This window comes from Prionailurus viverrinus, chromosome E2, assembly GCF_022837055.1.
Source record: "Prionailurus viverrinus isolate Anna chromosome E2, UM_Priviv_1.0, whole genome shotgun sequence".
Taxonomy (NCBI): Eukaryota; Metazoa; Chordata; class Mammalia; order Carnivora; family Felidae; genus Prionailurus; species Prionailurus viverrinus.
The window spans coordinates 27051574-27123662 of NC_062575.1; the positions used below are offsets into that span (position 1 = coordinate 27051574).

General features: G+C 38.5%; 1 long non-coding RNA gene across 1 annotated transcript; it reads right to left on the bottom strand.

The window, feature by feature from the left end:
- Window positions 1–26314: 26314 nt before the first annotated feature.
- Window positions 26315–50838, bottom strand: LOC125152660 (uncharacterized). Its single transcript, XR_007147263.1, has 4 exons — window positions 50674–50838; window positions 49418–49426; window positions 38342–38346; window positions 26315–26325 (listed from the first exon to the last, which is right to left on the bottom strand). It is a non-coding gene; the product is annotated as an uncharacterized LOC125152660 (long non-coding RNA).
- Window positions 50839–72089: the final 21251 nt, after the last annotated feature.

The window sequence follows — 72089 nt, forward strand, 5'->3', positions numbered from 1 at the left end:
CAGCATGCTTTACAAAACAAGAAATATAAAATACTTCCCAGCAATTACAAATCATGTGTGTATATGTATTGAATGCCTACTATTGGCCGGGCATTGAATTAGGAGCTAGAGATGGTGTGCTGACATGGTTCGTGTGCATGAGAGGAGACATGTGAGCACATAGTTCCAAGGATGTGATACTTTCCCTTCTAGTTTTAGAAAGACAGTCTTCCCAGAGAATACAAAAATACTAATTCAAAGGGATACATGTACCCCAATGTTTATAGCAACACTCTCAACAATAGCCAAATTATGGAAACAGCCCAAATGCCCATCGACTGATGAATGGATAAAGAAGGTATGGAATATTACTGAGCCATAAAAAAGGAATTAAATCTTGCCATTTGCAACAAATGGAGGGAGCTAGAGAGTATTATGGTAATTGAAGTAAGTCAGATTATATGATTTCACTCATATGTGGAATTTAAGAAATAAAACAATCATAGGGGAAGAAAAGAAAGAGTAAACCAAGACACAGACTCTTAACTATAGAGAACTGATGATTACCAAAGGGAAGGTGGGTGGGGATATGGATGAGACAGGTGATGGCGAGTAAGTGGTGCTCTTGTGATGAGCACCAGGTGTTTTAAGTGTTGAGTCACTATTTTGTACATCTGAAACTACTATCACACTGTGTTTACTAACTGGAATTTAAATAAAAACTTAAAAAAAACCACAGTCTTGTTGTTTGTTTGTTTTGCATTAAGGAAGGGGATAAAAAAGGAAAGTTAAATTTACTGTCTCACATAAATATCAAACTGGCCAAATGAGCAGAAGTGGAGCCTCAAAGGTCCTGCCTGGTCTGTCTCCTGCCCATCTTTTCCATTTCTCCTGACACTCCTCACCTTTACTCATGATTTATTAAAAATAGATCTACCCTATGATGCAGCAATAGCACTGCTAGGAATTTACCCAAGGGATTCAGGAGTACTGATGCATTACTTGTACCCCAATGTTTATAGCAGCACTCTCAACAATAGCCAAATTAGGAAAGAGCCTAAATGCCCATCAACTGATGAATGGATAAAAAAAATTGTGGTTTATATACACAATGGAGTACTACGTGGCAATGAGAAAGAATGAATTATGGCCCTTTGTAGCAATGTGGATGGAACTGGAGAGTGTGATGCTAAGTGAAATAACCCATACAGAGAAAGACAGATACCATATGGTTTCACTCTTATGTGGATCCTGAGAAACTTAACAGAAACCCATGGGGGAGGGGAAGGAGAAAAAAAAAAAGAGGTTAGAGTGGGAGAGAACCAAAGCATAAGAGACTCCTAAAAACTGAGAACAAACTGAGGGTTGATGGGAGGTGGGAGGGAGGGGAGGGTGGGTGATGGGTATTGAGGAGGGCACCTTTTGGGATGAGCACTGGGTGTTGTATGGAAACCAATTTGACAATAAATTTCATATAGTGAAAAAAAAACAAACTAAGGGTGTTGTGTGCAAGCGATGAATCACAGGAATCTACTCCTGAAGCCAAGACTACACTGTATGTTAGCTAACTTGATGACAAAAAAAAAAAAAAAAAAAAAAAAAAAACACCCTACGATAAACCAAGCCCTTTCCCAGACTCGAGACCTTGGTATTACCTATCTTCTATGCTCATGCTCTGAACAATCTGCTCCTCACTTTCCAGCATGATGGGTCCCTGGTCTTTGAGGCCCCACCATCAAAGTCCCCTTACCAGTGATGCATTTCCTGACCACCCCATGTTGTGTCTCCCTTCTCCCATACATGCTTATTTCTCCTTCACAGCCCCCACTTCATTTCCATCATAATTCTTATAACTAGCTGTGGTGCCTTTGTTCATTACTTTCTTGTTTCCCTGTTGGCTCCTCCCATCTCTGAACTATGAGTTCCAGTTACCAGGCTTCTCCTGCTGACCTCAGTGCCCAGTGCAGTACGTGCTGTATAAGGGACACTCAGTAAATATGAGGATAAAAATACATCTAAAGGAATGCAAGAATGCAGGAGGAGACTTTGATTATAGGCATCCCACAACAAACCGGTTTCCAAATATGACCTACAGCATGTAACTTGAACAACATTCCACAGAAAGGAGCATGCCCTAAAGAACTTCTTAATGCCTGCTCCAAAGTTACCATATATTTGAGCCACACTCACTAAAGTGAATGATACAGAACATGCGATGATACACTTTTAATCTTTATGCAAAGCATAATATAGCATAATATAAGAAACCAGTTTTTTCTTGCAAAACATCACAATTCACCATTCTAGTCAGAATAGCTACACACCAAGCCCTGCTGGCAACATGTTTACAATTTCTCTTTTTTTATATAGTTGTTTTTTGATTTTTTTAACATTTACTTATTTTTGAGAGATAGAGTCAGAGCACAAGCAGGGAAGGGCAGTGAGAGAGAGGGAGACACAAAATCTGAAGCAGGCTCCAGGCTCAGGGCTGTCAGCACAGAGTCTGACACGGGGCTCGAACTCACAGAGCACGAAATCATGACTTGGGCTGAAAGTTAAGTCAGATGCTTAACTGACTGAGCCACACCCCTGTTTACAATTTCTTTATCCACCTCTTCTTTGGTGTGCTGCCATCCACTTGCTAATTACACAGTCCTCAATATCAGATCAATTCCAGGAATCTGACTCTGGTAAGAAGTGAAGGTGCCCTTTTTCTTTAGCAAGTCCAAGAACTACTTTTACTGTAATTAGTCACAATGGTAATTCTATTTCATTCAATTTATTCACTGTCATTTGAAATTATATTTTTTATTTATTTTGTCTCTCTTTCCAATCACATGGCAGATACATGAGAGTAGAAATCTTGTCACAATTGTCCTCCTTATATCTCATATACCTCTCCTTATATCCCCTCCTTTTATCTCCTCACCCTACACCATCCCCAGTGCAAATAGTACTGGACTCAAATCTGGCACTTGAGGGGCGCCTGGGTGGCGCAGTCGGTTAAGCGTCCGACTTCAGCCAGGTCACGATCTCGCGGTCGGGGAGTTCGAGCCCCGTGTCGGGCTCTGGGCTGATGGCTCGGAGCCTGGAGCCTGTTTCCGATTCTGTGTCTCCCTCTCTCTCTGCCCCTCCCCCGTTCATGCTCTGTCTCTCTCTGTCCCAAAAATAAATAAACGTTGAAAAAAAATTAAAAAAAAAAAAAATCTGGCACTTGATAAATTTCTGAATGAAAGAACAATTGAATGATGAACAAATGAACTGGCTCTCAGTGTTGCCTATGGATTCCATGCATAAGGCATCTTTTTCTTTCAGTCTGTTTCATCAACTTTAGCTGTTCTGGGGTTACCCATGCAAATGGGAAAAATGTAGAATCCTAGCTTCAGTCAACAGTCTATAGTTCTAGAATAAATCCAAATTGCATGATGTTAGAATTGTGTCCTATGTTCCTCATATGCAAACTAAGTGCAGCAGATGCTGCCATGGCTCTGAGACCATCTGCAGCTCCTTATATACCAAGGACTGCTTCCTGGGTCTGTTTTTAGAAGACCCTGTTTTTAGGTCTGTCGTATGTAGGAATTAATGCCCCAGAAGCAGCTCTCAATCAATGAGTGGTAGACGTTGGAGGATTAAATCCCCGGCTTCCCCAGCCTTCAGTGGAACAATTCTGAGGCATGTTCTATAGAGGACCTCCAGTGGTATTTGAGCTCCGGTTGCCCACAGCAGACACCACTAATTAATAGAATTTTATTTGGTTTTCCTCCCTTCCTGTCTACCTTCCCCATTCCCTCAAAGAAAATAGAAAACCTGGGATCATTTCCCTGAGATTGAACCCAAAACCCTGTCTTTGGGTTTCCTCTTAGGACATTACAAGGTTAGACATTGGAAAATAATATAAATACCTATCACATAAGGCTGTTGAAAAGATTCATGGAGTTAACACAAGTAAAGAATTCCTGGGATGTAGTCTGTGGTCCGTGAGTGTTATCTACTAGTTATTTCTAGTATTACTTATCTCCTCTAACCCCAAAATTCCCCTTAAATTTGCCAATCTTGGTTCTCTATTTAAGCCCACACCCTTATTCTTGATAGTTGTCTCAATCCCCAATTAGTCTCTGAAATTTCTAGACTAAGTTGAAGTCGTTCTGAACCATTGGTAGTTGCCATTCTATTTGTCCTTCCCAGAAATAAACCAAGGGCCATCCTCAACAGCTTCAGAGGCAGCAAAGCAAAATTGCACAGATACAATTAAAAAGACTTACATTACTGCTAAAAAATAGACGAAAAGACTCAGATTTTCCAGCTTGGCCTTTTTTCCTCTGGAAAAAATATATTGCTAAAGCAACTCCTAGGTGGGCATTTAAGGACCATTATAGTAGATCCAACTGACCAAGTATATATGTTGCTGGGTAACTCACTCTCCTTTTTTACTGGTATCAGGGCTCTAACTTTCTTGGATTAATTTTCAGCTAGGATTCATTCTAGAACAACTACAGAATATATGACTTTACAAAGCAGCTGTGTCAATTCTCTTAAGGTATTATGAGCAATGACTTCACTATATAAAAATCCTCCGAATGTAGGCTGGTAGTCAGCTTCTTGCTGTCCATTTTTATCCTCTCTCCCAACCATCAAAGGATATCAAACATTATGAGTATACAACAAATACATCTTGATGGGTTCGTATTAAAATTATGAAACAGTGAATTGTCTTTTACATACTGGTATCTATGAAACAATCAGATGATCTTTATGTAGACTAGCTGCCCCCAAATGGAGATATTAAAATACCTTTATGATGGATTAGTCTGACATAATTGTGATGTGTAAAATGACGATGACTTCATTTTTTTTTCAATTATTTTAAATTGTGGTAAAAGATACCTAACACAAAATTTACCATCTTAACTATTTTTAAGTGTATACTTCAGCAGTGTTAAGTGCATTCACACTGTTATACAATCAACATCCAAAATTCTTTTCACCTTACAAAACTAAAACACTATACCATATTACACAATTCTTTTCCCCTCCCTCTGAGACCCTGTCAACCAGCCTTCTATTTCCATCTGTATGACTCTGACTATTCCAAGTATCTCATATCAGTGGAATCCATAAAGCACTTGTCTTTTTGTGTCTTAACATTATGTCCTCGAGGTTCATCCATGTTGTAGCATGCATCAGATTTTCCTTCCTTTTTAAGGCTGAATAACATTCCATTGTATGCATATACCACATTTTGTTTATCCAGTCATCTGTCAGTGAGCACTTAGTTTGCTCCCAACTTTTGGTGATTATGAATAATGTTCTTATGAACATCATTGTGCGAATACCTCTTCGAGACCCTGCTTTCAACTGTTAGGTATATACATACAAAGGGAATTGGTGAATCATATAGTAATTATGTTTTTAATTTTTCTGAAGAATTTCTATGCTGCTTTCCCGAACAGCTTTGCCATTTTATATTTTTACCAACAGTGCACATGGCTTCCAAGTTCTCCACAGGCGACTCCATTTTTTAAGCTCTGAATGTTACCACATCTTGGACTTCATTTCTTTTTAAGTTTCCTTATTCACTATAAGGATCCTGTTTGCATACTCTTATTTACCTTTGAACAATTTTTGAAAACTAGTATTCACTGAGTATCTACTTTTAATCCTGGATATTTTTTTTTAATAAGTACTAGCCCCTATCCTCTAGAATCTCTCTGACTAGTTAAGACATGAAAAGATACTTGAAAAAAAACAAGGTAATATGAAACTGTCATCATACACATATATAAAAAATACTGTAAGAACTTGTAGAGAGTGATTACCTTTGTTAGAAGAATGTCCGTTGAAGTTTCAAAAAGAAGATAGCATTGTGGTTGAATCTAGACTGCTGAAAAATTTCAAGTTGAAAAAAATAGTGTAAGGGAAAAGTGCATTACAAATTAGCCATAACATATACTAAGGTAGATGAGTATGAGAGACTAAGATCAAGCCAGTGGCAAAGACAATTAAATGTCATGCAAATGTCTTTTTTATGTTTGCATCAACAACGCATGTATAAAAATTTCATTCATGAAAATATAAAATGGAATGGAGATAAAGTCTACCTACCAGGATTAGCTGCTTTTTCTAAACCAAGCCCAACCCAGACTCAGACTACAAAGCTTAACACTGTTGTCAAACCACTGAAATTCACTAAGTCATCTGGGATTGTGACAGGGGCAGAAAGTAGACATCCCACAGTCAATCTGATATGGAGTGTTTAAAGTGTTTAAAAAGCCTAATGAACCACGCATCCATTAATCTGGTTATGTCGTAGAACCATTGTTACCCTAATTAAGGGCCTCTCGGTATGGGGCACCGTGATAGACACTCCTGAAAAAGAGTCCTCATCATACTTGCATGATTAAAATCAAAGTCACAGAACAGTGATGCAGACAGATTCCAAGGACATCCAAATGTAAAGTTCCATCCAATTATAAACCCATATAAAGGTATATTTTACCTACATGTGCACATACATATATATTGCACATATATATATCTTTCAAAACTATTACTGAGAGTATATACATATATCTTAGGAAAGAATGCATACTGTAGAACAGAGGATAAGTAGGTGTCATTGGCAGATATGTATATTAATAGAGTGGATCAGTGGACCTTTGGGGAAAAGTCATTACTTCTTGCATTTATCAGGAAAGTTCACTCAAGGATGTTTTGGGAAAGTTCAATTTTTAAAGATAATCATCTCCTTCCTACACTTTGCACATAAAGAGGTAACCATTAAGGTAGTAAATCATAGATCACAGTTAGTTAGCATAACCTAGATAGCAGAAAAAGGCATTTTTCACAGGTAAGAAGTAAGAAATTTACTACCTAAGTAATTTTATCAGGTGACTGATAATTTTCACCCATGGAAATAAAGTATGAAACACAAACCTCTCCCTCATATTTGGGTGCATATGAGCTAACCTTATTTTCTCTGTCCCCAGAGCCAACACTTGTGTAATTATTTGATATATATAATTTTTTTTATCAAAGGCATTGGTGCACATCAGTGAGAACTTTCAACCACCTTGAAAATGACTTTTAGAATATTTCATTAGCAGACTGTCTTTCAGAGCCTGAGTTGACATTCATGTTTCTTCATACCAGTCTTTCATCCATAAAACCCTTTGTTCTACTGAACAGTTTCCAGACAATGTAGGCAATAAAAAAAAAAGAAAGAAAGGAAAGAAAGCATCCATTCCAGTATTTGATCAGTTTTATTCAAATCTCATCTATTAATAATCTTTTGAGATCTTTCTAAGAATTTTATTTCCTTTCTTTTGGTATCATATTATTTCCTAAAAAAAGCTCTCCAAATTTAATGAAATGGAAACTTGCTATTTCATAGGAAATAGGCAAAACTCATGGTTAAATTTTTTTCTATTTCTATCACTTTCAATAAAGTTTATGGGAAAATAACTGCTGTGATGAGCTCAAAGATTTATTTTTAATTACAAAAAGTTGAATTTTTAGCAAATAATTAGGAAAAAACACCCAGTTGCTTAAATAGCATTTTATACGCACCAAAATAAATGTTTAAAATGAGATAATCTGAATAGCCAATTAGATATTTTTAATATTTTAATAAAAATAAAATGTCAAATGAGTATTTTGAGGAACAAAAATACTTATAACATATGCTATAAATTGGGTTTGTTTTAGAACCACAAAGACAGGACTATGTACAACATAGAAATCCATGTGTCTAGTCTCTGCAATGCAAGAATCATGCTGGCTTCTTCAACTCTTCCAATATTTATGTGCAGATCTATATCATTTTAGCTGATGTAGTTTGGAAGCTTTAAAATGAAGCTGTTACTAAACAGGTAAAATTTTGATGTGTCTTGGCATGCACATGTACACACTGTGTGAAATATGTACATTTCAGAAGCAGAAAATTCTGCTTCTGCCTCACAGCTAGGCCTAATAATTCTACTACAGTAATTTAAACAACCATTTGGAGTTTGCTCTTAAAAGTTAAACACAAACCATTAAAATCTGAGAAACAGCAAGCTCAATTTGATTTATTATCTTTTATATGTTATGCTTCTGCCTATTGGATAAAAGGCTCCAGCAGCCAGACTGAAATTTGCCAGGTTCGTTTTCTTAATAGAGATATTGATTTTGCCTTTTGTTCTAGAACTTAGAATATCCCAGTTTCATTATGTTTTAATATTTTGTTGTTCAAGCTAGTTTACTTTTATGGTACTTCATAATATTACGTTTTGTGAATGAAAGAAGAAGAAGAAATAGAATTTGCTTTCAAACAATGTAACTTAGAAGAGAGAAATGGAAATTATCAAAAAAATGAAGAGTTAGAAGCAGCAAGGTTCTCTTCATACTTTTCTTTCCAAAAATATAACTGAAAGCTCCTAAATACATCAAAATACTTCTTTCTTAATTTAAGCTTTTACTTTAATTCTAGTTAGTTATCATACAGTGTTATATTAGTTTCAGGTATACAATATAGTAATTCAGCAGTTCCATAAATCATCCTGTGCTCATCACGACAAGTGCACTCCTTAATCCCCATCACCTATTTAACCCATCATCCCCATGCCCCCTCACTTCTGGTAATCATCAATTTGTTCTCTATAGTTAAGAGTCTGTTTCTTGCTTTGTCTCTCTTATTTTATTTCCCCTTTGCTTGTTTGCTTTGTTTCTTCAATTCCACATATGAGTGAAATCATAGGGTGTTTGTCTTTCTCTGACTTATTTTGCTTAGCATAATACGCTCTAGCTCCACCCATGTCATTTTAAATGGCAAGATTTCATTCTTTTTTATGGCTGAGTATGGCACTGTATATATAAACCATATCTGCTTTATTCACTCATCATTCAATGGACACTTGAGCTGCTTCCACATCTTGGCCATTGTAAATAATGCTGCTATAAACAGAGGCTCATGTATCCCTTTGAATTAGTGTTTTTGTATTCTTTCAGTAAATACCAAGTAGTGTGATTGTTGGATCCTCAGATAGTTCCATTTTTAACTTTTTGAGGAACCTCCATACTGTTTTCCACAGTGACTACACCAGTTGACATTCCCACCAATGGTGTATGAGTGCTCCTTTTTGCATGTTACTGTCCAGTTTTCCAAACACAGTTTGTTGAAGAGATATTCTTTTTCCCACTGGCTATTCTTCCTGCTTTGTCAAAACTTAACAGACCATATAATTATGAGTTCATTTATGGATTTTCTATTCTGTTTCATTGATCTATGTGTCTATTTTTATGCCAGTACCATACTGCTTTACTACTGTTTTGAAATATAATTTGAAGTCTGGAGTTGTGATGCCTCAAGCTTTGCTTTTCTTTTTCAAGGTTGTTTTAGCTATTTGGGGTCTTTTGTGGTTCCATATGAATTTTAGGATTGTTTGTTCTAGTTCTGTGAAAAACACTGTTGGTATTTTGATAGGGATTGCATTAAATGTATAGATTGCTTTGGATAATATAGACATTTTAACGATAATTGTTCTTCCAATCCATGAGCATGGAATACCTTTCCATTTCCTTGTTTCATCTCAAATTTCTTTCACCAGTGTTTTATGGTTTTCAGAGTACAGGTCTTTTACCTCTTTGGTTCAGTTTATTCCCAGATATTTTATTATTTTGGGTGCAACTGTAAATAGGATCGATTCCTTGATTTCTCTTTCTGCTGCTTCATTATTGGTGTAAAGAAATACAACAGATTTCTACACATTGATTTTGTATCCTGCAACTTTACTGAATTTGTGTATCAGTTCTAGCAGTTTTTTGGTGGAGTCTTTATGGTTTCCTATATATATTATCATGTCACCTCCATATAGTTAAAGTTTTACTTCTTCCTTACTGATTTAGATGCATTTTATTTCTTTTTGTTGGCTGATTGCTGAGGCAAGGACTTCCAGTACTATGCTGAGTACAAGTGGTGAGTGTAGACATCCTTGTCTTGTTCTCAACCATAGGGGAAAAGCTCTTAGTTTTTACCCACTAAGAATGATGTCAGCGGTGGACTTTTCATAGATGGCCTTTATTATGTTGAGATATGTTCCCTCTAAACCTAATTTCCTGAGGGTTTTTATCATGAATGGATGTTGTGCTTTGTCAAATGCTTTTTCTGCATCTACTGAAATGATTGTATGGTTCTTATCCTTTCTCTTGTTGATGTGATGTATCACACTGATCGATTTGTCAATATTGAACCACCTTTGCAACCCAGGAATAAATACCACTTGATCATGGTGAAGTATTTTTTAATGTATTGTTGGATATGGTTTACTAGTATTTTATCGGGAATTTTTACATCTGTGTTCATCAGGGATATTGGCCTGTAGTTCTCTTTTTTAGTGGGGTCTTTATCTGGTTTTGGTATCAGGGTAATGCTGGCATCACGGAATGAATTTGGAAGTTTTTCTTCCTCTTCTATATTTTGGAATAGTCTAAGAAGAATAAAGGAATTAACTATTCTTTAAATGTTTGGTAGAACATGAAGCCATGTGGTCCTGCACTTTTGTTTGCTGGGAATTTATTGATTACTGACTCAATTTCTTTGCTGGTTTTCAGTCCGTTCAAATTTTCTATTTCCTCCTGTTTCAGTTTTGGTAGTTTTTATGTTTCTAGGAATTTATCCATTTCTTCCAAGTTGTCCAATCTGTTGGCATATAGGTTTTTGAAATACCCTCTTCTGATTGTTTGTATTTCTGTGGTGTTGGTTTCAAACTACTTCTTAAACAAGAGAACGAGATGCTCATAGAGTACCTAAAAGCCACTTTCTACCCCGTTATAGCCAGTTAGACAGGAACTATTTTTCAGTCTTAGACATCAGATACTGTAATATCAGCCTGGAAATGGAACCAGTTAAATTGGAGGAAAAAACATCAAAAAAGCCTTCTGAAGGAAACTCATGGAGAGAAACAGCTTAGCAATTAACTTAAATTCACATGACAGATGTTCAACATTTACAAAGTTAAGATGACTTGTCAAACAAGAATCAAACTCTGTCCTAATAAGAGGAGTTAAAGCTCATTTAAAGAAACTACTTACTGAAGGTGCAAACAGGATGGTAAACATGAGATGTAGAGTATATACTGAAGACGTATGGGGTCATCAACGACTTTTTTTAGCTTTCCTAAATATAACCAAATCGTGTTCATATGTCAGATTATGCTTTTGGAATGTTTCTACGGGTTTTGAACATTTGAACATTTTTGTATTCAGTAATTTTCACCGAGCACCTTTGATGTTTCAAACAGTGAACTAGGCATTGAGGTTATATTGACATTTAAAGTAGAGTCCCTACTCTGGGGCAGACAGAGCTTACATGCACATACATCCTCTTACAGATTGGTCCTAATGAATGCCTCATTATACTGGCCTGGATTGTATCCTATTCACAACCGAGGAAAACTAGAGAGAGAGATCATGGGAAACTGAGGCACTATTTTGAGTGAGTCACTTTGTATTTCTCACCATATAATCATAAATAAGGGTCTGCCATCTTAATTCATATCTGCCATACATTACCCAAAATTAATTTCCAGTCACTCCCCAAGCTCTCCCTTAACAGCATCTCCTCCTCTTCACTCCTGCTGCATCCCTGATTTATTCTCCACAATCTACATGCTACCCCACTGTTGCCCTGAAAGCTCTTCCACCAGAGTCCCCAGTGACCTCTTGTGATGAATTACAATAGATATTTCTCAGTCTGTGCTGTATTTCATTTGCCCCTTTGATATGCACTCCCATCTCTCTCCCAATCTGCTCCACACCAGAGGCTGATCTGTACAGACTACTTCACAGATTCTCTTGCTTCTGATTGGGCGTGGGCAGTGGAGAGTACATGCAAGAGAGTGAGGGAAGAATCAAGATAGTGTCAGGGTAATCCCCATCTAGCCTCAACCTGCAACGTCTCTCAATCAAAGGTTGGAGCTCTCTTGTGCCAGGTTCTGGTAACTGCTCCCTCTTCTTGCCCCATTGGGCTGAGGAGCAGTCATGATCTCACCCTCTTACCCTCGCCCCAGTGAAAGCCACTGTCACATGGAATTTCCCCCATACTTTGGTAAACAGTCACTTTATTAAGTTCTCCTCAAATTAACCCATTTGAGAGCCCAATCCGTTTCTGGCTGGCAACCTGACAAACTACAGTCCTTATTGCACTTGCCTGCTCTCCAACATTTGATAACCAATGTCCACTCTCTTCTTATCTCTGACTACTTGCTTAGTCTCCTTAATGAGTCTGTCTTAGTGTGGTCAAGAAAGAGTGACAACATTAATCTTCAACAGCCCTCCCCCATAAACATAAACTTAACAGTCTGAATAAAAACAATGTGCTTTGACGGAAACATAACTTCAAGACAAGTTCCCTGTGCAGCGCCCTTTCTCTCCCTCCCTCCCTCCCTCTCTCTCTCTCTCTGTCTCTCTCTCTCTCTCTCTCTCTCTCTCTCTCTCACACACACACACACACACACACACACATACAATCCAAGTTTATTTTATGCTCTTGGGCACCTCCAAAGAATAAATTCTAGATTCACTCAGTGATTTCTCATTCTCTGCTTATCCCTTAAATAATGTCACTTTCCACATGTACATTTTACATTCTCCATGTTTTTTATTTTATACATTCTTACTGTGATACTTTAAGTATATGGGTTCAATTTACATACAAATGCTGAACACTTTCCAAATTCTTACCACTAAACTAGTCCTGTCCTTCTGAGTACTGGGCAGTCCCTTTAGGAGGCTCCAAAGAATCTGAAACTCAACAAATTCAAGCCAGAATCATTAAGAGCTCCCAAAAACTTTTGCATTCTCCTATTCCCTATCCCAGTGAATGGCACCGATATCAGCTCACAAGTGCAAGACAGAAATCTATGAGCTGGCCTTGATGCCTCTTACTCCACTGCCCTTCACCCATTAAGTCAGCCAGACATGACCATTGCTTCCATCCTCTTTTTTTTTAATGTTTTATTTTTTAGAGAGAAAGAGGCAAAGTATGAGTGAGCAGGGGGAGGAGCAGGGAAAGAGGGAGATACAGAATCTAAAACAGGCTCCAGGCTCTGAGCTGTCAGCACAGAGCCAATCGCAGGGCTTGAACTCATGAACTGTAAGATCATGATCTGAGCCAAAGTCAGACCTTAACTGACTGAGTCATCGAGGCACTCCAGTTCTATCCTCTTAATTACATCTTAAACCTACCTTTCTCCTTTCCTCAACCTCATGGCCTCCTAACTATACCAACTGAATCAAACCTCACCATTCTATAATCCATCTTCCATATCTCTTCTCTCTTTCTAAAGAAAAAAAAATCTTATCCTGTTACTCTCCCTCTATATCCTTCAATGACTATATTGCATTCAGGAAAATATATTTGAACTTTCAAAACCCTGCCAGACCCCTACCTACATTTCTAGTCTCATATCTTCACAATACATATATATCATAAAATCTAGTCACTTACAATTAATGTTATATGATCACGTACACGTATATATGTACAGGAGTATTTCCAGACTCTCCATTCTGTTACAGTGTTCTATTTGTCTATCTTTATGCCAATAACTGTCTTTATTGTAGACTTATAAAATTCTCTTTGCTACCAACACACACAAGCCATAGTCTGGGTGCTCAGTGCTGAATATTTCCTCATTGGTACCACTTAGTTCGCATGTCACAAGTTTGTGTGTTGTATTTTCCTTTTCATTCAGCTCAAAATACTTTCTAATATCCAAAAAATAGAAATGGAAGGAAAACTTCCAAACTCTTTCTATGAAGGCAGCATTACCTTGATTCCAAAACCAGACAAAGACCCCACTAAAAAGGAGAACTACAGACCAATTTCCCTGATGAACATGGATGCGAAAATCCTCAGCAAGATTTTAGCCAACCAGATCCAACAATACATTAAAAAATTACTCACCACGACCAAGTGGGATTTATACCGGGGATGCAGGGCTGGTTCAATATCTGCAAAACAATCAATATGATTCATCACTTCAATAAAAGAAAGGACAAGAACCACATAATCCTCTCAACAGATGCAGAGAAAGCATTTGACAAAATACAGCATCCTTTCTTGATAAAAACTCTTAAGTAGGGATAGAAGAATCATACCTCGAGATCATACAAGCCATATGTCAAAGACCCAATGCTAATATCATCCTCAATGGGGAAAAACTGAGAGCTTTCCCCACTAAGGTCAGGGACAAGACAAGCATGTCCACTCTCATCACTGTTATTCAACATAATATTGGATGTCACAGCCTCAGCAGTCAGAGAACACAAGAAGATAAAAGCATCCAAATTGGTCAGGAGGAGGTCAAATCCTTCACTCTTCGCAAATGACGTGATACTCGATATGGAAAACCCAAAAGATTCCACCAAAAAACTGCCATAACTAATCCATGAATTCAGCAAAGTGGCAGGATATAAAATTAATGCACAGAAACAAGTTGCATTCCTATACACCAAGAATAAAGCAACAGAAAGAGAAATCAAGGCATCGATCCCATTTACAATTGCACCAAAAACCATAAAATACCTAGGAATAAATCTAACCAAAGAGGTGAAAATCTATACACTGAAAACTATAGAAAACTTATGAAAGAAATTGAAGAAGACAATAAAAATGAGAAAATATTCCATGCTCCTGGATAGGAAGAACCAATATTGTCAAAATGTCTATACTACCCAAAGCAATCTACATACTCAATGCAATCCCTATCAAAATAACACAAGCATTCTTCACAGAGCTAGAACAAAAAATCCTAAAATATGTATGGAACCAGAAAAGACCCCGAATAGCCAAAGCAGTCTTGAAAAAGAAAACCAAAGCAGGAGGCATCACAATCCCAAACTTCAAGCTGTATTACAAAGCTGTAATCATCAAGACAGTATGGTACTGGCACAAAAACAGACACTCAGATCAATGGAACAGAACAGAGAACCCAGAAATGGACCCACAAACATATGGCTAACTAATCTTTGACAAAGCAGGAAAGAACACCCAATGGAATCAAGACAGTCTCTTCCGCAAGTGGTGCTGGGAAAACTGGACAGCAACATGCAGAAAAATGAACCTGGACCACTTTCTTACACCATACACAAAAATAAACTCAAAATGGATGAAACACCTCAATGTAAGACAGGAAGCCACCAAAATCCTCAAGGAGAAAGCAGGCAAAAACCTCTTTGGCCTTGGCCACAGCAGCTTCTTATTCTACATGTCTCCAGAGGTAAGGGAAACAAAAGCAAAAATGAACTATTGGGACCTCATCAAAATAAATAGCTTCTGCACAGTGAAGGAAACAATCAGCAAAACTACAAGGCAACCGACAGAATGGGAGAAGATATATGTAAATGACATATCAGATAAAGGGTTAGTATCCAAAATCTATAAAGAACTTATCAAACTCAACACCCAAAAAACAAATAATTCACTGAAGAAATGGGCAAAAGACATGAGCAGACACTTCTCCAAAGAAGACATCCAGATGGCCAACCGACACATGAAAACATGCTCAACATCACTCATCATCAGGGAAATACAAATCAAAACCACAATAAGACACCACCTCACACCTGTAAAAATGGCAAACATTAATAACTCAGGCAACAACAGATGTTGGCAAGGATGCGGAGAAAGAGGATCTCTTTTGCATTGCTGGTGGGAAGGCAAATTGGTGCAGCCACTCTGGAAAACAGTATGGAGGTTCCTCAAAAAATTAAAAAGAGAACTACCCTATGACCCAGCAATTGCAATACTATGTATTTATCCAAGGGATACAGGTGTGCTGTTTCGAAGGGGCACATGCACCCCCATGTTTATAGCAGCACTATCGACAATAGCCAAAGTATGGAAACAGGCCAAATGTCCATCAATGGATGAGTGGATAAAGAAGATGTGGTATATATACACAATGGAGTATTACTCAGCAATCAAAAAGAATGAAATCTTGCCATTTGCAACTACATGGATGGAACTAGAGGGTATTATGCTAAGTGAAATTAGTCAGAGAAAGACAAATATCATATGACTTCATTCATATGAGGACTTTAGGATACAAAACAGATGAACATTAAGGGAAGGAAAGTAAAAATAATATAAAAACAGGGAGGGGGACAAAACATAAGAGACCCTTAAATATGGGGAACAAACAGAGGGTTGCTGGAGGGGCTGTGGGAGGGAGGATGGGCTAAATGGGTAAGGGGCATTAAGGAATCTACTCCTGAAATCATTGTTGCACTACATGCTAACTTGGATGTAAATTTAAAAATAAATTAAATAAAAAAATTTTTAAATGCTTTCTAACATTCCTTTTGATTTCTTCTTTAATCCATGGGTAATTTAGAAATGTGCAATCGAGTTTCCAAGTATTTAAGGGTTTTCCAGGTATCTTTTTGTCATTCGTTGGTAATTCAATTCTGACATGGTCAGAGAACACACGTCATGTTTTGATTCCTTTTAAGTTTATTGGGATTCATTTTATGGTACAGAATATGGTCTAACCTGATAAATGTCCCATGACTCAAAAAAAATCTGTTTATAGGAGTATTATTTAAATTTCATTTAGATCAAGGTGGTTGATTAGTACAATCAGTAAGCCTTCCACAGTTTTATTGACCTTTTAATTTTCCTTTTCAGTTACTGAGGAGAGATACTAAAATAACTATAATTGTGAATTTGTCTAGTTCCCCTTGCAGTTCCACCAGTTTTTACCTCATATATTTTGAAGCTCTGTTATTAGATGCTTGAACAAATAGATTGTTATGTCCTCCTAATGAAATTGAGCCCTTTTTATCATTACGAAATGATCTTCATTTACCCTTGTAATATTCTTTGCTCTGAATCCTATTTTATCTGTTATTAATATACAGTCTAGCTTTCTTTAGCTAAGTGTTAGCATTGTATACCTTTTTCATTTCCTTTATTTTAAATCTATTTCCATCTTTGTAAATTGTGTGTCCTATAGGCAGCATATAGTGGGATAATGCTTTTCTATTCAATCTGATCATCTCTGTCATTTAGTTTTTTTTTTTTTTATTTTAGCAGTTACCTTGGGGCTATACACACACACACACACACATATACATATATACACACATATATATATACATATATCTTATGTTTAAGTTATCACAGTTGATCTTCAAGGTGTATTTTATCACTCCATATGAAGAATTAATATCTCACAAAAGTATATTTTCATTTATCTCTACTCAGCATTTGTCATACATTTCATTCTTACATGTTACAAATTCCACAATACAATGTTTTATTTTTAAGAGTCTACAACCTCCTAAATCAATTTTAAAAATAAGAACATAGGGGCACCTGGGTGGCTTAGTCGGTTAAGTGTCCGACTTTGGCTCAGGTCATGATCTCACGGTCCGTGAGTTTGAGCCCCACGTTGGGCTCTGTGCTGACAGCTCAGAGCCTGGAGCCTGTTTCAGATTCTGTGTCTCCCTCTCTCTCTGCCCCTCCCCTATTCATTCTCTGTCTCTGTCTCAAAAATAAATGTTAAAAAAAATTTTTTTAAATAAGAACATAATCTTGTACATTTATCAATGTAGTTAGCATTTCCAGTGCTTTCCTTTCCTTTGTGTAGATTCATGCTTCCATCTAATATGATTTTCTTTCTTCCTGAAGAACTTCCTTTAGCAATTTTTATAATAGAAGTCTGCTGGTAATTAGTTATTTCAGCTTCTGTAATTCTGAAAGTCTTTATTTTATCTTCCATTTTCAAATACATTTTACTAGGCATAAACTCTAAGTTGACATAGTTATTTTGTTTGTTTAATTATATAAAGATGATATGCCTCCATTTTCTCAATTACATTCTCCAATGAAAAGTCTACTGTTATCTTTCTCTTGTAGTGTATGTATTGTGGCTTTTTCTTCTGCCTCCTTTAAGAATTTCTCTTTATTAGTGGTTTTAAGCGATTTGCTTATGATGTGCCTTGGTGTAATTTTCTTCATTTTCTTTATGCTTGGCCTTATTTGAGATTCCTGCATTTTGGGTTTATAGTTTTCAACAGATTTGGAAAATTTTTAACAATTATGTCTTCAACTATACGTTCTGTGTCCCTCTTCTTGCAGACTCTAATTACATGCATAGTAGGCCATAAGTTGTCCCACAGCTGATTCTTTTTCTCGTTGCCTTTTGTTTTGGATATTTCCTATTGTTTTATCTTCAAGTTCACTAATCATTTTTTCTGCAATGTTTACTTAATGTTACATTAATTTAATTGTGTTTTTTTCATTTGAGACACTGTAGCTTTCATCTCTAGGAGGTTTATTTGTTGTTTTTTTTTAATTTTTCATATTTCTATTTAACTTTATGAGTGTATGGAATAAAGTTATTGGAACTTTTTAATGTCATTTTTGGTTAATTCTATTATTTGTTAGTTCTGGGTTAGTTTCAATTGGTTAATTTTTTTCAATATAGATTGTATTTTCCTGCTTCTTTATCTGCCTCACAGTATTTTATTGGATGCCAGACATTGTGAATTTTACCTTCTTAGGTGTGGGTATTTTTGTGTCCCCAGAAATGTTCTTGAGCTTTGTTTGGGGATGCAGTTAAGTTACTTGGAAACAGTTTGATCCTTTCAGGTTCCAGCTTTAATCCTTATTAGATAGGACCAGAGCCATGTTTAGTCTGATGATAATTATTTCCCAACACTAAGGCAAGACCCTTCTTAGTATTCTAACTCATTGCACCATGATTTATGAAATCTTCCACTCCAATTTGTGGAAATAAGCACTATTCCTGGCCCTGTGTAAGATCTGAGTACTGTTCTCTTTAATCCTTTCAAGTGGCTCTTTTCCCAGCTGTGGGAAACACAAGATGCTGATCACACAAGATGCTGATCAATAAATACTTAGCTAAACACTCAAAAAATACTCTACAGATCCCTAGATTTCTCTCTGTAAGCAAAGCTCTTGCAGCTTCAGTACTTTTTCCTGAAAACTAGTTGCCCGTGTCTCTCCAGACACAAAGCCCCATCTTCTCAACTCAGGGAGTCTTCTAGGCTCCATATGAGTTTTCCCTCCAGCATTGGAGCCCAGAGACTCTCAGAGGAAATCATAGAGTTCATCTCATTTTTCCCCATCTCCCCAGGATCACTGCCCTGCATCACCTTATGCCCAGTGTCTCGAAAACCAGTTTTGTATTTTTTGTCCAGTTTTTATTTCTCAGGTGGGATGGTAAATCCATTATTTACCATCTTGATCCATTATTATCCATCTTGATCAGAAGTATCTCTGAATAACCTAATTTAATCACTTATGAGAGCCCTAATATTACTACTATTTTGAGTTCACTATGTGCTAATTTCTTGACATGTTCCTTTCCATTCATTCCATTTAAATTTTCAACAACCCAGTCAGTTAGATGCTGTGTTTTATAAATGGGAAAACGGAGTTCAAGAGAATTTTTCTTCATCAGCCAGCCAGTAAATGCTGAAGCCATATTTCAAACCTGGACAAGTTGATTCAAGTTGATATCCATACCTGTATATATACCACATTATAAGACTAACCACAACTACAACATTTTTAATCATATGAAAGATTTATAAATCTATCTATTTTTGAGTCTTTGGCTGCATGATGATTAATTTTGTGTGTCAACTTAACAGAACTTAGGGATGGATGCCCAAATAGATGGTAAAACATTATTTCTGGATGTGCCTGTGAGGGTTGTTCTGGGAGAGATTAGCATTTGAATTGGTGAAGAGAGTAAAGCAGCTGGCTCTCCCCAGTATGGGCATCTCTTGAGCAAGCAAAACAAAAAGATGGAGGAATGATGAATTCATCTTCTTTCTGCCTGAGCTGAGCCATCTACCTTCTATCTCAGACATCAGCTCTCCTGGCTCTTAGGCTTTCACACTCAGATCAAAATTTGCAACACCAGCCCCTCCCCCTCCCTGATTATCAGGCTTTCAAACTCAGATTGAATTAGACCACCAACTTTCCTGGTTTTCAAGCTTGCAGATGGCAGATCATGGGACTTATCGGCCTCCAGAACTGCATGAGCCAATTCCTGTAATCATATAGATAGATAGAGAGATAGAGAGATAGATAGATATATTGATATATACTATATTATATATAAATTATATATACAATATATTATAATTTATATAGATATACAAGTTATATAATATGTAATTATAAATTATGATAATATAAATGTATATGTTATATATTTATATCATATATATTATATTGTGTTATATTATATATTCGTTCTGGAGATATATAGAGAGGGGTGAGGGAGAGAGAAAGAGAGAATCCAACTGGTTCTCTTTCTCTGGAGAACCTTGACTAATACAAGCTGTTACTTAATAGAAATATAGTTCATACCACCATCTGGCACAACACACACACATCCCTGTATAACAAAACTAAAACCAAAATTTCATGGCAAAATATTTACTGTTATTATAGCTGCTGATCACTTATTTTTCTTTTTTCTCTTAAGGCCTATCTGAATTCCTAAAGTAATTTTATGATTAATAGGTTTGACTCTCAGAAAGACAAAATGATATAATGTTAATTGAATCATTTATTCTAAGCCCTCCTTCTGAAATTGCAATCTTTCCTCCTGACTTTTGTTTTTATTTTATTTGATTGAAATTCTGCAGGAATCAAGTAGATTCAAGGGCTAATTATAAGTTGGTCATACTTATCCCAAGCCTTGAAGTTTTACATTATTATTAATAGTCTCACTCTTATTGTCTTTATTTATTTTTCAGCTTCATGAATTTTACCACAAATTGGTGCAGGTATACCTTGTTTTATTGCACATTGTTTTACCTTGCTTCATAGGTGGTATTTAAAATTTGAGAAGAGAGTTTATCTTAAATATAAGAATATTAAGTAATACTTTAGCACTCTTTTCGTGCCTCACATGGGGTTTCTTACTTATTATCACCTGTGTGCTCTCTATTTTTCATATTTAAACTTCCAGATAAATAATATTATTGGTTCAGAGCATCATGAATATTCCTCGTGGGTCACAGTTTTGTTCTATATCATTTTATAGGTCAACTGGACCTCCAAGTGCAATCAGTTATGACCAGAGAAACAAGTTACAGAGACAGGGAGAATGACAAATTCTTTAACAACCCCATCCACAGAGGGGCATATTTTTTTCTGGCAGAAATTCAAAGCAATATCATCTTCCCTCCTCCATTTTATTTTAAACTACATTTCACTGTATGTAAATAGCATTGAATAAATTTTATGCAACCACTGGTCATTTGATTTCTTATTTCTTAATGTTAATACTGTATTCCAAGTTTAGAATAAATAAAAATGCAAATATTATTTAGCAGAAAAATATTTAATTAACGTGGTATTTTTATTTCCTATTTGCTTGAATCAAGCAACTTTGAAGTTGGGAGAGTATATTGAAAATCCTTAAATCACTTAAAATAATTTACACCTGCTATTAATTTTATTTCATAAGTGAGTAGTTAATGCAGAGTAAGCAAGTTTGTCACTGCTTTTTAATTAAACATAAGTTGAATGTAAAGAGCGAATTATTCAGCATATGAGAGATATATCTAATGGCTATATAATTAGATGAAAATCACATAAAAAACGAACGCCCAATTTACTTCTTGGTATACTAGTTACATAGGAAATATCACTCACATTTATCAAAATAGCCTACAGCAAGATAATTACAGATCACCTTTGAAAATAGTGGCATTCAATATACATATTGATATCAATCTTCCCTCAAATAGCCCATTAAGTGGAAAACTCTGACACAGAAAATAGTTTATCTATAAAAATCAAAATGCGTATCTCTATTTGCAATGTTAATTGACTATCACTCATGTATCTTCATTTATTAAAGTTAAATAATTATTTTCTTTGCTTTGTTGATAATTAAATAGCCATAACAAAGTTTCTCAATTAAATCATGATGGTAGCTATCAATTTATAACAATAATAATGATGATATACCAGGCAATCAGAAACAATAAAATCTGAATTCATTGTACTGAAATAAAACTATATGACTAAGTTTTATTTGAGTGTATTTAAAATTGGGTAAACTTTTAATAAACAATTTTTTAAATAATCTTTTTGAGAAAGTTGCAATAAATTGGTGAAATATAATATCGGAACTTTTGTCCTATGAAAGTAACTGGCTGGCTAAGTACTGCTATTAGGAAAAATAAACATTTCCAGTCAATTCACAGTATCTACTACCTACAAGAATACCTCACAGATATTTGGGTTTGGTTCCAAACTACCACAATTAAACGAGTAACACAATAAAGTGAATCAAAGGCATTTTTTGGTCTTTCAATGCATATAAAAGCTGTTGACACTATACTATAGTCTATTAAGTGTACAAAGTATTATGTGTAAAAAAAAAAAAAAAACAGTGTATTTAAGCAATTTCTTAAAGATAACAGTGGAGTTTGCTATATTGATTGATTCTTCTTTCATAAACAATTTTTCTGTAGCATGTGATTTGTTTGATTACATTTTGCCCACAGTAGAACCTTTTTCAAAATTGGGAGTCAATCCTCACAAACCCTGGTGCTGCTTTATCAACTAAGTTTACAGAGTATTCTAAATCCTTTGTTGCCATTCCAACAATCACAGAATCATCACCAGGAGCAGATTCCTTCTTGAGAAACCATATTCTTTGTTCATCCATAAGAAGCAACTCCTCATCTGTTAAAGTTTTATCAAGAGACTACAGAAATTCAGTACCATCTCCAGGACCCAGTTCTGATTCTAGTTCTCCTGATATTTCCACCATATCAGATACTTCCTCATCTGAATCCCTTATAATCATCCATGGGGAGTTGGAATCAACTTCTTCCAAACCCCTGTTCATGTTGCCATTTTGACCTCTTCCCATAAGCCATAAATGTTCTTCATGGCATCTAGAATGATGACTCTTTCCACGAAGTTTTCAATTTACTTTGCCCAGATCCATCAAAGGAATCACTCACTATCTATGACAGCTATAGTCTCATGAAATGTATTTCTTTTTTTTAATTTTTTTTAATCTTTATTTTTGAGAGAGAGACAGAGTGTGAGCAGGGGAGGAGCAGAGAGAGAGGGAGACACCGAATCCAAAGCAGGCTCCAGGCCCTGAGCTGTCAGCACAGAGCCCAACGTGGGGCTCGAACTCACGAACCGTGAGATCATGACCTGAGCCAAAGTCGGACGCTCAACCGACTGAGCCACCCAGGCGCCCCATGTGAAATGTATTTCTTAAATAATAAGACCTGAAAGTCAAAATGATTCCTTGATTCAGCAGCTACAGAGTGAATGCTGTGTTAGCAGGCATGAAAACATTAATCTCATTATACATCTCCATCAGAGAGCTTTTGGGTGATGGGGTGAATTGTCAATAATCAGTAATATTTTTCAAGTTACCTTTTTTTCTGAGCAGGTCTCAACAGTGGGTTTAAAATATTCAGTAAACTATGTTACAAACAGATGTGCTGTCATCTGGGCTTTTTGTCCCATTTATAGAGCACAGGCAGGGTCAATTTAGCATGATTTTTAAGGGTTCTAGAATTTTTGGAATAGTAAATGAGCATTGGCTTCAACTTAAAGTCATCAGCTGCATTAGCCCCTAAGAGAGTCAGCTTGTCCCTTGAAGCTTTGAAGCCAGCCTTTGACTTCTCTCTAGTTGTGAAAGTCCTAGGTAACATCTTCTAATTGAAGGCTGTTTCATCTACATTGAGAATCTGTTGTTTAGTGTAACCACCTTCGTTGATTTTCTTGGCTAGATCTTCTGGATAACTTGCTGCAACTTCTACATCAGCATTTGCTGCTTCACCTTACACATTTATGTTTCCCTTAAACCTCATGAACCAACCTCTGCCGGTTTCAAACTTTTCTTCTGCAGCTTCCTGCAGAAGAAAAAGAAGTCTCAGCCTTCATAAAATTAGAGTTAGTGTCTTGCTCTGGATTTGGTTTGGTTTAAGGGAATATTGTGGCTGATTTAATCTTCTATCCAGACCACTCAAACTTTCTCCATATCAGCAGTAAGCCTATTTCACTTTCTTATCATTTATGTGTTCACTGGAGTAGCACTTTTAATTTCCTTCAGGGACTTCTCCTTTGCATTCACACCTTGATTGTTTGGCACAAGAAGCCTACCTTTTGACCTATTGACAGCTTCAAACATGCCTTCCTCACTAAGCTTAATAATTTCCAGGTCTTGATTCAAAGTGAGATACATGTGGCTCTTCCTTCCACTTGAACACTTAGAGGCCACTGTAGGGTTATTAACTGGCTTAATTTCAACATTGTTGTGTCCAGGAATAGGGAGGCCCCAGGAAAGGAAGAGACAGGGAACAGCTGTTTGGTGGAGCGGTCAGAACACACAACAACAATTATGGATTAAGTCTGCCACCTTACCATGGACATAATTCATGGTGCCTCAATACAATTATAATAATAATATTCGAGATCACTGATCATAGATCACCATAACAAATGTAACAATAGTAATGAAAAAGCTTGAAATGTTGCAAGAATTACCAAGATGTCACACAGAGACACAAAGTGAGCAAACTCTGTTGGAAAAAACCGGGCTTATAGACTTGCTTGTATAAACCTTCAATTTGTAAAAATGCAATACAGTGCATTTGCACTGTTAATATTGCAATATAGCAATATTAACTATCATCACCATGCTATACATTAGATCTCCAGATGTATTCATCTTATAACTGAAAGTTTGTACCCATCTCCACACTTCCTCAACCCACCCCATTTCCTGGTAACCACCATTCAACTCTGCTTTTGTAAGTTTGACTTTTTTAGATTCCACATACATAAGTGAGATCATATAGTACTTTTCTCACTGTGTGTGGCTGATTTAATTTAGCATAATGTCCTCCAGGATCATCCAAGTTCTCACAATTGACAGAATTATATACAGGCCACCACATTTTCTTTATCCATTCATCTTTTGATGGACACTTAGGTTGTTTCCATATCTTGGCTACTATAAATAATGCTGCAATAAACATGCAGATGCAGATATCTATTCAAGATAGAGATGTTTTTTCCCCTGGATATATACCCAGAAGTGGGATTGTTGGATCATATGGTAGTTCTATTTTTAATTTTTTGAAGAGCATCCATACTGTTTCCATTATAGCTATTACCACTGTACATTCCATCAACAGCACACAAGGCTTCCCTTTTCTTCCCATCTCACCAACACTCACTTTCTTTTCTCTTTTTGGTAAAACCTGTCCCAACAAATGTGGGGTGGTATCACACTGTGATTTTGATTTGAATTTCCCTGATGATGAGTGACATTGAGCACCTTTTTATATACCTGTTGGCCATTTGTATGTCTTCTTTTAAGAAATGTCTATTCAGGTCCTTAGCTGAGTTATTTGCTTTTCTGCTGTCACATTGTTTGAATTCCTCTCAGTCTTTTCTACTATACATGTTGTACTACATATAAAAGCTGAGTTTTTAAATTTTAAGAATAAAATAAAATGTTAAAAAAATTTAACTCTCTTACTAAGAGCAGAAGATGAGAAGAAGTGATAGCTAGAGTTGTACTTCAATTTGAATAACCATCCTCTATCCAACTCAGTATCAGGCTCCTTGGTGCCTGGCTTTTCTATTATCTTATGAGGTCCAGTTAACACAACCTTCCTCACAAAATCTTCATTACACCAAGTAATGTAAATGAATATCTGTTCCTTCTAACCAAATTGTGTTAACACAGTGAGGTTCTCCTTTTTGATCAGGACAATACAAATATTTGTGTAATTATATATAATGCCCAAGCATGATGATATACAGTATAACATGACAATTCATATACTCTCAGTTGGAATGAAAACTGTTCTACTTTCCTGCACAAAAATTTTACTTGTAGTAAGTTATCCAAAAATTATAACTAAGATTAGGTGTAAGGATTTAGTGAAGAAATTTTTTAGAGGTTTGTATACAAAATTCCAGTAATAATGGGGCGCCTGGGTGGCTCAGTCGGTTAAGCGTCCGACTTCGGCTCAGGTCATGATCTCGCGGTTCGTGAGTTTGAGCCCCGCGTCGGGCTCTGGGCTGATGGCTCAGAGCCTGGAGCCTGTTTCAGATTCTGTGTCTCCCTCTCTCTGGCCCTCCCCCATTCATGCTCGGTCTCTGTCTCAAAAATAAATAAACGTTAAAAAAAAATTTCAAAATTCTAGTAATAAAAGATTGGTGTGGTGACTGAGTGGCTCAGTCAGTTAAGCATCCAACTCTTGATTTTGGTTCAGGTCATGATCTCAGGGTTCATGAGATCAAGCCCCATGTTGGGCTCTGAGCTGACAGCACAAAGCCTGCTTGGGATTCTCTCTCTCCCTCTCTCTCTCTCTGCCCCACCCTCTCTACCCCCTTCTCCAGCCTCTCTCTCTCTCTCTCTCTCTCTCTCTCTCTCTCAAAATAAACAAATATTTTCAAAAATAAAATAATATCGGTAAAATAAATTGTCATATGATAGATTTCTATAGACTCCATGAAACTAGTGTTATAAAATAGTTTTATAGGCCTAGAAATATGAAAATGAAGTATTAAATGACAAAAAATATATAATGATATGTATAGTTCCCTTAGTTAAAAATAAAATGCAGATCTTAAATATGTATATACAAATACATAATCTAGGTAAGTACTGAGGCCAACATGTTAAAAGTAGGTATCTCTTAGTGGTGAATTGTGAGTGATTTCATTTCCTTATTTTTTGCATGCCTAAATTTTCTAAATTTCTTCTCTAAACATGTTTAACTTGTATAATCAGAACAAATTAAAGTTTTAGAAATATGAAAGCAGTGATTGTCCCTAGGTGTTTAGGATTATGCTTTTCCCTTACTTGTCTATAATAAGCAAGTATTACTTTTATAATTGAAAAATAAATTGTATTTTTAAGAAACGGCCTAAGTATAATGTAAAATGAGAGAAAAAGTTTTATTCTAAAAGAGACTTTATCAGGATTATGATATGCTGTTGATAGATCCTGCATGATGAGCCATTCCAGTGTTACACATACCACTGTAGAAACAATTTCCCCCCAAAATTAGTACAATATAACCTGGTTCAGTGGCAAGGATTTCCAATTACAAACTGATCTCCATTGCCTTTGTAATACACAAAGGTAATTTTCCTCTATGGATATGAAAAACAAACTCAAAGCTATGTTACAATAAATCCACCATCACTAGCATTGCTTCCAGGAATGCCACTCACCATCCTCCCCGGATAAATCGTTCTCTCTGAAATCCAAAAGTTTGGTGGTAATTTGAACATTGTCAATGCATCAAACTATAATGTTGCTAACATCATCAACAGGATATGTTACCTACATGGCAACATGTGAAAGTGTTCATTTAATAAGAAAAATGCTGGTTTTGGATGGCTATAGGAGTACTTTTAGTGTTAAAAGACCAATGAAGGCTTTCAAATAGATACCTTTCTGGAACTTCCAGTCCCTTACCATGGTTTTAGTACAGAGTATTACTGCTTCACTTATTTATGTTTCTTTATATATGAGTCAAAAAAAAATCCAGCATTGTGTCTGTACTAATATGTCTCATTTTTCTCCATAGAATCTCACAAAATTATTTCCCCCCACAATAAATAATTCTTTTTCAGACTCCATGTTTCATGGATTTCATTCATCCCCAGTCGTTTTCATGTTTGTGTTAAAAAATTCTCAGTTAAAGGATACTTCTCCATAGACTGATGTTATGGGTTTGATTCTCCAAAATCAGCTAATACTGCTTGATTTGAGGCTAACAGACTGGCCTTCTAATCATCTATTTTACAAATGGTGATAGTGACAAAGGGACTAAGACAATTCAAAACTAGCCTTTCCCAATTTACTGAAAAACAAATAGCAACACAGCACCTTCATTCACTAAACAAACACTGAGACCTAACATGTGCCTAGCACTCTTAGAAGTTCTAGAAATATAGGGGCACCTGGGTAGCTCAGCTGAGCGTCTGACTCTTGATTTCAGCTCAGATGATGATCTCAGGGTTTGTGGGATGGAGCCCCACACTGGGTTCTGCACTGACATCTCAGAACCTGCTTAGGATTCTCTCTCTGCCCCTCCCCTGCACTTACTAGCTCTCTCTCTAAAACTACATTAATTAATGTTTTAAAAAAAGAAGTTCTAGAAATACACAAGTGACTATAACAATGTCATTACCTTTACGGGGCTCATCTTTTGGAATTGGCTTTAAATATTGTAAAAGATCAGAATCCTTAACTGCTGCCCCAAGGCAAGAATTCTCTAACTGCTCGATTGACTCTTAGTGGATTTTTAAAATACCTCAGGGGTATCCAAAAGAGACAAGATAAGGATTCCCATACCCTTTCCTCTCCATTCTCCAGCATTCAAATATCTAAGAAATTACCTGCTTCAAGCAGGGGGACTTCATTTTAAGTTCAACATATTAGAGTTCTGCAAAAGATTTCACTTGCCAATTAGATTCCATTTGGGGGGGGGGGGGAGGCTATAGATAGGGGAAAAGCAATGACCCCAATGACTAAGATTTCATAATGGCCCTCCAAAGAATCAGATGTCACTCAGGCCACAGAGTGTCACTGTTTTCTGAACTGCAGAGCTTCCTGAGGATATATCCTCGAGGATATAACCCTGTGCCTGCACAGACTCTATGAACTTCTAGAGACAAGAGACTCGCTGACTCCAACACACCGCAGCACTGCCCAGGGACTCAGTGCATTCATAAAAATGACCCACTTTGACCCACACAAAAGGCACCCCTGAATTCTAATTCTATTCACTTCTCTAATGTAGAGAAGTTTTTCACTGTCACCACTATCCATTTTGCTTCCACACTAAACCTCTCTTTCCTTTTTTTTTTTTTATCATTTTATTTTTTTCATCATGAGAAGTGTACTCTTTAATCCCCATCCCCTCCATATTGACCATCTCTTAAGCACTGGTTCAAAACCTATCACCCTCAACTCTTTTTCCAACCACTAACATAATAAATAGATTTGTGCAGATGCAACCTGACAGCACACTTCTCACCCTTCTCCGGGTGTCTCTGATGCTCTGCTCAACACTTATGCAGGAGCAACCTGAGATGCACCTTTTGAGATACTTATTAAGATTTTCAAAAGGTCCTAAAGAACCAGCTGTCCTGTATCCCTGACAAAGTTGGTTACACATCCTTGTATTGACAGTCCATCTTTCCCTGTTCTGCCACCTCAATCTCTCACACCTGCTCCTTGGGATCACATTCTTAAATTAACAACCTGTGCAAATAAGCCTTTGACTCTGGCTTTGAATAGAGGGAGGGGTAGCTTCTCTGTTGTCTTAGAAGGCAGCTTGAAAAGTGACATCAGGGGCGCCTGGGTGGCGCAGTCGGTTAGGCGTCCGACTTCAGCCAGGTCACGATCTCGCGGTCTGGGAGTTCGAGCCCCGCGTCGGGCTCTGGGCTGATGGCTCAGAGCCTGGAGCCTGTTTCCGATTCTGTGTCTCCCTCTCTCTCTGACCCTCCCCCGTTCATGCTCTGTCTCTCTCTGTCCCAAAAATAAATAAAGGTTGGAAAAAAAATTTAAAAAAAAAAAAAGAAAAGTGACGTCAGCAGATGGCCTTCTAGGAGGTCTCAATGCTTGTCCCCCAACAAAAACAATGATTAAATAACTACCTACCAATGAAAATAGCTATGGGAGAACTCAAGTACAATGAAGAGGCTGTAACAACTGGAGAATGGCTGTGAAAAAACACAGGAAACGTTTTACCTGTGTTACCCTATCTCCTAGTCCAGCCCATCTCTTCCCCACCAGGGGGATAAAGAGTGCAAGACCCCCAAAAGGCTTCACCACTAAGGACCCAGGCAGCCCTTACCACAGTCCTGGACACCCGCAGCCTTGGTCACCTAGGAACCAAGCAGTCTTTGCCAACACTGACATCAGTGATAAAGCTACTCTCCCAGAGCCAGAGATAAGGCACTTCCCCCAGCTGCCGCCCTTGCATCCACCCACAGGAGAAGGTCTTTCCCTACTGAAGCCCCTTTAAGTCAAGAAGAAGTGACTGCTCCTTAGGGGCGCCTGGGTGGCTCAATTGGTTGGGTGGTCGACTTCAGCTCAGGTCATGATCTTGCAGCCTGTGAGTTCAAGTCCGGCATGGGGCTCTGTGCTGACAGCTCAGAGCCTGGAGCCTACTTTGGATTCTGTGTCTCCTCTTTCTCTGCCTCTCTCTCTCTCTCTCTCTCTCTCTCTCTCTCTCTCTCTCTCTCTCTCAAAAAAAAAAATAAACATTTAAAAATTTTTTTAAAAAAGAAGTGACTGCTCCTTAAATTCACACAGTATAGAAGTTCTTCACAAATTTAAAAAATACAATGGCAATATGATCCAGCATCCCATTTCTGGGTATTTATCCAAAGGCACTGAAATCAGGATATTGAAAAGATACCTGCATCCCTATGTTCATTATAGCATTATTCACAATAATCGACATATGGAAACAACCTAAATGTCCATCAGTGGATAGATGGATAAAGAAGATGCAGTATATACATACAATGAAATATCATTCAGCTTTTAAAATGAAGGAAATCTGCCATTTGTGACAACATGGATGTTGTCCATGTTGAGGTATTATGCTAAGTGAAATAAGCCAGACTCAGAATGACAATACTGCATAATCTCACTTCTATGTAGCATTTCAAAAAAGTCAAAGTTAGAGAAGTAGAGAGCAGAATGATGGTTATCAGGGGCTGGTGTGAAGGAGAAATGGGGAGATGTTGGTCAAAGTGTACCAACTTTCAGTTATAAGATGAAGAAATTCTTGGAGTCTAATGTACAGCATGGTGACTATAATGAACAATACTGTACTCTTTACTTGAATCTTGATAAAAGGGTGTATCTTCAGTGCTCTCATCATATACAAAAAAAACCAAAGATGGAAACTGTGAAATGATGAATATGTTAATTAGCTTGATTGTGATTATTTCACAATGTACACATATATAAATTACCAAGTTGTCCCCATAAATATATACAATTTTTAATGGTCAATTATACCTCAATAAAGCTGGGGGAAAATAAGAAGGCAATTTGATGTGGAGAACATAGAACCATGCAGGCCCAGGTTCCAACCTTTGTTTACAACTGGTTAGCTGTAGGACTTTGGACAAGGCTCATAATCTAGGCACCTTTTAAGAAGTATGAAGAATAAATAAGGTAATATAGTTGTTAGCTTCCAGATACCAAGACTTCCTTCCCTAACCCACAAACAGCCATTTTCAGCAGCTTAAAGATGCCCTAAAAATAAGAAAGTAAAGGGTCGTCTGGGTGGCTCAGTTGGTTAAGTATGCAACTTCGGTGCAGGTCATGATTTCACAGTTCCTGAGTTTGAGCTCCGCATTGGGCTCTCTGCTATCAGCGCAGAGCCCGCCTGGGATCCTCTGTCCCCCTTTCTCTCTGCTCCTCCCCCACTAGTTCTCTCTTTCTGTCTCTTGCCCCCAAACTAAATAAACTTAAAAAAAAAAAACTAGAAATTCAATAAAAGAACAACTGAAACATACAAAATATTCTCTTATAAATGGCGTTTCCTCTTTTTTCCCATAAGTTTACCTGTTTATTTGGGAGATTTTCCCCCTTTAGAATTAGATATCCTTATCAAACATGCCTTTCAGGTAATGTTAGTTCCGAGTAGTTACTATTTTAAGAACATTTCAGATTCTGCAATGGAGGTCCTTTTAATTTTTCAATGAAATTACCTGAGCTTGGCAGTAACTCTTTCGAAAAAATAGGTAAAGCAAGAAGTAAAAAAAATAGTAATAAAAAACAGTGGTTTGAGAAGATAGCAGGAACAGAGGAATGTGACCAAGCGTCAGCTGGAAAATAGAAGAATTGCTGAGAGTCACTGAGATCCCAGCTGCTATTAGCTTGCAGGTAAATTCTGGTGAATTCAATCAGCAAAGTTATAAGAATGTACCTTCTCTGATCCTACCAAAGCATCCTTCACTGGCTTACTATTCTCAACCCCATCATAAATAGCACTTACCACACTAAAATTTCATTGTTTATTTCCTTGTCTATATCATTCATTAGAAAACTCTACAAAACATAGGGACCTTCTACCCAGGAAAAAAAGTAGGTGTTCACATATCCACTATTTTGCATATACTTTCAAGAAGTTCATTTACCTAGATTAAGGATCTCTGTATTTGACTCTGAACATCTTGACAGAAGTGCTTAAATCATGGCAAACTCTGTCTCCAATGCCCAGTTCCCAGTACACGGAATCTACTCGAAAGTATTTTGGGAAGAATTAACGAAGAAATGTTTTTCAACCTGGGAAAAGAACTGAATAAATCATAAAAGGGCTAAGGTTTGGCAGAGCAGGAATCATGAATAAACAAAGGGATGAGGAGGTGTCAAGATGAAATGGTTTAGGTTGTGTGAAAAGGCAGATAGATAAATGAGAGAAAGGCAAAGAAGATTGACGATCTGAGAAAATTATGAGCATGTTCAGTATACACGAAGAGAGTGAAAAAGAAACTGGGGAATCTTGTAGTCAAAGAAAGCAATCTCTGGGGCACCTGGGTGGCTCAGTCAGTTAAGCATCTGACTTCTGCTCACGTCATAGTCTCATGGTTGCTGAGTATGAGCCCTGCATCAGGCTCACTGCTGTCAGCATGGAGTCCACTTTGGATCCTCTGTCTCCTTCTCTCTCTGCTCCTCTCCCCCGCCTCAAAAAGAAATAAACATTTAAATATACATCTATATTTAAGAAAGCAATCTCTGACACTGGAAATATTTTGAATTGTTGTCGCATGACTGTCAGCAAGAGAAATAAATTCTTTGTGTAGTGGGTAAACTAGTCTTTGTATACAAATAGAAATGTAGGCTGGGAAAATTATTCAAGACTCAATATATAAGGAGTAGGTCAGTAGATCTTATTTATCCTATAAAGTGGAGATTTTAGACCTTTCAGATCTTTGTTGTTTCAAAAAAAAAAAAAAAACAGGAATCAGAATAAGACTTTAGCATCCTATGAAGAAGGTTTATCAAGTTGTCTTCATTGAGGTTCAATCTTAATTATTTTCTACAGCCTAAAAGCCATGACCAGGAAAATAATTATGTGGTGGATTTTGTTCTTGCAAAATAATTCTTTAGCTCTCTAAAATATAGAAATCTAAGAAAATACTGAATATAGCCACCCATCCATCCACCCACCCACTCATCCAATTATTCATTGAACAAGCATTGTTTACCAATATATCCCAAACACTAGTACATAGAAGTTCCTCAATGAATCAAACACTTAAGAACTGAGCATTGTGCTGATGGTAAGTTTACAAAGATAAACAAGGCACCATCCAAAGCATTGAAGAGCTCACATTTTTTTTATTTTTTTTATTTATTTTTTTTACATTTATTTATTTTTCAGAGACAGAGAGAGGCAGAGCATGAGCAGGGGAGGGGGAGAGAGACACACATACACAGAATCCGAAGCAGGCTCCAGCCTCTGAGCCGTTTGTTAGCACAGAGCCCAACGTGGGGCTCGAACCCACCAACTGTGAGACCATGACCCAACCCAAAGTCGGACACTCAACCGACTGAGCCACCCAGGCACCCCGAAGAGCTCACAATTTAGAAGAGAATTAGAAATGTAAATGAATAGCTATAATGCATTTTGAAGATGGATATGTAGCTGGGGGTGTATAACTCTCCCTTTTTAAAAACTACTTTATTAAGATTATGATAAATTCAGATTAATTGGGGGCAGATGTGGAGAGAGATTGTCAAGAATCATTAACATTTATAAACAATATATTAGTCAAGTCAGATCAAGTTTTAAAAGTAATTTTTGTACTTATGTGCATTTGAAAGACTCTTTACCATAAAACTGATAGTCTTAACCATCACGACTTAACTATGGTTTTTTTCCAATGGGGCTAAATAGGTTACACAGACTTCATTTCTGGGCAAGACATGCTGTGATGTGTCTTGAGTCAGCATTGCAAAGGCTAGTCAAGGTTTCATATCAACAGCCCTCCTCACCCAGCATCTGTGGGTGACTGATACTAAGCCTTTTAACAACTTGCAAGGAATCATTTTTAAAAAGAAAAATAGTAAAAGAAAAAAAGAATAAAAATAAAATAAATTTATGACCTTGGCTTTCCAACTTTTATCTGTGCACTTCTTGTTCAAATCATGTCTCCTGGGTCTCTCTCTGCACAAAGGGGAATGTTTCTCTCTTCTGTATGACTAGGATGCCTGCATTTCTCTCTACTCCCAGCCCCAGTAGGATGCCGACTTGTGATCAACAGAAAGAATAGATCATGGAGAAATGGGCTATTTTTCCACATGGCATGTTTCCCCATGACTGCCTTTTTCCTGGTCTGGAAGAAAAGTTTCCATGACAACCAAGTAGCTAACATTCACTCCCCACCAGCTGACTTGCTTGCCTCCCAAATGATCAGCTGGATATTGTGTTAAAATTATTTTACAGAGACTGGCTAATCTGCAGGGATTATTTGTCTGTTTATTTTTGAGAAACTGGCTCCTTGGTGAAACTTCGTAAGTGGACCTAACTTCCTTTTCTGGTGCTTTGAAAGCATCATCTCAACTAAACAAAACAAGCCTAAGCCAACATTAGACAGTCACCTCCTGGGACATAAAAGATGAATGTGAAACTTCCTTCCCCATGAAGGGCACATAAGTGCTTTGAGCAAGAACTAAGCTGTATTTTTTTCTCTGTCCTCATGTGCCTAACACATGGTCTGGCAGGTGGTATACATAAAATAAATGTTGAACATCCCATCACCTGATCTTCTCCAAACAGAGTATTTATGTTTAGGTTGATGGGCTGAGGCAGAATCAACTTCCTAATAATGTAATAATCTTACTTTTTTAAATGTCTGTCTATAAAAAGGATGAAAAAAATCACAGTAGAGTATCAGTATATACAAATTGTTGAGCCTGTGCATATAAGAAAGACTGGAAGGAAATATACCAAAATATTTACAATTGTTATGTTTTGTAGGTTGAAATATGACGGAGTCTTCTGATTTTTCTCAATTTAATTTTTTTTCTTTTTTGCTAAACGAATTTTTCTGTTGAGTACTGTCTTGGTCCTTTCAGGCTGCTATAACAAGATACCACAGACTGGGTGGTTTGTAAATAAGAAACATTCATTTCTCATAGTTCTGGAAGCTGGGAAATCCAGTATCAAGGCACCAGTACGACCACATTTTGTTAAGGGCCCTCTTCCTGGCTCATATCTTATGCCTTCTTGCTGTGTCCTCACATGGTAGGAGGTCTGAGGAATCTCTATGGGTCTCTTCTTTTTGTTTGTCTGTTTGTTTGTTTGTTTATATTAAGAGAGAGAGTGAGCAGGGGAGGGGCAGATAGAGGGAGAGACAGAATCCCAAGCAGGCTCTGAGCTGTCAGTGCAGAGCCTGATGTGGGGCTCAAATTTACCAACCATGAGATCATGACCTAAACCAAGGTCAAGAGTCAGATGCTTAACCGACTGAGCCACCCAGGTACCCCTCTTGGGGGGAGGGGGTCTCTTCTATAAAAACATTAATCCCATTGAAGAGGGCTCCACTCTCAAGACCTAAGCACCTCCCAGGGCCCTACCTCATAATACTAACACATCAGGCATTGGGACATCACCATTTGAATTTTGGAAAGACACAAACGCAGATCATAGCAAGAATCTACAATGTTCAAGGCACTGTACTATCACCCAGGATAAGAAAGATTAATAAATCTCTCTCATATTCAGAGTCATGAAAAGAAGAGGTAAACTAGGCAGAAAACAACTTTCTAGGATTATCTACTCTGACATGCATATCAACTGGTATTATAACTACATCCTATGGTGTGATGAACATCAGATAGGGTTGTGGAGGGAAAAGCATGAACAAATCCTTTCATTCTCTAAAGACAAATCTGATCTTAAGTTAACTTGCTTACTTTCTCCTGAAAAATCTGATAAAGGTGAAATCTCATCTGTATTACAGGCAACATTTTTTATACAATGGATAAAAATGGCCCATTATACATAAATTTCACCTGGCCTGGAGAAGTGTGAATAAAGTATAAATACCTGGTGGGAAGCCATAACTTTATGATTCCTTGAATACACAGATTCATAACTGGGCATATCCTTTGTGGAGGCCTGACAGCTATGCATAAGCCTATTAAGAGAGACCTTGGTCCCTATGGGGTGAGAGGCCTCTATGTCAGGGCAGCTATTCCATCTGTCTAATAGAAGTTGTGTTCCCTCACACCCGAATTCTCCTGGAGCATGGAGAAGACAAAGGGTACAGGTGGCAGGAAGAGTCAAAGAGTGGACTATTATGAGGATTATTCCCTCTGAAAATAAATGCCTGACACCCAGCTGGATGCTGTTTATGCTTCTGGACCAATATCCACCTGATTAAACTGGCACCAGGTGCTACCTGTTCAAGTCTTGTGAGTCTGAAAGTCTAGTTAAGAACATCCCCCTCTAGCACTTGCACAGAGTATGAGGAGGAAAGCCAATTTTAAAAGAGCTGAGATCATTTCCTCCATTATTTTTTCACCAGTAAACACATAAGCATGACTCCACATGAGCTGCCCAAGGGGATGTTTCTATAGCTTTTACAACATTCTTTACTGAAGTCAGTCCTGGAACTAGTGGGTCCAAGTGAGGACAGTAGATGTGCCACTCAAATCCCCTTCAGAAAGGAAAGAGTATTTCCCTAGTTGCTGGTCATGCTACTGGCAGGCAGCCCTCAGCTATCAGCCCCCTTTGGAGACTGGTTGCCTTGGTGGAAGAGAGCCCTTGCACCCAATCATTGAACAACACAGGTGTATAAAAACCCAGGCCCCTGACCCCAACCAGAGATCCCCCTAAAGGATTATCCCAGCTTCAGAGCCCCCTATAGCATAGCTGAAGCTTCCACGAGGCTGTGCCAAGGTCCAATCCCTCCTTCTGCCCAATCTCTATTCTAAGAGGGCTCCCTGAGAAATCTGCACAGCCATTTCCACCTGTGACAACCCCTGATCAGAAATGTTTGTTAGGCACCTTTCATGTTTCAGGTACCAGAATCAGCATCGGTAAATAAGATACAGTCTTTGCATCCAGGAAGCCTCCAATTTAGGGGCAGGGGTATATCTGTTAAAAGCAGTGTAATAAGTGCTGTGATGGGTAAATGTTATGAGGGCCATACGAAGTATTCCTAACTGAATCTTTGGACAGTTAAGAAAGGATCTGTAGAGGAATATATATCTATACTGGCTTCTAGGACTTATGTGGAAGCTAGGTAGTCTAGAAAAAAAGAAAGAAAGAAAAGCAGAACAGTATGAAATATGATGACACTGTAGAAGAGGCAACTTCTTTTCACTTATAGAGTAGAAAGTAGGAGAGAGGTGATATCCCATGCAAAATATTTATTAAAAAATACTCATTTAATGACTATTAAAAATACTCATCAAAATACATTGAACTGTACGCTAAAGGAAAGGAGACGCATGGATGGTTGGTATACATTTGTACTTTATCAGTATCTCTATGCCTACAATATGGAAAGTGGATTGGAGGAGAGGGGGATGGAAGACGGGCCAGTGAAGATTGTGCTGGAGTGTTCTTGGCAGGAGGGGAAGTTAGCCTGAACCAAACTGGGATAGAAGGAGTGAAAAGAAAAATTGAGATATTTTGGAGGTAGAACTGATAAGACTTGGAGATTAACCGAACATGGGATTAACAGAAAACAAGGGATCAAGGGAAACCTCAAATTTGTGATTTAAGCAAATGGGCAGAGAAGGCAAAATGTAACAATCAAGGCAGGATGTTTTAGTGATTTCTTGTGTTTTAGTGACCTGTTTGTGGGACACCCAAATAGATATATAAAGTTAGCAGCTCAATGTGGGGCTAGGAGAAAGAGGAGAGAAAAAGAGAGAGAGAGAGAGGCAGGGAGTGTTTGTGTGTGTATACATGAGTAATAGAGAAAAACACTTAAGAGTACTGGCCCAGCCATAACCAAAATTTGTAACAGTCTTTTGGATCTCCACAGTACAATATTACTCAGCAGTTATGAGAACATATTTAGAGAGAACAAAGCTTTGAAGTCAGGCGTACCTCAGCTTTTATCTCAGCTCCATTACTTACTTGCTACAAAGACTTGGGCAGCTTGTATATCTGGGACTCATTCTCCCCATTTCCCCATTAGAAATGGGGCTGCCAGGGTGCCTGGGTGGCTCAGTCAGCTCAGGTCATGATCTCACAGTTCATGGGTTCAGGTCAGAACTTGCCTGGAATACTCTCTCTCTCCCTCTCTCTCTGCTCCTCCCCCCACTCACACATGTGCTTCTCTCTCTCTTTCTTTCTCTCTCTCTCTCTCTCTCTCTCTCTCCCAAAATAAATAAATAAACTTAAAAAAAAAAAAGAAATGGGGCAGCTAATCACACTTTATAAGGTTGTCATAAAGGTTACATGAGATAATACACATAAAACAATCCGACACATAGCAGGCCTTCTGTGATTCTTTAGTCCCCCAACTCAAATGAATTCTAGTGATCTCTGCAGTGTCCCTCCCCCTTCTCAGTACCTCCCGACTCCAGTTTCTACTTTAAACTCATACTGTTAACATAAAGCATTGTTTCAATTACCTGATAAAGATAAGATCCTGCCCCCACTCTCCCTTTCTGCGGTCTGGCCCTGCAGGTGTTCTAAGCCTCTCCCGCCTTGTCTACATCTAATTTACTTCCCTTCAGTTGAATGTTATCACAAGTCATGAATTATTCTCACTTCGTGTTTACTGCAAACAGATAACCATTATCTCCAACGTGCCTGCTTGGTTTTATCTTAGTCGGTTCACATTCTGCAACTTTTTAATTATTTCATTTTATTTCTCTACATTAGGTTGTTTCTCTTCTGCATTGACACTTGGATTAAGAGAGGAAAACAAATTTGTAATTTAATACGCTTTTTCAAACATATTACTGCTGGAAACAAGCTGAGGCCTGTAAAGTATGTTTTGATTGTAAAGTTCAACGACCGTATCAAGATTCTTTGGCTGGTAAAGGCGAGGTCTTTCAGATTCTCCTTTACAGGGAGCTGAGTTAATTTCAGCAAGGGATCACAGTCAAGTGAACCAAGGCTTGGTTGGTTCCAGAAGACAGGGCTCCTTCATTTGAGGGTTTACGCAGGGCAGCAGAAGTAGATGGGATCAAAGGGTAGGTATCAGACCATATCCAGGAAGGGGAACAATGGCCAAACTAGAGAAAGCAGTTGCCTTATTTAAGGGAAAGGCATAAAATGAGGGGTGGATAAAGGAATCAATACTGTGGAATTAAGTAAACCTAAGAATATTTGGAGAGGGTTCAAGTCTGAAACTTTGAACATGGGGCAGGGACATTTAAGTACCCTTTAAGGGATATGGTCAAATATCTGCAAGTAATACAACTCAAACTGTAATAGAGAAGGACAGGTCCTTTTGTTCGCAGACTCAGGGTGGCTCTTTGATTCCCATTCAAGACAATTCTATTAGAGCCTATAAAGGATCCTGCATTCTATCCTTACCTGCTCCACTTTGCCCTCTCCATCTCAACCCTCCACCTATGTGTCCACTTCCCACCCCTCACAACACACACCTAAAGGATTTAGTTTCTCCTTTCTCTGCTCTTGATCACTCCACCTGACTACACATGCCATCTATCCTCCCCTGGATTGTACCTCCCATGGATCTTTCTGCCGATTAAGTGCTCTGAAAAAAAATATAAAGATAAAACAACAAACTCCTCCTCACCTTCCTTGTTAGCCACACGAATCAGCCCTGAGCAATGGAACTGAGGAGAAAGGGAACCAGAATTTTCTGAGCATCATCGATCTGAGTGCCCAGCACTCAAATACTTTACATTCCCTATCCCACTGAATCCTCGTGATGCTGCAATATTTACATCTGGGGAAACTAAAAGTCCCTTGATTGACAAAGCTGGTGGATAGAAGACCTGGAATTTAGACACTGGCCCTTCTGAGCCCAAACTCCATTTTTGACAAATCCTAATTTATGAATTTCTCTTTGATGGTGCAATATTAATCGTTTCTCCACAGTGAATTGACAGCCCTCCATTACGAGCTATTTCTCCCCTTGTGTCAATGTCTTTCTGGTCCAGCGTAAGCACAAAGTGAACTAGGGAATCATATTAGAGAGCAAATAGCTCCCAAGTCCTTTATTCACAACTCTGAGTCTCTAGTACGCTTCCCTTTGCTCCTATATACACTGAAATATAATGTATTTTGTGATGTTAATACTGGAGTGGCATTTACAGACCCAAAAGCTGACACTCAGCTTTAAAATTCTATCATGAGATAAATATCCCTCTTCTGTGCCAAAAGGAAAAAAAAACCTCAAAATGAAAAAGCAATACATTTAATAATCATCCAAATGAACAGGAATGTGAGGCGCTGTGCTGGCTAGTTTGATGCCAAGTCACCTCTGCCCTGTCTGAAGCTGATCTACCACTTCTGTCCTCAGCTGTTTGTTTATTCAGTCCAAGGGCTTCACTTCCTGTTTGATATGCATCCCATGAGCTGCCTGTGCCAGACATCCTGAAATAAATTACCAAATGGACTCTAGGCAAACTTCTTATTCTTGTTACGAATTTTGAGAAGTATAAAGAACTTCCCATGGACCACAGTGTCATCCTTTCAGTTACACTGAGGCAAGGTCAGTTCTCCTCTTCTGGAGGATGTATCTCCAAGAGCCCAAGAACAAAGAGCTGTAGTAAGACCTCCAGTGTTTACAACCCCTTTTGCAACATGGTTCAGAGAAAAGATCATGGGCTTTGGAGTCAGAAAGATTGAGTTCAAGTCTGAGTTTTGCTACCTACTTACTCTATCTGCAACCTAATGCAATGGCACTAATTTCTTTTTTTGTTTGTTTATGTTTATTTATTTTTGAGAAATAGAGACAGAATATGAGCTGGGGAGGGGCAGAAAGAGAGGGAAACACAGAATCTGACTTAGGCTCCATGCTCTGAGCTGTTAGCACAGAGCCTGACATGGGGTTCTAACTCATGGACCGCAATATCATCAAGTGAGCCAAAATCAGACTCTTAACCGCCATCCAGGTGCCCTGGTACTAATTTCAATGACCCTTGGGATCTTCCCATATAAGGTAGATAAGCAATCACAGTGGAAAGAGTGGTGCAGTAATTCAGTGAGACCATGTCTGAAGGGATCCTGAGCATATATATGGTCTATGTCCAAGAAATGCTGGGCCCCTCCCTGCTTTGAAAAGAGGTATCAATCACCTTCATCTTCCTAGCAACTCAACGGAACAGAAAAAAAAAACATGTGGAATATGTTGATGGAATTGATAATATATGATGAGGTAAAATAATATGCTAACTGCCCTTCAGAAAATGGAGGGAAAATTTTTAGTTTTGCCAGGTCACCTGAATAGTCTCCCCAACCTCAGAATTTTTTTCCCATTAATCTGGTTTCAGAAGCAATTAATGGTAGGATTACTGGGGTAGGACTCAGCTTCACCCCTTCCCTAGCTCCCAAGAGAGTTAGACAGTTATAAAGCTGAGCCATATTCTTTGTTTACCCAGAACACAGCACAGCACCACTGGGGGGACATTGCAAGGATCCTTCAGCACAGGGTGGGGAAGAGGGGAAAGAGCACTGGCAGAAGAGCCAGGAAGCTTATGTTCCACTGCTGCCTCTGCCCTTAACTCACCCAGCATTCCTTCTCTCTTCTTCTGTTTCTCAAATTTGCATCTGAAAAGATGGCATGGGATCAGGTCAGCTGGTGTCATATATGCTCTGCATCATAATCATGTGGTAAACATTTTTTTTAAGTTAACAGACTTTAGGGGCACCTAGGTGGCTCAATCAGTTAAGGATCTGCCTCTTCATTTCTGCTCAGGTCATGATCTCATGGTGTGTGAGTTCGAGACCCATTTGGAGCTGTGTGCTGACAGCACAGAGCCTGCTTCGGATTCTCTGTCTCCCTCTCTCTCTCTCTCTCTGCCCCTCCCTCACTCTCTCTCCTAAATAAATAATTAAGCAAACAAATTTTTTTAAAAATTAATAGGGCACCTGGGTGGCTCAGTGGGTTAAGCATCCGAATTCAACTCAGGTCATGATCTCATGGTTTGCAAGTTCGAGCCTTTCATCAGGCTCTCTGCTGTCAGCAAGGAGCCTGCTTCAGATCCTCTGTCCCGCTCTCTCTCTGTCCCTTTACTGTTTATGCACATTCTCTCTCTCAAAAATAAATAGACGTTTTTTAAAAAAATTAACAGACTTTCCTGTTTAGACTAGTTTTGGGCTCACACAATATTGAGGGAAAAAGAGAGTTTCCCACCTGCCCCTCCAGGCACACATAGGCAGCTTCCTCCCACATTCACATCCAACACTAGTGTAGTACCTTTGTTACCAATGATGAACCAACAATCACACATTTTTGTCAACTAAAGTCCATAGTCTATATCAGAGTTCACTCTTGGTGTTGCACATTCTATGGGTTTGGACACTGTATAATGATATGTATCCACCATTATAATATCATATAAAATAGTTTCACTGCCTACAAATCCTTTGTGCTCTGCCTATTCATCCCTCCCCACCCCCACCCCTGTCAACCACTGATCTTTTTACTGTCTCCATTGTTTTGCCTTCTCTGGAATGTAATGTAATTGGAACCATATAGTATATAGTCTTTTCAGACTGGTTTCTTTCACTTGGTAATATGCATTTAAGTTTCCTCCATGTCTTTTCATGGCTTAATAACTTGTTTCTTTTTAGCCCTGAATCTGCTATATGAATGTACTATCATGGTGAACATTTTTTAAATAGGAAGCCCAAGATTTACTGCATCAGAGTTTTTGCATGTATCTTAACAAGGTCCTCAAGGTGATTCTGATGTACATCTGGGCTAGATGATTGGAAAGATTTCTCCTGGATTGAAAAAGTATATGCATTAATACTCCCTAGATTTGATTATTTTCCTTTGAGGGAAAATATTTATTTCCTCTAAGATGGGCATGGCTATGCTCCACCCCACAGCCTCTACTCAGCCAGTGAGGCCCAGCCCAGGGAGAATATAGGAGAAAGAGTAAGTTTTGCTTTCAGCTCTTGATCAGTTGGAAGGAAGGAAGGAAGGAAGGAAGGAAGGAAGGAAGGAAGGAAGGAAGGAAGGGAGGAAGGAAGGAAAGGTGTAAAGACAGAGTGGTAGAGAACAGTAAAAGTAATAAGATATCTGATACCTTAATTTTTGCCACATGACAGACACTCTACAGAAATGGTCTCTTTAGCTTTATTTCTAAGGTAATATTTACCCATTTATAAGGAAACCAAGATCAGCGACCTCAGGTAACATTTGCAGTTAAGAGGTCAAGATTTCATCTAATGTCTGCCTGTATTCCTGTATTATTATTTTACCCATTTTAATCTAGAGGACAAGGACTACATATGTCCATTTTAAGCTAAGTATCTGACAGACACAAAGTACACAATACTTACAAAATACTCCTAAATGAGTAATTGTTCACAAGGAGTATACTGCCTCCTTTTGAATAGATTGACCATAAAAGAAAATAGAGAAAAATTAGTTAATATTCCTGGTATTTTTATGTGACTCAACTTCTGACATTTCTTGATAGCACAGGCTTCAGACAGAGACCTCTCTTAAAGCCACAGATGATTCAGTAAAGTCTGTTAAACCCCCAATTCATAATCACACTAGGTAATGGTGGTTCATTTTCCTTAGCTCAACTTGACACACCTTTTGATCAAGGAGAGCTAGGCTAATGGTGTCTGCAATTTATCATGCTTCCAGAAGAACCACGGATTCCATTCTACTATGCCTCAAACACATTTCCAGCTTCTTTAGACTAAGCATCAATTCCCTCAACATTAAAAAACAGCCGACAATGAATAAAGAAGAGGGTTTGCTTCTAACTATACAGAGTGTGTTTCTTTATAAATCCTCTCCGAGGGCTCCTAACGACATATAACTCATATTGTAGTCATAGAATGAGCCACATTTGCCCCTGGGCCTTCTCAGTCTAGTAACACATTAGACATTTGGGATGTGCTTTAATTCTCTCATACCACTCACCGCCTTATATTTCCAAAGAGCTAGTAGCTCAGTGCGAATGAGGTCAAGGTCCCAAGCTTGATTTCTCATGGGCACAAATGATTATCCCTCTCTTGTTTAGACATATAAATATCACTGAACCTTGCCAGTTCTGACTGTTTTTTCTTCACAGACAAATTTTTATACAGAAAAGAGGGTCATTTCATCCTCTGGGTCTCAATGTCCTACTCCATAAAAGAAGAATAATAAGTCCTTATTACCTAGCATGAAATATCCAAAGAAGTATCTAAGAATATATTTTTTATGAATGTACTTATTAAACATTATAGAAAGAAAAAAAGGAGGAAGGGGAAGAAGGAGAGGGGGAGAGAGGGTAAAAAGTAAGGAAAAGCTTTGGTAGGACAATACTAATTGAGTATCATAGCGGCTTTTCATTATTCTTCCATACCCAATGTCCATCTTCCACGTGCGTTTTAATAGCAGCCTGCTATTTTTCTCAAAAACTCACATCCTCCCACTTTGTGTTTATGTGCTTTGATACATCTCCTAGATCTAGAGGTGGGCCTAGGTCACAGGTCTCACCCATCCATTGAGTTCCATTTTTTGGCCACGGTGACTATTTCAGGAATGGCACAGACCTACATCAATCCAAAGTCAGTCTCAGAACTTATGCAAGACAGTTGGACAAGGGGCCTTCTCCATTGACTTGGAAAGTGAAAAAGTGAGTCAGCAACATCTTGGAACCATCCTGAGTTGACAGCCTGCCTGAAAATGAAACCCAACAGAACAGCAGAATCTAAGGATGCAGAGAACTCACCTGTGATGATATTGATTGAGCCCCTAGATCTAGCTATACCTAAAGCTAATATTTTCAATTGTCAACCTATAAATTCCCTGCTTATCTGAAGCTGTTTTAGAGTTGGCTTTCAGTCACCAAGCCTGGAAGAGTCCTGAGTGACAGGAGGAGAGAAAGTAGGAAAGAGGTTTGAGTACCTCAGACCAGCTACCACATGCACTTCTTCCAGCCTGCACATGGAAAGAGAAAGAACAAAAGCAGTACACAGAACTCATTTCAATCTTGACTCTACTAACCACTAGTGTTGTAAGCAGTGCTGAGCAAATTATTTAATCTCCCTGAGCTCTATCTTTGCAGTAAAAAGGAGAGATAGTGAATCCCCCATGGGATTATCCAGGGGATTAAAGAAGATGAAATATGTTAAGAGTGTGGCACACTGTATGCACGCCACATACTGTGTCCTACATTCCTGATTACATCTTGGACACCAGAGATGAGAGGAAATTGGACAAGTTCACAGTGATTGTGCCCTTGAGGCTGTCAGCCCGCATGCCGAGTTCCAGGTTCAGTTTTCCATTTGTTTGCGTTCCATCCCAGTGTGACTAACTAGATTACCATCTCCAACCAGCTGGAGTTATTGTTTCATTTTCCATAAAACCCAGAATCCTTTTATCGTCATAAGTATTTTTTTAAAAAACCAGGGTGGTGGGGCGAGGTTCTGCAGCAGAGAAAATATCTCAGGCAGTCAGAAGCACAGTAAGAGGGGGAAAAGTTAATCCTTCATCCAGAGAGCTTTGTAAAGGTAGGCGTCTGTTAATAGAAGGCACAGATTTGGTCTTTTTTTTTACATTTTGTCAGAAAACAACGAAGGAAACCCTGAGCAATTCAGGAAGCATATTTTTTTTAAAAGACAATGAGGACCCTGCACATATTAAAATAGAAACCAGCGGCATCTGGTTGGCTCAGCTGGTAGAGTATGTGACTCTTGATCTCGGGGTCGTAAGGTCAAGCTCCACATTGGGTGTGGATATTACTTAAAAAAATTAAATCTTTTTAAAATTTTTAAAAATAAAAAAATCAAATAAAATAGAAACCAAACTCAAAGATGATAGCTCCTCATTTCTATACTTCTTGTATGTTGCCAAGCTCTCTGTGTACTCAATCTACAACCATCAACATCCCAGGAAGTGGATGTTTCATTTCATCCTTTTACAAATGAGGCTGGAAAGAATCAGAGAAGGCTCAGAAAAGTTTCACATGCCCACTGTGCTTCCCCCTCACCCCCATTAGTGTCTTCTTATCACAAGCCATCACCCTTGTGCTCCTGACCTGAGGAGCTGGGGTCTATTTAGCAACCTGACAATCTAGGTCCCAAAGAGCATCTAGAATGGTCTTCACAAAAACAAATACTAATAAATCAGATTATCCCCCACTTAAAATGACCCAATAGCTCTGGAAAATATGTGGGCAGCTTCTTTTAAAACTAAACACACCAGGCACCTGGGTGGGTCAGTTGGTTAAGTGTCCAACTTCAGCTCAGGTCATGATCTCGCAGTTTGTGGGTTCAAGCCCCTTGTTGGATTCTGTGCTGATACCTCAGAGCCTGGAGCCTGCTTTGGATTCTTTGTCTCCCTCTCTCTCTTCCCTATCCCCACTCATGCTCTGTCTCTGTCTTAAAAATAAACAAAACATTAAAAAAAAAAACCCACGCAACTACCATATGCCCCAGCAATTGTTCTCTTAGGCCTTTGTCCAAAAGAAATGAAAACTTAGGTTCACACATATACCTATATACAAGTATCTGCAGCAGCTTTATTTATTCAGAATAGCCAAAACCAGAAACAACTCGGTGGGTGACAGTTAAAGAAACTGTGGTATATCCTCTACCATGTAGTATTACCCAGCAATGAGAAGAAATAACACATGCATACTGACATACGGATTGTGAAAAAAAGCAAATCCCAGAAGGTTGTATACCTTAAATTTCATACATATAACATTTTTTAAATGACAATATTATAAAAATGGAGAACAGATTAGTGGTTGCCAGGGGTTAGGGCTAGGTATGGAGGTGGCAGAGACTTGGATGTGCCCATGAAAGGGCCATACAAAGTCTCTTTGTAGTGATGGAACTGTTCTGTAGCTTGACCACAGTGATGGATACGTGACTCTACATAGATAATAAAACTGCACAGGCTAAATATGCTCACAAGTGCATGCATGCACACACATGTACAAATAAAACTGAAGAAATCAGAATAAGATCAGTGGATTATATCAATGTCAATATGCTGATGTGATATTGCATTACAACATTGCAAAATCCAAACAAGCAAGGAAACTGAGTATAGATAGGCAAGAGCTGTTGGCATTGTTGCTTACAACTTCATGTAAATTTACAATTATTTCCAAATAAAAGGTTTGATTTTTTTTAATCACCCAATGTCTTCCCATCACATTAAGAATAACACTGCAGATGGGAGGAAGAAGTCAAACTTTCACTCTTCATAGACAAAATGATACTCAATATAGAAAACCTGAAAGATGCCACCAAAAATGTTGCTTGAACTAATACATGAATTCATCAAAGTCACAGTATCTAAAATCAACATACAGAAATCAGTTGCATTCCTATGCACCAATAATGAAGCAACAGAAAGAGAAATCAAGGAATCAATCCCATTTGCAATTGCACCAAAAATCATAAGATACCTAGGAATAAATCTAACCAAAGAGGTAGAAGACCTATACTCTGAAAACCACAGAACACTTATGAAAAAAAGTGAAGAGACACAAAGAAATGGGAGAACATTCTATGCTCATGGACTGGAAGAACAAACGTTGTTAAAATGGCAATACTACCCAAAGCAATCTACACATTCAATGCAATCCCTAATCAAAATAACACCAGTATTTTTCATAGAGCTAGAACAAACAATCCTAAAATTCGTATGGAACCACAAAAAAAAAAAAAAAAACCCAAATAGTCCAAGTAATGTTGAAAAAGAAAAGCAGAGCAGGAGGCATCACAATCCCAGACTTCAAGCTATATTACAAAGCTGTAATCATCAAGACAGTATGATACTGGCACAAAAACAGACACATCAATGGAACAGAACAGAGAACCCAGAAATGAACCCACCAACATATGGCCAACTAATCTCTGACAAAGCAGGAAAGAATATCCAATGGAATAAAGACAGTCTCTTCAGCAAGTGGTGCTGGGAAAACTGGACAGCAACATGTAGAAAAATGAACCTGGACCGCTTTCTTACACCATACACAAAAATAAACTCAAAATGGATGAAACACCTCAATGTAAGACAGGAAGCCATCAAAATCCTCGAGGAGAAAGCAGGCAAAAACCTCTTTGATCTTGGCCACAGCAACTTCTTACTCAATATGTCTCCAGAGGCAAGGAAAACAAGGGCAAAAATGAACTACTGGGACCTCATCAAAATAAAAAGCTTCTGCACAGCAAAGGAAACAATCAGCAAAACTAAATAGCAACTGACAGAATGCGGGAATGACATATCAGACATATCAAACGACATATCAGATAAAGGGTTAGTATCCAAAATCTATAAAGAATTTATCAAACTCAACATCCAAAATACAAATAATCTATTGAAGAAATAGGCAAAAGACATGAATAAACACTTCTCCAAAGAAGACATCCAGATGGCCAACCGACACATGAAAAAATACTCAGCATCACTCATCAGGGAAATACAAATCAAAACCACAATGAGATACCGACTCACACCTGTCAGAATAGCTAAAACTAACACCTCAAGAAATAACAGATGTTGGTGAGGATACACAGAAAGGGGAACTCTCTTACGCTGTTGGTGGGAATGCAAACTGGCATAGATACTTGGGAAATAAGTGTGTAAGTTCCTCAAAAGTTAAAACTAGGGGCACCTGAGTGGCTCAGTTGGTTAAGCATCCAACTTTGGCTCAGGTCACGATCTCATAGTTCGTGGGTTTGAGCCTGGTGTCTGGCTCTGTGCTGACAGCTGAAAGCCTGGAGCCTGCTTCGGGTTCTGTGTCTCCCTCCCTTTCTCTGCCCCTTCCCTGCTAGTGCATACTCGCTCTCTCTCTCTCTCTCTCAAAAATAAACATTTTTTAAAGTTAAAAATAGAACTACCCTACAACTCAGCAATTGTACGACTAGATATTTATCCAAAGGATATAAAAATACTGATTCAAAGGGGTACCTGCACCCCAATGTTTATAGCAGCACTATCAACAATTGCCAGAGTATGGAAAGAGCCCAAATGTCCATTGACTGACAAATGGATAAAGAAGATGTGGTATATAAACAATGGAATATTACTCAGCCATCAGAAAGAATGAAATCTTTCCATTTGCAATAACATGGCTGGAACTAGAGTCTTTATGCTAAGCAAAATAAGTCAGAGAAAGACAAATACCCTATTATTTCACTTATCTGTGGAATTTAAGAAACAAAACACATGAATATAGGGGAAGGGAAAGGAAAATAAAATTTTAAAAAAAAGAGGAAGGCAAACCATAAGAGACTCTTAACTATAGAGAACAAACTGAGTGTTGCTGAAGGGGAGAAGGGTGGGGAGACGGGCTAAAAGGGTAATGGGCATTAAGGAGGACACTTGTGATGAGCACTGGGTGTTGTAAGTAAGTGATCAATCACTTAATTCTACTCCTGCAACCAGTGCTATACTATATGTTAACTAACTTGAATTTAAATTAAAACTTCGAAGAAAAATCAGTTGACCAATCAATCGTCTTTGGGGGAACAAAAAGAGTAACAGTGCAGATGGGTAGTGGGAACAGAGAGCTGACTCCAAAGAGTGATGAACAGTCCCACAACCACCACCAGAGACCTAGTTACCATCACACCCAGGAAAACTGCAGCTGCCCCAATCACCCAGGCCAAATCTCAACAGCCACCCTCAGCTTTGCCCACACCCATCCCCCACCCCCCACCCTCAGTGGCTCCAGCAGTAGAGGACTCAGGTGGGTGGTGAATGCCTTCAGATACAAGAAAGTCTTTGCAAGGGCAGTTTGGAAACTGTAAAGTAAGAAATGGGTGCGGCTCCATCAACAGGGATGACACCCGGGAAGATATATTTGTACAGTGGACTGCCATAAAGAACCCTGGGAAGTCCCTTGGCAGTGTGGGAGACAGAGACTGTGGAGTCTGACATTGTTGAGGAGAAAAGGTGCGGAGGTGGCAAAAAACACAGGCCATGGTGGAGCTCAGGGCAGGGCAGTAAATCTGCTGCAGTCTGGAAGTACAGTAGATACTACCCCCATCCCAAGAGCCTTCCATGCAACCCCAGTAGCATTACCAGAAGGGTGAGTAGGGGAGAAAATCCTACAGGGATCTCCAAGGCTAGGCCCTACTCCACAGCCCCACCAGGGGGGCAACAGATCTCACCTTCCTACCTGTGGAGACCCCAGGGGCACCACCAGTGTTCCAGCCCTCCCCTGCAGGGAGGAGGAACAGAGGGGCTTGATAACCAGGATACAAGAACACGGCAAACTAGTGAAACAGAATATGTATGGAGTTAAAGACCACTATTCCACAGGGCCCCCTCCTCACCCAAAGACAGCCCAGAGAGGATGGCAATGAAGGAAATGAGGACAATCAAGGAGACCCAAGGTCAGCAGCCACCTTGACATGGGTACCCCTATATCCGCAACTACCAACGTAGGCACCAGAAAACCCTAAACCACAAGATGGCAGAGACAAAAATGACTGATCCACCAGCTAACAATCCATCTGCCCCCCAAGATGGCTCACCATCTCTACCATCATCCTGTTTAGTCATCCAACAAGAAAAAAATGACCATGAAATTTCAGCAATAAGAAGTGAGTGAAAGATTGGAGCTGAAGACCTTAAGTGCTTGCTTTTTTCCCATTGATCAGACAACTAGAACTATCTATCTATGCAGCATGGGGTTTTTATTATTTTTAATTGGACTCCTCTTCTGTGTAATGACAAACTTTGTTTGTTTTAAGCCTGGTTTTTCTCCATATAAGGTTTTTTAATTGTTTTGTATCTGGTCAAGTCGAGATTTTTACCAACATCACTTTAATTTGTAACAAAAGTTTACAACTGGATTTCTTCAAGCGAATCCAACTACAAGCACCTATTAACAAAGGTCTTAAATCATTAGATAGATAGATAGATAGATAGATAGATAGATAGATAGGCAGACAGACAGGCACACACCATTGTATTACTTGCCCTGGCCTACAGAGCCCTACTCAACCTGGGCTCTTTAGACCTCTCTGATCTCATCCATTGCCATGCCCTCACCCTGCTCCTGCAAGCATCCCTAGGGCCTTGGCAAGATTTGTTTCTTTTTGTTGAAATATTCTTCCTCTAACCTCTGCAGGATTAGTTCCTTCTTGTCACTCAGTTCCCATCCCAGCCTGGTTCCTTCTCGGGGAGGCTTTTCCTAACTACACACTCAAAGGCATCTAGCCACCCTGTTACATCTGTGAATTAATTATCACTGTGGCATATATTATTTTTAATTTTTCATGTTGTTTATATTTGCTAGAAAGTAAGCTCCTTGGGAGCAGAGATGCTGTTTGTTATTTTCTGCTGTATTTCCATCATCTGGAACAGTATGGCACACAGAGTAGGTACTCAATAACTGTTTATTGAGTGGATATAGACATGCACACATGCGTAAGTTGTGGAGAGAGGTCTTGTTTAGTACCTAGTCATATCTTTCGTGGCATTCAAGGTCCCCACCTGTCTCCAGTGAGTTCAAAGTCCCCAATGAAATATTACTCCCTGGTGTTTTAAAAAATTTTTTAATTTTTTTTTCAACGTTTATTTATTTTTGGGACAGAGAGAGACAGAGCATGAACGGGGGAGGGGCAGAGAGAGAGGGAGACACAGACAGAATCGGAAACAGGCTCCAGGCTCTGAGCCATCAGCCCAGAGCCCAACGCGGGGCTCGAACTCACGGGCCGTGAGATCGTGACTTGGCTGAAGTCGGACGCTTAACCGACTGCGCCACCAGGCGCCCTGTGTTTTAATGAAAGTCTTAATATCAGTAGGACAGCCCAGACCTGAAGGAGACAATAATTCAGAGAAGAGACACACTCCAGAGATGGGCAAAAGAATGGGAAAGAACCCAGGAATATAGGTGGTAATAGAAAGGTGGACAGAATGGAAAATCCAGGTAAATTTATCAAGCACACACTGACCCCCCTAGCTTCCAGGCACTGAGGTATACACTGTAGAGATAAGCGATGAGAAAGTCCTCATCTCAAGCATACAGGTGGTCCCTGAGGCTCTACCTGAGAGGCCCAGCAGGAAGGGACATCATCTGAGTGACCCGACAGGTAAGGCTGGACAACTCGAACAGAAAGGCCAGAGCTGAAAGAACTTTAAAACTGTCATCTTGTAGATGACAATCACTGAGCAATAACATAGTCAGGGACCAACCCAGTGACCCCTACTCCCCATCACCTGGAACAGGTCCACTTTTACTTATATCGCTTACTGGGCTTCTCTGATCAACAAATGATCCCACAGTCAAAAAGTGTTTGAAGCCACTCTATGTAAGCAGACCCAGATCTTGGGCTAGCTGGACAGCAAAAGATTTTGAAAACATTCCATCATTTGAAGACAATATTTGCTTCAAACCTCTTCACTTCTGTCTTTACAAAATAGACAAACAGAAGCAATGTACTGACATTCTCATTTTCAAGTCCCCAGTGGGTTTCACTGTCAGAGTCACCTGGGGCTATCAAGTTGCTTCCTTCACAACTGCTGGCCAGGCCAGGCCCAGAACAGGCTATCATATGCTTTGCACATCCCGTTCCAAATGGAACAGAGCTCTCTCATTCTTCAGAACAGAACAAAGGCTGGTATTGATTTCTCCATGAGCAATAGTGTTTAACTCTTATGCTTTTAGCCTGATGGGCCCTGGAAGCTTCAACTATTCTTCCTGGTAAAGAGTAAGGCATCTGTCTCTCTCTTGGACTGGGGATGTTTGTTCCCATGGCTTCTCAGATCTGCAGTAGGAAGCACCATTCATGGGCTGAAAGGCCATACTGCAAAAAAGCAGCACATTTTGTGTTTTCCAAGTTCTCACATTCTCACCTGCTATCATGCCTTAGTCCTTACCAGGACTGGCCATTCTGGTTCACTAACTGACCAGATCAAATTCAGAAAAAAAAAAAGTGGTAGCCACTAAGATAAGTCTAGGGTTCCACAGGTTAACACTGGACATTCCAGTCTATTTTCTGAGACAGCCCTCCTGGCAGCCATATGTAAGGGTGAAGGCAGGGATTTTCATACCCATTTTGCAGATGAGAAAATTGATTCAACAAAGCATTAGGAAGTTCAGGCAAGTTTCCAGTTCTTGAAGTTCTATCCAGCCTGTTGTACTTCTTCTCATCAAAACCATTTGGCTATTTTTCCCCTGAAATGAAGAGTTATTTGAACCAAACTGATCAAAGTGATTGTTTCCTTTAATCAGAGCCAACTTTAACCCATATCTAGTAAAATTTAAGGAAAGAAAGGCGCTGGTCTTGACATAAATCTCTTTCTCAAATCTGCACTTTCCCATAGGACCAGCTGGAACAGTTAGTCCTTCCAGACCAAGACTCCATCAATACTGGAAAACATTTGTCAGCTTTTCCTGATACAGAACTTACAAATACAGTTTGCTCAAAAATAATCTCATATGGTAAAAAGAATAATGATAAATAATTTGCTTAATGTTTACTGCCCTGAATTTCCACACAACCCTTGTTATTTAACTCTTACAACACAGAGAAGTAAATATTCATAGCTTATTTTACAGAACAACAGATGAAGAAATTGAAGGGCACAAAATTAGTTAGACCACATGAGATGACAAACCTAATAAAGGACACATCTGAATGCAAGCAGTTTAGCGGCCTCTAAAATCTATTCTCTACGAGTGCCTAGGTGGCTCAGTCGGTTGAGTGTCCAACTCTGGGTTCAGCTCAGGTCATGATCTCACAGTTCATGAGTTCAAGCCCCGCATCTGGCTCTATGCTGACAGCATGGGGCCTGCTTGGGATTCTCTATGCTTGCCTTTCTCCAACTCACACTGTCTCTGTTTCTCTCAAAATAAATAAATAAACTTTAAAAAAATAAAATCTGTTCTCTTACCCTCATACCATGTTTCTCAGACAGAGAGGCTGAGAACAAAGTACCTGCCTGCGTTCAGCACAAAGGATACTATCCAATTTACCCTTCATTCCACAAATATGTATTGAATGATAAATGGCCCATATCAGTCTGCTCACTGGGGCCAGAGCAATGAACAAAAACAAGTCACCGCCCTCCTGAGGCTGACATTCCAAATGCAAACATTAATGGTTTATAAATTATTATTATTCCTTGCCATTTATTCTCCCCACAAAAAAAAAAAGAAAATAAGATTTCTTTATATACATATCACAAAATGAGAAATTATACCTCTAGTCATAGTTAAATGTGAAGGCAGTGGTTCTTGGGCTTTTTATTCCAATGTGCTATTTTAAATACCTGAGTCACCACCCTCATTCACGACTGTGACACAGACAAAGCAGGCTGGGGTTCTGTATAATTCCCTGCACGTTAGCTGTATCTTAATTGCTTTTGCTCTTTCTCAAGACAGCACAGCAGAATGGAAGAAAGTATTCTGTTATTATAGGATAACCATGAATCCATAAGTAATTATTTGCAAACTTCAATACTTTTGAATGTTACAATGAATTGTAACAAACTACTTGTGACCCACCTACCCAGTAAGGTAGATATTGAGATACTATATTCTGAGCCAAGTTACTATTCCCAGGAATCCTATAAGGTTCCTGCCCTGGAGAGAGGAATAACTTAGTCAATTATCATAAACCATACATACATTATCATGGAGATATATATATATATATATATATATATATATATATATATATATATATATATATATATAGGTACCAGTCTGGAAATGCATAGCATTCAGGATAATTTTTTTAAATTTCTTCAGCTTAGCACACAATAGCAATGTGAGAAGTCAGAAATGGCCTTCCAAATAGGAAGGAAGAAGAGGGAATCAGGAAGCGTGCAAAACCCTTCTCCAATCTTGCAGATATGCCTTCAACCAGAAAGGAACATGAAAACTGTTACTAAGATTCTTCAAGGCTCTCATCTTTTTACTGTATGGAATCAAACATTTTGGGTGAGATCAGAAAAGTGGTGCTTTTATTGGACTTACAAGGTGTTTCCTTAGCTGCATAGCCTTAGAATCCACCTGAACAAACTGGAGTCCCTGCAGGAAACAGAATTCATCCAAATCATTCAGATGAAGACATTTTAATTTAGGGACTGCTTACAGGAGTATAGGCATACCTCGGGGAACAAACCAAAGATAGCAGGGCAATAAGAAATAACAATATGAAGACATTAATATCCCTAAAACCAGAGCTAGTGAGAACTGGAGCCATGGAGAAGTTTCCAGAGGAAGTGGCAGGATGCAGTTCTTGCCTCACAGGGCACCAACGCAGGGAGGAAGCTAGAAGAGATGTTCCCTCGTCCTCTCTCTCCCCCCACATTTCAACACATTGCCACTGCAGCCCAATGGTTAAACCCAACAGTGAGCCAGCCAGCAAGGAGGTCTGGGTGCTGAAGTCTCCAAGAGTCAACTTTGCAGCACACGGGAAAAGCAGAAAAGGAAAAGAATAGAAAAGTGGATACAAATTAATCAAAAGTGGGGGTAGGAATTTACTCATCCTTCCAGCCCCATATCAGGCCAACCTCTCCCTCCCCTTCTGTATCTCTCCCCTGACCTACTGGCCTTCTCAGCAGCTGCTCTCTTTTCCTGAGAGTTTTTTCACATGCCACTCCTTCCTTCTCCCCTTCCCCATTCCTGTGATAGCTTCCCCACCTCCTTGGAGGCCTCACTTAAACATCCTTTCTCAGGGAGACTTTGGGAGACTTCAACATTTCAAAGTCCCAATCTATAAAGGGTTCACTCAAAATGAAATGAAATGAAGACAAATTAAATTACCAAATTCCTGTCAAGTAAGTAATGTGGTACTGGGTGGAATCCAAGAGGACGGATCAGCTAAAACCAGACGGTTGCTAAACTTGCTTGCAAAAGGGTGGGTTTGGTTAACTGAAGGACTTCTACAATGCTGAATGGGGTGGGCAGTTGAGAGCCAGTGCTGAACCACCCAGGACAGGAAAGGAGAGCCTCAGCACAGGCTCCTCCTATTCAGCCCCTCCTGCAAGTACCTGTGGAACAAATGCCCTCACAAATATCCATCTGGTACATTAGCATGTACCTTCCCTACCCAATACTGGAAGATTCAGCCTTGTTCATTCCCCTTCAATACCATATAGTTCTTAGCTCACTGTTGGGAACCTCCTAGGTAGATCTTCCAAAGTTGCAACAAATAAATAAAAGAATGAACCCAGGATATTTATAGCTACATAGATATAGAAATAGGGGCACCTGGGTGGCGCAGTCGGTTAAGCGTCCGACTTCAGCCAGGTCACAATCTCGCGGTCCGTGAGTTTGCGCCCCGCGTCAGGCTCTGGGCTGATGGCTCAGAGCCTGGAGCCTGTTTCCGATTCTGTGTCTCCCTCTCTCTCTGCCCCTCCCCCATTCATGCTCTGTCTCTCTGTGTCCCAAAAATAAATAAAAAAACGTTGAAAAAAAAAATTTAAAAAAAAAAAAGAAATACACTTACAACACACACACACACAGAGCAGATCAAAAAAGATAGATTGCATTTTATCTTGTGACAGTGAGATACCATGTGCAACTCTGAGTCTGATTCCAGGAATCTTCATCTGAAAGGGACCTCAACTAGTCACAATACACGTAAGAGAAGTAGGAGCGCTCTAAAAATCTAATCTTTGCAGCAGATCACTGGCTCGCTCCAAATCTACTTCTTAAATGCTTCTTTTTCTAAATACTATCAAATGCATTTGCCCAGAAGAGTTTTTCTTTTAGCTGTGATAGGCAGCTTACTCATTTGTATGTGCACACCATGTCTACCGCTTCTATCCCAATCATGAGATGTTGAGATTGTGAATGTTTCCATGAACTGGCAGGAGAGAATGAGAGATAATGAAATTTACAGTTTAAAACCAAAACCTCACGTTTTATAAGTCTATTTAAGGGAATTCTTCAACCAAAGTAATGCATATGCTCATCATAAATGTGCAGCTACAAACCAAGGCACTCTGTTAAACCTTTACCTTAAGTAAATAAACTCAAAAAAGTAAAAGTAAGGATACTTACAAGTTCATCTTTTTCTAAAGAAAAGGCCATTTCCCCAACTAAATTCTAAGAAATTTTTAAAAAGAAAAAAGAATTTTGTATTTCAGAGGCACTTTCTAGTTTTGTGCTGGCAACATACACTCCTATTACAAGTCGGCCTCTAGAAAAATGAGTTTATATTGATGCATCTTAACAGCATGAAGGTATAGCTCTGATTACATCAATACCTGCAAACAAGAACGCAGGTGGACACTGTTTAATGCATTGTAAACATGCTGTGCTGAGACTTAAAGGTCCTAGGGATGTCACACAGAAAAGGATCCATGCATGTCCTTTCTCCCTTCATTTGGACTGCAGTTTAAAGTCCATGCTAATATCATTTCCCATTTCCTAGGAAAGAAATTAAAAGTCAGAAGCAATTTAAATTACTTGAATCCTCCCCCATGAGAGGAATTTGTATACCTCAGAAATGAATGTGGCTCTTTGATGGGGAATGCTTATTTGCTGTTGACAGCTTTTTAGTGAAAAAGATAGAAATCAGATTGAATTTCGACAGTGAGAAATTGAGAGCTTGTTCTGCCAGCAGGAGGCTGAGGCCTCTAATTTTACCTCTGCAAAACAAAGATGAACCAGGAATATAATCTACCTACTTTTCAAAAACAAAACATAAAAATTCTTCATGTAGCCTGCTTCAAAGTAAGAAAAATTGCACAGAGGGCCAGCTCCGTTCTATCTGTCTTGGTTTTAATATAATAGCTGGACTGTATTCAAAACCAGATAGAATAGATTCCAAATTCCATTATACTCTCTATTCTGAACTTTTTATTTGAACAATGAAGTCCACAGTAACCCCATCAAACTTCCTTAAACCAAAGGTCTGACAATCCCTGAATACCAAAATATCTCTAACACATAAAATTAAATTCTATTCTACAGGCAAAATATTGATCGTCAAAGATACATTTTTGCAACAGTGGCGATATACAGATAGGCTTCGTTAGACTCCAGTAAGCTCCTAATTATATATAATAAATCCAAACAGACAATGCTCATTTTGTAATAGAAATAAAATTTGGCTTTGGTGAGTCTGTCAGATTCTTCAAAGACATTTAGTTTCTAAAAGCCAGATCTGAGACAAAGGCAATGCTCATAAATTTCACATCCCAAATGAAGCCTGAGGCAGAGAAACGTCATAACAATTTTCCAAGTTAGTACACTATGGCTGTGGAAGAGATTTTTGCTAATAGAGGTTTTTAACATCAAGGAGTATCTGTGTTGATACTATGACCCTATGTGTATTGTGTTAGGAAAAAATAAGGTAATGTTATTATAGACTCAAAACAGGACTTATCAAGTAACATCCCCTGGGCTCTCCTTCCCCCCTCCCAACAGAATAAACAGAGAAAAATATAATAATAATAATAATAACAGCAACTATTATTACTACAAAGCTGCCAGGCAGAAAAGCATGTGATGATTCAGGAGACAAAATTAATCAAACCCAAAAGCAAATATGATGAAAGGAAGTAGTACAGTATGTTAAACAAAAATCCAAAGCAATTATTGGGATAGAAGGAGGAGAGGAATGCATAACTACAAAATAATGTAGATACTATGTTTGATTGAGAAATGAAAATAGTGTTACAGATATATACAGAATATTCTCTTTTATCAAGTCTCAATTAACCATGTATTTAGAAAACTTTCAAAAGAAACTTCCTGAATATTTAAGCATTAACACTGCATGCCAATCCAACTAAAGAAAATAATTGAAGTCTAACTGAACTTATTAGTTCAAAATAATTAATTTTACTAAGTTACTGAATTTGCATTAAAAGTAATATCAGAATAATGATTTTAAAAAAAGATCTGAGGGCTCATCCGGTTCAGTCTCAGAATTCTATAATACAGAAAGTGAGTCTACTGAAAAAAAAGTAACAGATTTCCATTTCCATAAATATAGTTGATTATACTGAAAGATCTCCTAAAAACAATTAGAAATATTGAAAAAAAATAGCACACATCCTTTTAATGTGTGTTGGCTGGACAGAAAGAAAATGATCTTCCAATAGAATATGGAATGAAAAACAAAAACAAATGTATGGGTAAAGCTAAATACATATTAACTGAATCAAACAATAATACCATTTGGGATACAGCAACACAAGTTGGTGGTAAATAAATAGGAATAAAGTGTTCGACAGCCCTAGAATTTTTATAGAAGCAGTAAAAGTACTAAATTACATTGCACTAAGTTAAACATGCATGTTTTAATTTTTAGAGGAATCACAAAAAAGAAAACTGACATTAACAATTTAGCAAGTGATAGAAATTGAACAATAACTTTTAAAATGATTAATCAGAAAAAGGCAAGGTAAGTAAGAGGATAAAAAATATTGCCAGCGGGACAAATAAAGAACAAAGAGTAAGCCAGTTATTAGAATAGTTAAGTGTATGGGAATGCAAGCTGGTACAGCCACTCTGGAAAACAGTATGGAGTTTCCTCAAAAAACTAAAAATAGAACTACCCTACGACCCAGCAATTACACTACTAGGCATTTATCCACAGGATACAGGTGGGCTGTTCTGAAGGGACACATGCACCCCCATGTTTCTAGCAGCACTATCAACAACAGCCAAAGTATGGCAAGAGCCCAAATGTCCACTGATGGATGAATGGATAAAGAAGATGTGGTATATATATACAATGGAGTATCACTCAGCAATCAAAAAGAATGAAATCTTGCCATTTGCAACTATGTGGATGGAACTGGAGGCTATAATGCTAAGTGAAATTAGTCAGTCAAAGACAAAAATCATATGAATTCACTCATTTGAGGACTTGAAGAGACAAAACAGATGAACATAAGGGAAGGGAAACAAAAATAATATAAAAACAAGGAGGGGGACAAAACAGAAGAGACTCATAAATATGGAGAACAAACTGAGGGTTGCTGGAGGGGTTGTGAGAGGGGGGATGAGCTGAATGGGGAAGGGGCATTAAGCAATCTACTCCTGAAATTATTGTTGCACTATATGCTAATTTTGATGTAAATTTTTTTAAAAAAATTTTTAAAAAGGAAAGTTAAAAATAGAACTACCCTGTGATCCAGCAATTGCACTACTAGGTATTTACCCAAAGGATACAAAAATACAGATTAGAAGGGGCACATGCACACCAATGTTTATAGCAGTATTGTCAACAATAGCCCAACTATGATGAGAGCCCAAATGCCCATTGACAGATGAATGGATAAAGAAAATGTGGTGTACATACATATGTGTACACACACACACACACACACACACACACACACACACACACACACCGAAATATTACTCGGCCATCAAAAAGAATGAAATCTTGCCATTTTCCATGACACAGATGGAGATAGAGTGTGTTATACTAAGCAAAATAAGTCAGTCAGAGAAAGACAAATACCATATGATTTCATTCATATGTAGAATTTAAGAAACAAAACAGATGAAATTAGGGGAGGGGAAAAAGAGGGAAACAAACCATAAGAGACTTCTTCATGCATAAGCTAGGGAGAGAGAGGCAGAGGCAGAGGGAGGGAGAAAAATCAATGAGGGGCTAAATTCCACAACCCTGGAATCATGATCTGAGCTGAAATCAAGAATTGGATGCTCAACCAACTGAGCCACCCAGGAGCCCCCAGGAGACTCTTAAAGACAGAGAACTGAGACTTGATGGAGGGAGGTGGGTGGGGGATAGGCTTCATGGGTGACGGGCATTAAAGAGGCCACTTGTTATGATAAGTATTGGGTGTTGTAAGTGATATATCACTGAATTCAACTCCTGAAACCAATATTGAACTGTATGTTAACTAACTAGAATTAGACATCAAAACTTAAGTACAAAATTGAAGCAACTTAGATGATTGGATATTGGCACAAGGAAAGATTAAAGAACCAATGAAAGCTTTTTCTTCTTTAATCTGTGTGAGATGATGGATGTTAACTTATTGTAATTATGATAAATCATTGTGCTATACACCTTAAACTTTGTGTCAATTATATCTCAATAAAACCGGGAGGGGGTGTCCAGAAGTAAAACTTCAATGCAGTGTGAAAAATTTATAGCCTTTGTAATAACTGGGCCAAATGTAATGGTGAGTCAATTGCATACACAAGTTTAAAAACTGACACCCCCCCTCCACTTCACACCATATACAAAATTCAATTCAATTTTACATGAACTGTAGATCTAAAAGTCAATGATGGGGTGCCTGGCTGGCTCAGTTGGTTAAGTGTTCAACTACTGACTTCAACTCAGGTCATGATTTCTCAGTTCATGAGATCAAACCTGCATTGGGCTCTGCGCTAACAGAGCGGATCTTGCTTGAGATTCTCTCTCTCCCTCTCTCTCTGCCCCTTTCCACCCCTCTCTCTCAAAGTAAATGCACATTTAAAAGTCAATGATGCAGAGCCTGAGTGGTTCAGTCAGTTAAGCATCTGACTCTTGATTTCAGCTTGGTAATGACCTCATAGTTCCTGAGTTCAAGCCCCATGTAGGGGCTTAGAATCCACTTAGGATTCTCTCTCTCCCTCTCTCTCTGCCTCTCTCTTTCTTTCTCTCAAAAATAAATAAATAAACATTTTTTTAAAGTCAATGATAAAACAGTAGACTCCTAAAAATAAAAAATAAGAAAATATCGGGGTGTCTGGGTAGCTCAGTTGGGTAAGCATCTGACTTCGGCTCAGGTCATGATCTTGCAGTTTGTGAGTTCGAGCCCCACGTCAGGCTCTGTGCTGGCAGCTCAGAGCCTGGAGCCTGCTTCGGATTCTGTGTCTCCCTCTCTCTCTGCCCCCGCCCTGCTCATGCTCTGTCTGTCTCTCTCTCAAAAATAAATTAAAAATAATTTTTTTAAACAAGAAAATATCTTCATAACCTTGAAGTAAAAATATTGTAAGGGGGATGCAAAACTGCTAATCTTAGAAGTAAATTCTGCCTTATCATATCACTTTGGGCCCAGTTAAAGGTCACAGCAAATATCACAGGACATGGCTTCCAGACTGCCTGCCAACAGAGATAAAAGAAGCAAGCAGAAACAAGAGGAATAATCCCCAGTGAGACAAATTTTGGCCAATGAGAGATAGAAGATGGAAGATAAGAAGGAGTACCTTTTTCTCTCCAAGGTACTATTTTAGGGAACAGCGTCTCTGTCCCAAAGCATCCTATGATCTCAAGTAGTTGGATCTGCTGAGCAATCAGCTATGTCTATTGTGGCTTATTGCAAAGCAGTGGCCACCTTCCTTTGAATGCCTTTCATCTTTCCCTGACTCACTTTCTTTTCCCCGATCCCTTTAACTGCCAAGTGAATATATGCTGATTGCTTCAACACTAATCCTTGTCCCAGCCTCTGTTTTGGCACAGACCTGTGACAAATGCATTGATGGATGGATAAATGAATACAACAAATATTTATTATTATACCAAGTATGTCAATAATTATAACAAACATTATTGTAAAAATCACATGCAGCTTCCTAACTTTGAGTCCAGTGAACATAATTGTGAAATTCTTTTAAATATATATTTAACCCTTTTTTTTAATTTTTGCAGCTTTATTAAGATAGAATAGACATAAAACATTGTGTACATTTAAGGTACACAATGTGATGATTTTATATACATATGTGTATAATATATACAAATACATATAGTTAATACAGGTAATTAACCTTATTGTAGTATATAGTATATGTTTGTCCATATCGCAAAATGATTACAATAAGGTTGATTAACACCCATTACCTCACATAGTTATTTTTGTGGTGAAAACATTTAAGATTTACTCTCTTAGAACTTTCAAGTATATAAAATAATATTGTCAACTAGAGTCACCATGCTGTACATTAGATCCCCAGAACTAATTCCTCTCGTAACTGAAAATCTGTACCTTTGAACACCTTCCCCTATTTCCCCCAGCCCATCCAGGTTCTAGATGCTGGGAAATCCAAGATCATATCACCAGTACATTTGGCATCTGGTGAGAGCCCACTTCCTGGGCTACTATTGTCTCCCTGAGTCTTCACGTGATGGAAGGGGCTCCCTGGATATATTGTATAAAGGTACTAATCCAAGCTGTGACAGCTCTGCCCTCATGACACAATCACCTCCCATAGCACCACCTCCATAGTCCATCACTTTGGGGATTCGGTTTCAACACATTAATTTGAGAAAGACCCAAACATTCCATCTACAGCAGGGTTGATGCAAAACAAAAAACAAAACAAAAAAAACAAAACAAAAAATTCCTGTGTAAGTTGGAATAGAGGATGGTAAAACCTGGTGAAGACTTCAATAGTATCTGTATCTAAAGAAAGGTAAAATCTTTCAAATTGCTTTTTCTTTTTGGCACCTCTTATCTCCTTGTCTGCAAAGATCATTTGCGCACTGGCCCAACTTTGAGAAAATAAATGTTAGGCTAAAAGGTTTACTCACCCTGTATCATGAAAAAGAAAAGGCTGGCAAAAAAAAAGAAAAAAAAGTCTGCCAAAAATGCTTCCAGGAAAAATTTAGGAGTATGTTCCTTTCTCTCCTCAGAACCAAGGCTCAGGGAAAATGTCAGGAAGACCATGCCAGAGGGAGACTACATAAACCTGGCAGGGGCAGCTAAACTTAAGGTTATGACAGTGGGAACAGGAAAAAATCTCTTTTCCACTTGCCCTGCAACTTCTGTTGTTCTGCAAACTGAATGAAGAAAACCATCTGACAGAAGAAATAAAATAATGCACTCCTCTCCAACTGTATGCCTATGAGCAGTAATATATAGAAGCATCCATTTAGGAAACAATTCTCAGAATGTGGATTTTAGAAGGGAAAATCACAAGAAGTAAGTTGTTGTTCTTAACTTTAGTTACTGGACTTTGATTTTTTTATTTAATCCATTGGATTCAGGTTTAGGATTCATATTTGAATTAGATTAGGTCCTGTGCTGAATGTGCCATTCAAAAAGTTACATATAATTTTAATGTACATATAAAACTACAATTAGGGGCACTTGGGTAGCTAAGTGTCTGATTTTGGCTCAGGTTATTATCTCACAGTTTGTGGGTTCGAGCCCTGCATCAGGCTCTGTGCTGACAGTGCAGAGCCTGCTTGGGATTTTCTCTCTGCCCCTCCCCCACTTGCATGCGTGCGCGCGCGTGTGCTCTCTCTCTCGCTCTCTCTCCTGTTTCGAGATAAATAAACTTTTTTTAATTTTTTTTAATGTTTATTTTTGAGACAGGGAGACAGAGCATGAACGAGGGAGGTCAGAGAGAGAGAGAGACACAGAATCTGAAGCAGGCTCCAGGCTCTGAGCTGTCAGCACAGAGCCCCACACGGGGCTCGAACTCACGGACCGTGAGATCATAACCTGAGCCGAAGTCAGACGCTTAACCGACTGAGCCACCCAGGCGCCCCTAAATAAACTTCTTAAAAGAACTACAATTCAGTATATGTGTCTGTGTGTGTGGTCACATATAGGATTTTTTTTATAAGACTTAGGAATTAAGGGGTTCACTGTATCTTGTTTTTTGAAACAACGATAATAGAGTTGAGAGAGCACAGGCAATTGGATTCCGAGACTCCTCTTAAAAGGCAAGAATAAACAAAATAAGCTATTTTTGAAAACGACATTTCATCTGGCTTTTTCTTACTTTCTAATTCTCTATTTGCTTACCAAAAGGCTTTAAGCATTTTTTGGAGCAGGAGGATTAAACAAAAGGCAAGCATGTTTCTCTACAGACTTCCCCATGTTCTCTCACCTCAACTTTTAATTAAAATATTGTCAGTTGGGGACAAGGGGAGCAAAATACAAAGGCAATTATGTACAGAAAACAAAACAAAACAAAACAAAAAAAAGCCTATTTCACCAGAGCACAAGCTATTAGCACTTTCTTAGCTATCCGATCATCTGAATTTAAAATCACATGCTTAGCTCCTGTGAGGCATGAGCAACCAACTTTGCAGAAACAAGAGTCAACACCAAAGCAGAAAAAAGGAGCAGGGTGCCCTTGTGAATACACAAAGGCCACAGCTAAAGAGAGGGTGTCAGGCAGACTACAGTAAATCCACACACGCCCAAGCATCATCATGAGGGGCACCAGTGGCTATATGGATCACAAGGTAGACATATGAGTACCTAGAGAAGCAGAAACCCTGGTTTTGTACAATGAAGAGCAAGAGAAACTATGGCCAGTGAGTCCATTGGTCCCAATTCCCACCGTGTGGTTTACATACCATGATTCAAGCAGTAACTTAAAGAGGTGATGGATTCAAACGGAGCAAGAGTCAGGCTTGCCCCTCTACCCACCACTGACACTCCCCGAGGCTTTCTAGAAAACCCTAAGTTCACCATTTTGAAAGCCACTGATCTGAACCTAACGGTTGCCGGTGCTTAATTCTCTCTCTAGAGTGCCTGACAGATTTCACTTTCGGTCAGCACTGCCCATACTCTGCAAATAGGTGACAGATTTCAACTGACTGAATATTTCCACCTATTTTCAATCAACTATAGGCATCTATTTTGTTTGGCTTGGGTTTCCTAGTTTGTGTGTTCCTTTGTAATGTTACATCAGAAATACACAGGTTTGAAAGACATTGAAGAAGACACAAAATAAAATGGAAAAAGATTCCATGCTCCTGGATAGGAAGAACAAATATTGCTAAATGTTGATACTACCTGATATAGGCCAAGATGGCAGAACAGCATGGAAGCTTTTTATGTGTCTCGCGCCCATGAAATACAGCCAGACCAACACTAAACCATCCTACACACCTAGAAAACCGACTGGAAGATTAACACAACAATCTGCACAACCTGAACCACAGAATTCAGCAGGTACGCGACATGAAGAGCTGAACTTGGGGAGCAAGAAGCCCCAAAAGGGAGGGAACCCCTTTTGGGGGCAGAGAGAGGACAGAGACTGGGGAGGGGGGATCATACAGGAAAAGCACCCCTCCCCAAAAGCAGCTGGAGAGAAAGTGGAAAATTGGAAACAGCCACAGGGACTAAACTAAAAAGGGAGAAAAGAGAAAGGAGAGGGTTTAAATTCCATTAAGACTGTAAACAAGGGGAGCACAAAGGCTCCAACTCCACAGCTCAATACCTGGCGGTGTTCTGGTGGGAAAGGTGATTCCCCAAGAACAGAGTGGGGTCCGGGAGGTTCTCGGGCCACACGGGGAAGAGCGGTTCCACTGCTGGAAGGACATTTGGTAGAGACTGTTGAAGCCACCTGGTCCCAGCAGACCCCGGAAGGCAGCCACAGGTGCTGGGGCAAGGTTGTTGAGGGTGAAGGCTGGTGCCAGATGTGTGTTGCGATTTTCCATGGTCCCTGAAATGCTGAGGCTACATTGTCTCACGATTTTGAGGTGGGGGGGCAGGCTGGCACCTGGCCGCAGTCTCGGGGCACTGGCAACAGCGGGTTCCAGCGGGCGTTCCTGGGTGCAGGAACATTCGGGCATTGCTCATTCAGCCATTGCTCCGTCAGACCCTCCCGCAGAGGAGCGGAGCGGGTCAAAGCCGCAGTCCTTCGGAAGTAAGGGGCCGGGGAAAACAGCCGCATCTGAGACAAAACTCAGGAGAGAGGTACTGCCGGGGGCCTGGTCATGGAGAGTGGAAAAGCGGGGAGTGGATGAGAGCTGAAGACGGAGGACCAGTGCGTGATTGCTGATCCGGGAGAATAGATGCGGTGGCTGGATGGCACCATTTTTCACCTCTCCTGCGCATGTGCACCTACAAGCACTGCAACAATCCACCCCAGTAAGCTAGCAGCGCCATCTAGAGGAGAGCGGAGCTGTTACACCGAGCCCGGCCCAACTGGGCCAACTTCGCTCTTCAAGAACACAAACCTCACCGCCGGCTTAATTTATGGACTATGAAGAACTACATGGACTGACCTCTAGGGGAAAACGAAGCAATTTCAGTCCTACTTCAATCTGTTAGCAAGTTCATCTCTTCAATTTTTTTTTTTTTCCTTTTTCTCTTTTACAATTCTTTTCTTTTTCTTAAATACAGAAAGAGAAAAAAACTCATTTTTATTTTCAATTTTTATTAAAAATGTCTTTAATTTTTATTACTATATTTTTTGCTTTTGTGTAAATTTCTTCAAATTCTACTTTACTTCCATCATTTTATTTTAGTCTACTTCAGTGTACTCACCTTTTCAAATTTTCAAATAATTTCCTTTTTTTCTTTTTTCTCTTTTTCATTTCTTTTCTTCTTCTTGAATGCAGAACAACTTCATTTTTACTTTCAATTTCTTTTAAAAATGTTTTTATTTAATTTTTATTACTATATTTTTTGCTTTTATGTAAATTTTTTCAAATTCTATCTTACTCCCATCATTTTATTTCAGTCTACTACACTGTATTCACCTTTTCAAATTCCCAAACGATTTCTTTTTTTCTTCTTTTTTCTCTTTTTTAATCTTTTTTCTTTTTTGTTTATTTTCTTAAATACAGAAAATGAAAAAGTTCATATTTCTTTTTAATTTTTATTAAAATATGTTTCTAAGGTTTTTTTCTCCCATATTCTCTACTTTTGTTTATTTTAGTCTACTTTAGTGTATTCATTTTTTCAAATTCTCAAACGATTTCCTTTTTTTTAATCTCTCCCCCCCACTTTTTTGTTGTTGTTGTTGTTTGTTTCTCTGTCAAACCACTTTCTACACCCAGACCAAAACACATTCTAGGATCTAGCATCATCTATTCAATTTGTGTATGTGTAATTTTTAATATTTTGTTAATATTAATTTTTTTAATTTCAATTTTTCTCTCTTATTACTTACTTTTCTCCCTTCAAAATGACAAAATGAAGGAATTCACCCCAAAAGAAAGAGCACAAAGAAACGACAGCCAGGGATTTAACCAACACAGACACAAGCAAGATGTCTGAACCAGAATTTAGAATCATGATAATAAGAATACTAGCTGGAGTTGAAAATAGATTAGAATCCCTTTCTGTAGAGATAAAAGAAATAAAAATAGCCAGAATGAAATTAAAAATGCTATAATTGAGCTGCAATCACAGATGGATGCAGCAGCAGCAAGGATGGACGAGGCAGAACAGAGAATCAGAGATATAGAGGACAAAATTATAGAGAATAATGAAGCAGAAAAAAGAGGAAGATTAAGGCAAAAGGGCACGATTTAAGAATTAGAGAAATCAGTGACTTATTAAAAAGGAACAACATCAGAATCGTAGGGGTCCAAGAGGAGGAAGAGAGAGAAATAGGGATAGAAGAGTTATGTGAGCAAGTCATAGTGGAAAACTTTCCTAACCTGGGGAAAGACAGAGACATCAAAATCCAGGAAGCACAGAGGACTCCCATTAGATTCAACAAAAACCAACCATCAACAAGGCATATCGTAGTCAAACTCACAAAATACTCAGGCAAGGAGAGAACCATGAAAGCAGCAAGGGAAAAAAAGTCCCTAACCTACAAGGGGAAGACCAATCAGGTTTGCAGCAGACCTATCCGTAGAAACTTGGCAAGCCAGAAAGGAGTGGTGGGATATATTCAGTGTGCTGAATCAGAAAAATATGCAGTCCAGAATTCTTTATCCAGCAAGGCTGTCATTCAAAATAGAAGGAGAGATAAAAAGTTTCCCAGACAAACAAAAATCAAAGGAGTTTGTGACCACTAAACCAGCCCTGCAAGAAATTTTAAGGGGGACTCTCTGAGGGGAGAAAAGATGAAATATATATATATATATATATATATATATATATATATATATATATATACATATATACACACACACACATATATATATATACATACACACACACATATGTGTATATTTATATAAATATACACATATATGTGTGTGTGTATATATATACATATATATATACATATATATGTGTGTGTATATATATATACATATATATATACATATATATATATATGTATATATATATATACCAAAAGCAACAAAAGATTAGAAAGGACCAGAGAACACCACCAGAAACTCCAACTCTACAAGCATCATAATGGCAATAAATTCATATCTTTCAGTACTCACTCTAAACGTCAATGGACTCAATGCCCCAATCAAAAGACATAGAATGGATAAGAAAATGGATATCCATAGAATGGATAAGAAACAAGACCCATCTATATGCTGTTTACAAAAGACCCACTTTAGACCTAAAGACACCTTCAGATTGAAAATAAGGGGATGGAGAACCATCTATCATGCTAATGGTCAACAAAAGAAAGCCGGAGTAGCCATACTTATATCAGACAATCTAGACTTTAAAATAAAGACTGTATCAAGAGATGCAGAAGGGAATTATATCATAACCAAGGGGTCTATAGACCAAGAAGACCTAACAATTGTAAATATTTATGCGCCAAATGTGAGAGCACCCAAATATATAAATCAATTAATCACAAACATAAAGAAACTCATCAACAGTAATACCATAATAGTAGGAGACTTCAACACCCCACGCACAGCAATAGACAGATCATCTAATCAAAAATCAACAAGGAAACAATGGCTTTGAATGACACATTGGACCAGATGACTTAACAGATATATGCAGAACATTTCATTCTAAAGCAGCAGAATATACATTCTTCTCCAGTGCACATGGAATGTTCTACAGAATAGACCATATACCAGGACACAAATCAGCCGTAAGTAAGTACAAAAAGATCGAGATCATACCGTGCATATTTTCAGACCACAGTGCTATGAAACTCGAAATCAACCACAAGAAAAAATTTGGAAAGGTAACAAATACTTGGAGACTGAAGAACATCCTACTAAAGAATGAATGGGCTAACCAAGCAGTTAAAGAAGAAATTAAAAAGTATATGGAAGTCAATGAAAATGATAGCACCACAACCCAAAACCTCAGGGACGCAGCAAAGGTAGTCATAAGAGGAACGTATATAGCAATCCAGGCCTTCCTAAAGAAGGAAGAAAGATCTCAGATACACCAACTAACCTTACACCTTAAGGAGCTAGAAAAAAACAGCAAATAAAACCCCAAAACAGCAGAAGACAGGAAATAATAAAGATTAGAGCAGAAATTAATGCTATTGAAACCAAAAAAAAAAAAAAACCAGTAGAACCAGAAGCTGGTTCTTTGAAAGAATTAACAAAATTGATAAACCACTAGCCAGTTTGATCAAAAAGAAAAAGGAAAGGACCCAAGTAAATAAAATCAAAAATGAAAGAGGAGAAATCACAACCAACACAACAAAAATAAAAACAATAATAAGAGGCTATTATGAGCAATTATATGCCAATAAAACGGGCAACCTGGAAGAAATGGACAAATTCCTAGAAACATACACACTACCAAAACTGAAACAGGAAGAAATAGAAAATTTGAACAGACCCATAACCAGTAAGGAAATCCAATTAGTAATCAAAAATCTGCCAAAAAACTAGAGCCCAGGGCCAGATGGCTTTCCAGGGGAATTCTACCAAACATTTAAGTAAGAGTTAACACCTATTCTCTTGAAACTGTTCCAAAAAAATAGAAATGGAAGGAAAACTTCCAAACTCTTTCTATGAAGGCAGCATTACCCTGATTCCAAAACCAGACAGAGACCCCACTAAAAAGGAGACCTATAGACCAATTTCCCTGATGAACATGGATGCAAAAATCCTCAACAAGATATTAGCCAACCGGATCCAACAATACATTAAAAAAATTATTCACCACGACCAAGTGGGAGTTATACCTGGGATGCAGGGCTGGTTCAATATCCGCAAAACAATTAACGTGATTCATCACATCAATAAAAGAAAGGACAAGAACCATATGATCCTCTCAATAGATGCAGAGAAAGCATTTGACACAATACAGCACCCTTTCTTGGTAAAAACCCTCAAGAAAGTAGGGATAGAAGGAACATACCTCGAGATGATAAAAGCCATATACAAGCGACCCAACGCTAATATCATCCTCAATGGGGAAAAACTGAGAGCTTTCCCTCTAAGGTCAGGAACAAGACAGGGGTGTCCACTCTCACCACTGTTACTCAACATAGTATTGGAAGTCTTAGCCTCTGCAATCAGAAAACACAAAGAAATAAAAGACATCCAAATTGGCCAGGAGGGGGTCAAACTTTCACTCTTCGCAGATGACGTGATACTCGATATGGAAAACCCAAAAGATTCCACCAAAAAACTGCTAGAATTAATTCATGAATTCAGCAAAGTTGCAGGATATAAAATCAATGCACAGAAATCGGTTGCATTCCTATACACCAACAATGAAGCAACAGAAAGAGAAATCAAGGAATCTATCCCATTTACAATTGCACCAAAAACCACAAAATACTTGGGAATAAATCTAACCAAAGAGTTGAAAAATCTATACACTGAAAACTATGGAAAGCTTATGAAAGAAATTGAAGAAGACACAAAGAAATGGAAAAAGGTTCCATGCTCCTGGATAGGAAGAACAAATATTGTTAAAATGTCAATACTGCCCAAAGCAATCTACGTATTCAATGCGATCCCTATCAAAGTAACAACAGCATTCTCACAGAGCTAGAACAAACAATCCTAAAATTTGTATGGAACCAGAAAAGACCCCAAATAGCCAAAGCAATCTTGAAAAAGAAAACCAAAGCAGGAGGCATCACAACCCCAGACTTCAAGCTATACTACAAAGCTGTAATCATCAAGACAGTATGGTACTGGCACAAGAACAAACACTCAAATCAATGGAATAGAATAGAGAACTCAGAAGTGGACCCTCAAACGTATGGCCAACTAATCTTTGACGAAGCAGGAAAGAACACCCAATGGAATAAAGACAGTCTCTTCAGCAAGTGGTGCTGAGAAAACTGGACAGCGACATGCAGAAGAATGAACCTGGACCACTTTCTTACACCATACACAAAAATAAACTCAAAATGGATGAAAGACCTAAATGTAAGACAGGAAGCCAACAAAATCCTCAA